The 69,039-nt window shown below is 40.2% G+C and overlaps 1 protein-coding gene across 3 annotated transcripts; it reads left to right on the top strand.

Moving 5' to 3' along the window:
- The first annotated feature begins 9,644 nt into the window (after positions 1-9,644).
- slc7a11 (solute carrier family 7 member 11) lies at positions 9,645-38,828 on the top strand. Of its 3 annotated transcripts, XM_062394191.1 has the most exons (12): positions 9,647-9,998; positions 11,920-12,046; positions 19,257-19,372; positions 20,457-20,582; positions 21,847-21,946; positions 22,083-22,127; positions 23,779-23,902; positions 32,639-32,742; positions 33,609-33,705; positions 33,806-33,955; positions 36,076-36,253; positions 38,267-38,826. In XM_062394191.1, the coding sequence occupies exons 1-12, from the start codon at positions 9,722-9,724 to the stop codon at positions 38,320-38,322; spliced, it is 1,500 nt and encodes a 499-aa protein (XP_062250175.1). In that variant the 5' UTR covers positions 9,647-9,721; the 3' UTR covers positions 38,323-38,826. The 3 variants fall into 3 exon arrangements, with proteins under 3 accessions (XP_062250177.1, XP_062250175.1, XP_062250176.1); XM_062394193.1 differs by lacking the exon at positions 33,806-33,955 and having other exon boundaries at positions 9,645-9,998; positions 38,267-38,828; XM_062394192.1 differs by lacking the exon at positions 20,457-20,582.
- Positions 38,829-69,039: the final 30,211 nt, after the last annotated feature.

Here is a 69,039-nt window from a genome sequence, read left to right as displayed (position 1 = left end):
GTCTTTTAAAATAGCTGTCATCAAACCCCTACTCAAAAAACCCACCCTAGACCCAGAGGTTTTAGCCAATTACAGACCAATATCTAACCTCTCCTTCATTTCTAAAATCTTAGAAAAAGTGGTAGCCAATCAGCTGTGTGAGTTTCTCCAGGAAAATAATATATATGAAGACTTTCAATCGGGGTTTAGAGCCAATCACAGTACAGAGACAGCCTTGGCAAAAGTCACTAATGACCTTTTAATAGCCTCAGATCAGGGACTTGTGTCTGTCCTCGTTCTGTTAGATCTCAGTGCAGCATTCGACACAATTGACCATCAAATTTTATTACAAAGACTAAAACAGTTAATTAACATTAATGGAACCGCCCTTAACTGGTTTAAATCTTATTTTTCTGATTGCTCCCAATTTGTGCAAATTAATGATGAGTCATCTGTGCGCACCAAAGTTAATCATGGTGTTCCACAGGGCTCTGTGCTCGGCCCAATTTTATTCTCATTATATATGCTTCCACTAGGAAACATTATCAGGACACACTCGGTAAATTTCCACTGCTATGCGGATGACACCCAGTTATATTTGTCAATAAAACCTGAACAAAGTAATCAATTAACTAAACTTCGAACATGTCTCAAGGACATAAAAACCTGGATGACCCGCAATTTTCTCTTATTAAACTCAGACAAAACAGAGGTTATAATACTTGGCCCCAAACACCTTAGAGATGCATTATCTAATGATATAGCTGCGCTAGACGACATTGCCCTTGCTTCCAATGAAACAGTCAGGAACTTGGGAGTGATCTTCGATCCTGATTTATCCTTTAATAGTCACTTAAAACAAATTTCTAGGACCGCTTTTTTCCACTTGCGTAATATTTCAAAAATTAGACATGTCCTTTCACAAAAAGATGCAGAAAAACTAGTCCACGCCTTTGTTACATCGAGACTGGACTATTGTAATTCATTATTATCAGGCTCCAGCAGGAAGTCGTTAAAGACTCTACAGCTTGTCCAAAATGCTGCAGCACGTGTCCTGACGAGAACAAAGAGAAGAGAGCACATTTCTCCAATATTAGCATCGCTACACTGGCTTCCAGTTAAATCTAGAATAGAATTTAAAATTCTCCTCCTCACCTTCAAGGCCCTTAATAATATAGCGCCTTTATACCTTAAAGAGCTGTTAATACCTTATAAACCCACTAGAGCACTCCGCTCCCAGAATTCAAGCCTACTTGTCGTCCCTAAATTCTCTAAAAGTAGAGTAGGAGCCAGAGCTTTTAGCCATCAAGCCCCTCAACTGTGGAATAATCTACCACTTTCAGTTCGGGAGGCAGTCACCATCTGTTCGTTTAAAAGTAGGCTCAAAACCTTCCTTTTTGATAAAGCTTATAGTTAGAGCTAATTAGTGCGCCAGAACGTTACTTGTTCTATTTTATGACACATGACACACGGAGCTTCTCTTTCCAGCTTCTCCTTCCTCTTCTCCATCCCTATCCCCCTTCCCCGGAATCCCTTTGCTTTATCACCCGCAGATCCAGGGCCTCTGTGGCCGCACCATGGATTACGGTTTGTGGATCGCGCACCGGGGGTTGCGGTGTTGGATCCAGTGTGGCGGATTCTGAGTCATGTGGGCTGATCGTGGTGCTGGTGGCGGACCCTGTGTCGCGTTGGCATTGGGCACGGGTGGTGGACCAGGACCGCAGTGATGGGTCCTCCTGGTGGGCGGCGGTGGACGGTGACTGAGGACTGAAGTGGCGTCTGGTCTGGATGGTGGATCGTGGTCTAGATGGTTGCTGAGCATGGACTGTGCTTCATCAATGCTGCTAGAGACTTTGATTATTGATGATGTTCTCCTGCACGTGGCATCTATTGCACTTCTGTCCGTCCTGGGAGAGGGATCCCTCACATGTGGCTCTCTCTGAGGTTTCTACATATTTTTACCCTGTTAAAAGGGTTTTTTGTAGTTTTTCCTTACTCTTGCTGAGGGTTAAGGACAGAGGATGTCACACCCTGTTAAAGCCCTATGAGATGAATTGTAATTTGTGAATATGGGCTATACAAATAAAATTTGATTGATTGATTGATTGACTTTATTTTTTCTGACAGGTCTACATCCCCTAATGTAGAAAGCAAAATGAATATAATTTAACAGTATCAACCAGATTGTTTTCCCTCTGAGACTCAATAGCTGTCATTGAAGTAGCTGAGACAGGGCTTTCCAACAACAATGATATGGAGAGACATGCACCCCCCGGTTCTTCTCTCGGATCATGTGATGAGTGCAAGTTGAAACATCACACACACATGCCAAGCGGATTGGCAGGTATAGTCTTGAGGGCCATACAACATTTAAAAGGCGCAACCAGCCTGCAGGCCACTAGTTGAATCAGCTTTAAGTAGGGTGAGAAACCCACAAGCCACCACTTGTTTGAACTCACAATCACAATGAAACCCAACAGACTCACCATTGTCACATTGAATATGTGATAGTGTTGTCAATGACCCAGCTATGATTACCAAAGGAGACCGAACAGCGTCTTGCCAATCAGTATATCCATTGCTATTGTGTTGATATATATTCCACATTCATATTTTCTATTATTTTCTTCTTTTGATTTTGATCTGTAAGTACAGATAATCCATGGCAACCCAGCCATGGATTATCAAGTCCTGATTTGTGTCAAGGTAGCACACTATTCCATTTTTACAAGTTCCTGCAAGTATAGTACACAAATAGGCAGATAAGTATGTATGTGTATGGGCAATGTGTTGTTGAAGTGATCACAGGTTCTCTGAGACAGAGCTTTGTCCTTTTGACCCAATAAAGGGAATTCAGTCAGGGATTTTAAATACATTAGAGAATGTATGATTTGCTAGTGGAACTTAAGAAGTATCGAGTAAAATTAAGTATACAGATCCTTTAGGTAAGTACAACGACTATAAAAGTACCATTACAACAATGATACATATTCAATAATCAATGTAAACTGTAAAAGTCTGTGTGACTTTAGAAATTATATGAAAGATGGATCCCACTCACATCACATGTAGGTTAGGGTTAGAGAGACTTAAAGACCAGCACTTCCAGGCTCAAAAACATTTTTATCAAAGAGCCATCATTGAACTGAACTCCACTATGACATGACTGTCTACAGATCTAGAACTAAATGAAAACTAATTCTAGTGTAAACATTTAGTACACTATAAAGGTGAAAGAGTTCCTGTCTTTTTGTGATAAGCCAAAGTTTGAATGGGACTGTGTCTTTACCTGTTATTTGTATATTTGGGTCTGTGAGTCAAGTGGACATGTGCCAAGTTCCAGCAAAATGGAGTTCCAAAGCAGAGTAGTTAAGCAGTTTGAGTTTGGCAACATGGAGCTTTTTGTGCTGTTTACAGGGTACTGTGCACTGCATTCAAGTTCAGAAATTCACCAGGGGTGTTAACCAGCAAGTTAATGTAACATGCAGTACAACAAAAGCTTACAGGTTAGAAGACAGACAATGAATAGTTCAGGCAATGCAAAGAGTCTGTTTGTTTGTTTGTTTGACATTAGACATGTAAAGTATAGTATATATTTATTCAAAGCCTTGCCGATTTCTTTCATTAGTTGAGTACATGTTCTTGCCAGCTGAACTGGGTGGAAAGGGCTCGAAATTTAACCAACTGCAGCGGCCTTGCTCAACATTAGTAAACAAATATGCTTTGGTTCTATTCATATAAACACTGCTGAATGTCACTGTTTTATTCTGTGACCACACTTTCTTTACTTTTTAATCAACAAGCTTCTGTGACTTGGTCTCATACTGAAGTAAATGGTAATGGTAAATGGCTTTGTATTTATATAGCGCTTTTCTATTCTTGATGACCACTCAAAGCGCTTTACAGTACAGTTTTACAATCACCCACTCACACACACATTCATACAGTGCATCTATTCGCTGCACTTAGTTATTCTATGGGGGGCATCTTGCCCAAGGACACTTCGGCATGCAGATGGGTCAGACTTGGGTTCAAACTGCCGACCTTCAGGTTGGAGGATTACCACTCTACCCCTCAGACACACCAAACCTTGAAAATTCAACCTTTAAATAACAATTGTCAAACATCCTTAGTTTTCTGTTCTCCACACTCCCTACCCCATACTCCCATATATATAGATGAACTTAACTAACCAGATGTTTACAATTTTTTTTTTTATTATGCTGCACCTCCTGGAAGTTCCCTGCCCACTCCCCCATACTCACACCTTGTTTATGAGCAGTCCTTTGTTTATTAGCAGTCCATAAATTCTCCTTTCCTAACCACTAGTCCTAAACCCAGATAGAAAACGTCACAAGGTCAAGAAACGATGTGAAGCAGGAAGCCGTAAGGAGTAAGAAATGGAGACATAACAGATGATACACAGACTGTACTGTGCTGTGAATCAAACGTTATAATAAAGTTTCCTGTACAAAACAGAATGACACGTCCTGAGAAAAAAAAAAAAATCTGTTTTTACAGAGGGAATATTTAATTATTAGTTACTCATGGGAAAAAACAACAAAACTGTTTTAATTTGAAATAAAAACAGACAGAAATGTTGAAATATTATAAAATTCGTTGTTTGCAATCCACAATGTATTTATTTCAATGAGCTTGGTGTTAACTGTGATTCCTGACTGACCAGATGTGACAAGAATAAAACAGCTGCTCTGTTTTTATAATATTTACGGTCTGCCCAGGTCATCTATAAGGTTGCGTTGCTTTAAATGTTGCTGCCGCAAAGAATTATGGGGTTGCATTTTCTTTAGTGGTCCAGTGTTTCAGGAGATAAAGTAGGGAAGCAACGAAGCTCCTGCTGAAATACTTCAGGGTCATTTCATTCAGTTAGGAAGGTTCCTTTGCTTTTTAATGATTTGATTAGATTATTTTAAACATTTTATCTTATCATTATATTTTAATCACATTATAATAAAATAAATTGAGTATACTGATGCCATCCTGAAAGTATAGAATTTAAAAAATGTACTTTAATTGTGGAAGTCAACTTTAACCTTTAATGATGAATAATACTTTACCCACAATTTGTTTGCCATGTCTTATGACCCAGGCAAATAACTGCTCTGCTAAAGTGCAGCCACTGCTCCCATTCTGAAAAAGAACATCGAACAAGTGGACACAAGAGGCTGCTTTAATTAAGAACAGACTTTTAGTGTGTGAGACCCAATAAAGAGGAGAACAAATATTGTTTCCCTGGCTGTAGTTTAAAGTGAGAGAACCATCTTATGAGAAAACATGTGAAACATCTCTCACCTCTTTCATTCCGAAGGAAAATAATGCTAACTGTGTTTCAACATGCCAAGTTGACTGAATTGTATGACTGTGTTGGCTGAACAATCTGTTGCCTCATTCCAGATCAAAGCCATGGTCTTCCCTCCTGCTTGGCTGTGGAGCAAATTAAGCCAGGCCTCTGTGCGAAACCGACAGCACTGATCTATATTTCATAGCCCCTCTCCATGAATAAGGGAAAGTATGGTGGAAAGTGAAAGTGGTGCCAGCAGGCCTCACCTCAGGAATAAGCACACTCTTAACAGAGAGTGTTGAATTAATAGACAATAACACAAAAGGGGGCCTGATGCTGGCAGCAAACAGTCTTGAACATTCTCACATTTGTCTTCTTGTTTCCTTTCTTGTCCCATCAATCTATTGATGTGGCAGGTTAATAGATTTTGAATCCCCACTGATTAAAGTATAATAAAAAGAGGCCAGTTGTTAAGACTGTCTTTTTTGATTTAACTGAGAGACCTTTGATGTGGATATTAGACCATTACGTGTGGTACCTTTAATCACAGTCAATGCCAGGCACTGTCTCAACTTGGCTATAGTACAGTTGCTTCTGTGGCGGCTGTTGCTCAGTGTTTAGAGCAGTCATCCTCTAAGCAGTCGGTAGTTCAATCCCAGTCGTCCCCATAATGCCCCTTCAAATAGAGAAAGTGCTGAACATAGAGACACTTTGTGAAGTGTGTCTGAATGGGTTAATGTAAAACTGTACCTTAAAGCACTTCAAGTGGTTATCAGGACTTGAAAATCTCTATTTAAATAAAGATCATATAACATTTATCCATGAGAGATTATGTTTTATTAATTATCTATATTATTAATTATGAGTAATATAAATGAAGCTTCACAAAAGTCTATCTATCTTGTTGTGCATGCCTCCTAAGTCACAAGTATTCTGTAATTGTTCAGCTTCATCAGCTCTTTCTGACCTGCTTGCCTTTTGCCAATCGCTTGTGAGCTGTGAAACTCTCAATTTCTCCAGTCATTCAGCATTGGACATTGCATGAAGCTGTGTTGCCTTTTGCATGGCATCTGCTTATCTCCCCCTATTCTGCTGCATCCGCTCTGCTTACCAAACCCCACCTCTAAAGGATTGTGACTGAAGTGGAGAGCCCCGAGCGCTTACCCTAATTCTCTGACCTTTGATATCCCTGCACCTCTGCTTGGTAAGCCTTACATTCCTTCAGCAACATTTCACCCAGGTTAAGATACAAATCTAAATGGTTTGGATCTTGGTTCTCAAGATAAGTGATCTCTGAAAGGTGACTTTGCAAGCATTCTCCTGTTCAACCTGTGGTAATTGAGGCCATTGTGACTCCCTCTGCCTTCAGCTGTCTTACTTATCGACAATACTACAGCATTTCCAAAACAACCCCCCTCCATGATGTACCTCTATGGCTGAAAGCTGTTGTTCCACATTATGCCCATCTGCAATAAAAGTTCTGACCCAAGATGCATTTTTCTTCACATTTGTAGCGAAATCAAGGAAGCCCACCCGAGATTCCTCTGCCACCGCCGGCTAATTCCTGCTCGCCTTACCTACCGGGAGAGCTACCAATGCTCATCTTAAGACTCCATCATTCCATTCCAATGGTTAATTTGCTCACAGGTCTCTCTCAGGGCTCATAGGTATATATCTGTTTCTTTCTTAATAAAATTCACGTATGTGGCAAAAAACTACCAGGCCAGATTCTGAGATTGTGTCCCAGTTACTTAAATAAAGCCTTAACACACTTCTCCTTTCCAGTGTTTTTAGCATCAGTCCTGTAGGCATTGTTGACACCAAATAGTCTTATCTGAGGAATTTAAGGAAATATTCATTATCATGGCTAGCGTTAACATTCTCCTCTCTCCTGTCCCCTTTTCTCTTCATTATGCGACAGTGAATATTGCAATCAAATTAATCGAATGCAGGTCATGTAGATATTTCAGAGGCCTCCCAAATTCTCCACATTGATCCGTCTTAATGACATCTCTTTGGCATAGATTTTACTTAACTGTCTAATTTTTGCTGTGGAAGTAGTGCATATATATTTTGCACTGTGACAGAAGCTGTGACAGAAGCTTTGCATATTTTCCTAGAAGATTTTATTCTTGACCCACACAATGAAAGCTCTTGTGTCAATAGTTATCTTCGACTACCTTACAGTAGTGTTGTCCCAATTCTGTATCTGATGTAGTGGTAGTTACCATCTAGCCCGTTAAACACACCTTAAACCGCAGTATATTCAGGAACAATGTGTCCCAATGCCTAGGGGGAGATTTTTTATCCATCTCTTTTGTGGCTCCATTGGAGGGAGTCACTGCCCAGCAGGGGGGGAAATCATATGTATGGTTAAGGCTAAGGGAGAGGAATTGGGACAGGGCCCAAGTCTCTGGAATTGACACTGTGACATTGTCATACAAATAGCAAGTGTTTAATTTTATGTTCTGGCCAAATCGTTGACTGTGTGTGTCTGAAGATTATAAGATTACAAATCTGTTAAACCTTTCATTAACTTTACAGTTTTTCATAATTGTTAACACACGTTTTTCAAAACAATAACGGTTTTCTCAAAACTACACACAGAAAACTGAAAACCTCACACACAAAATGCTAAACCTCACACTCCCTTTGCAAGATGACTCTTTGCCATCAAATCTCTTACCTGTTCACAAAATGGAACTCGTGTTTTCCTTTGGTACACACAGCCATATTTTCAAATAACACACACATACCATTCATTGAGTACACACAACTAAGCATTTGCTTGCACACTACCAAGCATTTACAGCACACTGAAGTGCAAAACTGAAAACACAATCATCAAAATGGAACACACCATATGAATGACAGTGACTCTGGAAAATGTCTCAGTGTAGGCCTACTTTTTTCATAAAAAGTAGGCCTACACTGTCAGGTTTAGCATTTTGTGCGTGATATTTTCAGTTTTCTGTGTGCAGTTTTGAGAAAGCCGTTATTGTTCTGAAAAACGTGTGTTAACAATTGTGAAAAACTGTAAAACAGAACACAAATATGCAGCATAAAAAGGTTTATTTCGGTACACACAGAGAACAGTACATGACGGTGCAAGACCCCATGGTGATTCATTGCAGCACATATTGTGACGCTAGTCGGCGACCTCCACAATGGCCCACTGGCCAATGAGGTTTCTGCCCCGCCGCCTCCTCTTCACCAGGTTGAATCCCACCTCATCAATAAAGATGTACTGGTACAACACATGAGCTGTGTCATGCTCCTGGATTCGCTGACACAGACAGCATGAGAAGGCAAGTTACAGTATGGACACAGAGAGGTCAACACAGTGGGCTACAGTGAGACACTGTAGAAAAGGAACAATATTGGATTACAGGTACAATACATGCATGAGTCAGTGCTGAATGTTGGTACTTACAAGCACAAGCTCTCACTGTAACCCCTTCATGCCTGTGTTCCGTTCAAATGGGACCCTGAACACTTGTTTCATCCACATGGCAGTCCTATGAAGAATACAGTCCAATGTAGAGAGGCTGACGGTCTGGACGTTTGTAAATGTAGCATGGTCAGCCAGGATCCTAGTTTTTATTTGTCTGAGTGTGATAGAGTTGTTCTCACGAACCATATCTACAATTTCAGTCTCCTGTTCGGCTGTGAAAATGAGGTGAAACTGCTCAACAGACCTGAATGTTTAGAGATTTGAGTATTTGTGTGTTGTAGATTGATGCTTTGAGATTTTACTTGAGAAGTGTGTGCAACAACTGAACATTGTGTGTAGTGTTTTGACCACAATGTAATGTGTAATTGACATCATAGTGTAAAGAATGAAAGTCAGAGTCTAATGCAGATAAGGAAGTGTGAAGTAGTGCCAAATTGGGTCGAGCGATTGGTACATGAAGTGAAGGTTCTGCAAACTGTGCAGAATTTTCGCTTTTTGTGTGTTAACAACTGAGGAAAAACTGTAAGCCCCTTTGTTTGGAACCCTGGTAATATACCTGAACACAAATAGTAGGGTGTTACTATCCCCAAGAGTTACAAATTATTTTAGGTTTGAATCTTAATAAATTCCAGCCCAGGAAGCATCAGCGCTTCGGCCCTAAAACACTTTGGTAAAGTGATAGAAAGAAGAAAGGGGCAGGCACTAGTGAGAGATGAGTGAGCAGGGCAGGAATGACAATAAAAGAGAGAGAGTGTCTGTGTGTGTGAGAGAGAGAGAGAGAGAGAGAGAGAGAGAGAGAGAGAGAGAGAGAGAGAGAGAGAGAGAGAGAGAGAGAGAGAGAGAGAGAGAGAGGAGGTCTTTGCTCAATGGAACTTAGTTGTACTACTAGTTGTGTAACTTTGCCGGCACAAACTACTAAGTGGGTGGAGGCTCAACCACTTCAGTTCATTACTTTGAGGAGAGATTGTGTTAGACAGTGTTAAAATATGACCAAAAGGTCTACATCTACTGGAGGAGTTACAAAAAATGGACACAAGTTTTCTGAAAATGGGACTTCAGATTCCAATGGGAAACTGCAGGATGAAGATGACAGGAAGGTGGGATTGGGGAAGAAGGTTACCCTGCTTCGAGGGATTTCCATCATCGTCGGAACCATCATTGGGGCTGGGATCTTCATCTCTCCAAAGGGTATCCTGAAATACTCTGGCAGTATAGGAATGTCCCTAATCGTATGGATTGGCTGTGGTGTGCTGTCACTCTTTGGTGAGTTCTTCATAAATATTTTAGGGATAGAGGAATTTTCCACTACTTGGAATTTGCATTTACTGACTGTACAAAGAATAAATAAGTCCTCAGAACAAAGAATGAAAATAATGCAAAGAATTAATAGCTATGACAATGTGAGATCACAAGAAATCACTTCTCCTTGGAGAGGGGTTCCGACCAGGAAATCAACAACAACTTTTAATTATATAAAATAATTTCACAGCAAACTACACAGAAAAACTGTGACAACATACTGCTAAAATACATTTTGAAGACCAAACTTAGTTTAACCCTATTTGTATGTGTATGTGTAATGTTTATGCGAAAGAACAAGTTATGATACAAATACAAAAGTACACATTACTTGGATTATTGCAGTTGTGCAGCTTATTTACAAACACTGCTATGATTGAGTTGTGAATATATTTGTGATGTGTGTAAATATCCATCTTCTATGAACAACAAATTGTGCCACCAATGCACATAATCTATTTGATTAAAAACTTTATTTAAAAAGTTGTATTTCATATCATACTCGACTGCAAAAATAGAAGCTTAGTTTTAATGTGCTATTTACATTATCAGTAAATAAATGCCTCTGTGAAAGATTTTTTGTCATTTGCTTATTTGCAAAGTTTATTAAATTATGCTCAGTCAATATAGTGTGATTGGGCTTGGCATACAATAGTTAAAAACCTGGTTCAAAGAGTGATATCAGTTTACATAATTTTTTCATCAAAAACCCTTATAAAGCATGGGCAGAGATTATTACAATATAGGTGTAGTAGTTGTTGTCTCTACAATTAAGTCGCCATTTGTTAAATGATATTTGTGATGTACTTGAGCGCAGCAGGGGCCAGGGCCCGCACTTTACCCCAGGGTCCCTCAAACAGCTTAATTGTAGGTAACAGTAATACTGCAGCTGTGCCATGCTTTTGGTGCTCATGATCTTAAACAAAAATATAAATCATGATAACGTGAATTATCATTATTATTCTTGGAGCAGGCTCCAGAGAGAGAGTGGTCGTCTAGCAACCAGAGTGTTGCTATGCTAGGAAAGTGTGACATAAATGCACTCCATTTTTCCTCGTATTATTATTGATGTGATATGACGTGTAATGATGGCCACATCAAATTTTGAACAATCTGATCTTGCAGAACACATTTTAGTATATTATTCAACCTGCTTTAATTATGTTTCGGTGCTGTTAGCACTTGCTCAAGGTTTTGGAAGGATTGTGGTTTGGTTTAATACAGAACACAATGTTAACCAAAACCACCTTTCACCAACATTTTCCCCTGGCTTTTGTGGCTTAACCACAGACAGGAGGTCAAGATTAGCTAAACAAGCAACAGGGAGCTAAATCCCTCCAGAGCAACTCTTGTGCAGTTTATAACTGTCACATCTCATCAACTCAAAATGCTAAACAGACAACATTTAGGCAGCAGTTGCTTTCAACAACATAGCAAAATGTTATAATAGTAATATATAAATGTAATATAGAAGGTTTGAATAACTAGAATTGCAGGAGACAGTGCTAAAGCACTATTGTGCATATTTGTGCATTGCAACATATATTGTTGAGGCATTCTTAAAGCCTTGAGTTTTTATACTGTAATAAAATGCCCAAGCACATTATCCCTGAATTCTCTTCCTAAACCCCCCTTTCCTGAATCCCCTAATTTCTATTACCTAACCTTGTAATTAAAATGCATCCCCCTAAATCTGTCTGTCTTAAGTTAGGGGTTGAGATGTTGGAACGCTCACCCAAGAGATATATGGAGGTGATCATGGGGCCCAGAGAGGGACAGTGCATTTCTTCAGATGAGGCTAAGACAAGTTAATAGCCCTGGGTCTATTCTCTGCCTACCTTATTGTTTCAGAGCCAAAGCTAATCTGTCACCTCTATCACTACAGGAGCCCTGTCCTATGCTGAGCTGGGGACTTGTATTAAGAAGTCTGGTGGACATTACACATACATAATGGAAATCTTTGGACCTCAGATGGCTTTCATACGGCTGTGGGTTGATCTTATTGCAATAAGGTAATGCCTGCCTCCTTCATGCATGTTTATTGAACCTAACCTTAAACTTAAAACTGCACTAATCAATAATATTATTATTCACTAGGGCTGAGGTTCACCTAAACTCTTTGGGCAGCTGCTGTTTTCAGTGATAAACTGTGATAAACCTACTTCACGCTACCGTATCAGCACCTAACAGCTGGCAGACATTGAGGCCTGGGGCACAACCAGCCGTGTGCAGCACGTTAGCTTCAATCTTCCTCATTCTGCATGCCGAGCAAGATATGTGGGCAATGTGGGGAGCGTGGCCTAGGGGATAGAGCGGGTGTTCTGCAACAAGATGGTTGCTGGTTCGAATCCCACTCTTTCCCATCTGCATGCCTAAGTAACTTTGGCAAATATCACCCCTAAAATGGCCCCTCATAGATGTTGAGTGTACTCAAAATGTAAGTCGCTTTGGACAAAAGCGTCAGCTAAATGACGTAATGATTCAGTTGTCTGAAACGCTACTTCAAGTTAGGAGTGCTCCTAACTTGAAACAGGTACAGTAAAGGATTCAAGTAGTTCTGTTTGTGACATATTCAACAGATGGACATTGAAACTGTGGTGAAAGAGAATTTTCACCCTCAAATTTGCTGTGAACCACAGGCGGCACTCAAAGACAACAGACGAGACTGACTGAGGAGCAGCGCAGATCCTAGTGTGTGGCTTCTCACATAGTGGCTAAAATACAAAGCAAGACGAATATTTGGTGAACTTAGAAGAGGAGCAGGTACAGAGTCAGATCTTTCCCGTAGGAGTTGGTGGTGACCCAACAGAGCTGAAAAGAGGGATTATTGGACTTCATATCCATGACCTAATATTATGACTATGTTCTTATGTGTAATTAGGTAAATATTTGCTTACATGTTAGCACAAACTATTTTGTAACGTGATTGTACAAGATTGTCCCTTTGCCTCAAAGTGGCCACACATATACGTGAATGCTACTCTAACCATTTTGGCCTCAAACTTTGAAAGGGAGGGAATCCCTTTTATATAACACAGTTCTATGAAGTAAACTGAACTAAACCCCCCAAAAAGAAATACAACAAGGGCACTGACCTACTGTTCAAAACGTCCCTGTCTCAAGTTCACTTCATTGGCTCTAGAAAATCTCTCTGCATCACCTTTTGTCAGGATGTGACAATGACATTTTCTGACCCACTTACTTTTCTGAGTGAATATATACTCTATGTGATAAGTAAGTACCGTAAAAGTAAATACAATACAAAATATACAAATACAAATACAAATACAAAAGTAAGTGCATTTTGACTTCTGGGGCCTTCATACTACTGGCCTTCTTAGATTCAGTTAAGTATATTCTTTATTAAGCTTCTCTATTAAATTGCTATTGTATCTGCTGTCTTAGGTTAACTAGATTGATAGTTTCAACTGTTTGGTCTCACCTGGAATTGTATGAGACGGGTGCTTCTTTGTTTTTTAATTCTGTCTACTGCTTGTAGTTTCTCTCAGGTGACTGAGAGTTAAATAGGAACCAGCTAAAGGTTAAATTGCTTTCTTTTTATTCCAATTCTGTTAAAAAGCATAATTCTATTTTAATTTCTACCTGCTGAGGTAAATAGCCTTTGTCCAGAAACAGTTTCTGGCCAGAAAGGACACTTAGCTGAGTCCCTGATTAAAGGGACAAGTCTCTCTTGTTATTTTAACTGTGTTGATTATCTGCTGCTGGGCCATTAACACCACGTGGTGCCTGATTGGCTCATGAGCAGGGGGAGTGGTCAGCACAGCTGAAGCCAGCCATCGTCAACCCTGGTTTAAAACCAGGAATTGTTTGGAGCGTCAGCTTCAGCGTCTGTGAAGACTCATCGTATGAAGACTCGGAGGATAAAGACAAAGGAGTCTTTCGTTTGAGGCTGAGTATAAAGCTGCATTTTTATTTTCAATATGTGTATAATTTCTGTGCGCTTTTCTCATCGTAGTTACTATAGGCCTTGTACTCGCTCACACCAACACCGTTACCTTTCCTGTCTTATCTATCCAACCCGCTCCACACATACCCAACACCTTGTCACAGGGGGCCTATGGAACTGCCAGTCAGCTACCCGCAAGGCAGACTTCATCTCTGGCTTTGCTACACAGCAATCACTTGACTTCCTTGCTCTCACTGAGACCTGGATTACACCGGACAACACATCCACCCCAGCTGCCCTCTCCACTGCCTTTTCCTTCACCCACACACCTAGACCCACTGGTAGGGGTGGCGGGACAGGTTTACTCATTTCACACAAATGGAGTTTTTCTCTCTACTCGCTTCCAATCTGTACCCCAACATCTTTTGAATTTCACGCTGTGACTGTTACTCAACCGGTACAATTAACTATTGTTGTCCTCTACCGTCCACCAGGTTCTTTGGGAGATTTTCTGGAGGAATTAGACGTCCTCCTGTCAAACTTCCCAGAAAATGGCCCTGCACTTATCCTTCTGGGTGACTTTAACATCCAGACAGACAAGTCATCGGACCTTTTACTTTAACTGTCTTCTTTCGCTCTCTCACTCAGTCCTTCCCCTCCTACTCACAAAGCCGGTAACCACCTGGACTATATTTTCACCAGAAACTGCTCAACATCTAACCTCACTGTAACCCCACTTCATGTCTCCGACCACTTCTTTATCTCTTACTCTCTCCCATTATCTCAAACTGACAACCTTAACACATCAACAGAGTCGGTACCTGGCCGTCGCAACATTCGTTCCCTCTCTCCTTCCGCTCTAGCCTCCTCTGTTCTATCAGCCCTCCCTTCCACTGACTCTTTCTCACTCATGCATCCTAACTCTGCCACTGACATTCTCCTTTCTACTCTGTCCTCCTCTCTTGACTCTCTCTGTCCTCTTACGTCACGTCAGGTCCGCATGTCCCTCCCAGCTCCGTGGTTGTCTGACTCGGTGCGTGCCGTCAGAGCCACTATGCGATCATCAGAAAGGAAATGGCGGAAATCTAAACACCTGGACGACCTGCTAGCTTATCAGTCTCTTCTCTCCTCTTTTTCTGCCTCCATTTCCACAGCCAAAAGCACTTTTTACCAAACTGCAATTCAAGCCTCATTTTCTAATCCCAAAAAACTCTTCTCCATCTTTTCCAACCTCCTCAACCCTCCCAGTCCCCCTCCTCCTTCCTCTCTTCTACCAAGCCACTTTGTCAACTACTTTACCAAAAAGATAGATGACATACGCTCTTCATTTTCTGATCCTCCTTCTATAACCACACTTCCAACAACTTCATCTTCATCCCCTTCGCTCTCCTCTTTCACCCCCCTGTCTCCCAATCAAGTTCTGACCTTGGTAACCTCCGCCCGCCCGACCACCTGCCCCCTTGACCCCATCCCTTCTCACATTCTCCAGTCTATTGCCCCTGACCTTCTTCCTTTTCTTACCCATCTAATCAACACTTCCCTGTCAACTGGCTGTTTTCCTAATTCTCTGAAGGAGGCAAGAGTAAATCCTCTCCTGAAGAAACCCACCCTGGACCCGTCTGAAGTAAATAACTACAGACCTGTCTCTCTCCTTCCATTTGTTTCCAAAATTCTTGAGCGTGCTATCTTTAATCAACTTTCCTCCTATCTTAACCACAATAATCTTCTTGACCCTCACCAGTCTGGTTTCAAGGCAGGTCACTCAACTGAGACTGCCCTCCTTGCTGTCTGTCAGCAGCTTCACACTGCTAGAGCAGCCTCTCTCTCCTCTGTCCTCATCCTTCTAGACCTCTCTGCTGCATTCGACACAGTGAACCACCAGATCCTTATTTCCTCCCTTCAGGACCTCGGTGTCTCAGGCTCTGCTCTCTCCCTGCTCTCTTCCTACCTCAATGAACGCACTTATAGGGTAACTTGGAGAGGGTCTGTGTCTGAACCTTGTCCCCTCACTACTGGGGTCCCTCAAGGTTCTGTCCTAGGTCCTCTCCTCTTCTCTTTGTACACCAACTCCCTCGGCTCTGTCATTCACTCGCACAGCTTTTCCTACCATAGCTATGCCGATGACACCCAACTAATCCTGTCTTTTCCCCGATCAGAAACACAGGTAGCAGCACGAATCACTGCCTGTCTGACCGACATCTCTCAGTGGATGTCTCAACACCACCTGAAGATTAACCTTGACAAAACTGAACTTCTTTTCCTTCCAGGGAAAGACTCTCCCATCCACGACCTGACTATTAACTTTGACAACTCTGTGTTAACCCCCACTCAGACGGCTAGGAACCTGGGCGTAACACTCGACAGCCAACTCTCCCTTACTGCCAACATTTCTGCAACAACACGGTCCTGTAGATTCATGCTGTACAACATCAGGAGAATACGCCCCCTTCTCACTCAGAAGGCGGTGCAGGTTCTGGTCCAGGCTTTGGTCATCTCACGTCTAGATTACTGTAACTCGCTCCTGGCAGGTCTACCTGCTACTGCCATCCGACCTTTGCAGCTCATCCAGAATGCAGCAGCTCGACTGGTTTTTAACCAACCTAAATTCACTCACACTACTCCTCTCCTCCTCTCCCTTCACTGGTTACCAGTGGCTGCTCGCATCCGGTTCAAAACACTAGTACTTGCGTACCATGCTGTGAACGGATCCGGTCCAGTCTACATCCAGGACATGGTCAAAAGTTACACCCCACCCCGTTCACTCCGCTCTGCTTCGGCCAATCAGCTCGTTGCTCCCTCACTGCGAGCTAAACACTCATCAAAGTCACGACTGTTTTCCGTCCTGGCTCCTAAATGGTGGAATACTTACAACTTTTTGAAACTAACACTTTAGTAGCACTTAAATGGCACTTACTTATAGCACTTTGTAGTTTTGCTTTATTTGAAGAAATTGTATTTTCTTGATTCTTGCCGTCCTTGGTATGGACCCTTGGGTTTGAATGCACTTATTGTAAGTCGCTTTGGATAAAAGCGTCAGCCAAATGAAATGTAATGTAATGTAATGTAATGTAGCTTGAACGGTTCTCAAGTGTTTGCTCTTTCACAAAGAATAGGATCTTGATATGATTAGTTCAAATGGAAAACAGTATAAGATATTGAAAAATATAAAAAAGAAAAGAGAAAAATATATGTGCATATAAAGCTTTCAAACATATGCACCAGCCTGCATACCTTCTCTTAGGTCGAGCCTTTTGTTCAGCATGTTCTAAAATCATATAATTTATCGAAAACTATGCTGTGTTGAATTGTCGCCTGCTCATGGTTCCAGCCCTCTGCCAGTAAAAGTGTATTTAGTGGTTAAATTGCAAGTCAGTGGTGTTTAATTGAACCCAGGACCGACAGAAGAAAAAGGATCTGTATTTATATTACTAGTTTCTAGTCTTGATGACTACTCAAAGCACTTTACACAACGGTTTTACATTCACCCGCTCACACAGTGCATCTAATTGCAACACTTTCTCTATGAGAAGAGGCAATTTGAGATTCAGCATCTTGCCCAAGGACACTTCGGCATGTGGAATAGGGAAGACTGGGATCTAACCACTGACCCTCTGACAACCGCACTAAGCCCTGAGCCACAGCTGGAGTCTGAGGGGCAATTAAGACCACATAATGACTAACGCAAATGGAGAGGTGTATCAATGTTTAAAGTATTTGTACAAAAGTAAAACGTCTGACAGAGATGAAGGGCGCAGTAATAACATTTGTAATGAAAGCGGTATTGCCAATAATGGTATCATATGTGAGTAAAGGCATATCGTATATCTACGCAATCTAATCAGTCAAGTAAGCCGGAATTCTTGGAGGGGTTCAGGAGTTTATATATACGTATAATTGTATCTTTTGACCTGTAATCTGGAATCGATTGTGAAATCAATATGAACTCATATTGAAGTTGCCATACTCCATTGAGAAGAAAGATAGAGTTTGGTATATTACACAATATACACATAATGCATCCCATTGTCTCAATGTGGTCTGTTCCTTGACATTATCTGCATTTCAGGAAATGTGTAAGGCTTAGCTGGTGAGACCACCACACCTGGCAAGTTCAAACCAGTGTGGGGAGAAAAAAGCTCCATGTGAAGTTGTGTGTGTACACAGCCGAGGCGAAGCAGTATAAACAGTCCAGTGGCTATCCTGAGCCGCCCAATTTTATGCTGGCCTCGGGCTAGCAGGACTGAATGGAAACCATGGGAAATGAACATAGACAGAGGTAGAGAATGAAAACAAGAGCAAAAGAGAGATTTCCCAGGCTGCAGCAGCTCAGTGGCTGTTGTGGGAAATGAAGAGGGGAATACTGACAAGCTATAAGATGAGCCAGTGGGACCAGTCAACCTTATTTGATTCTTATTGAAGCCAAGCACAAGTCCACCACATGAGGAGGCCATTATGGGAAAAGGTTGGATGTAATCCTCCCTTAACATATCACACACCCCTACACACTCACGTACACACACACACACACAAACACACACACACACACACAAACACGCTGTTCATTTGAGAAAAAAAGCTACCATTCACATTAATACAACTTCTGTTGAATGTGATAAGTAAAACCTGTGTTACCTACTATTTTATGTCAAAATGGCTGCTGTGAAAGAGTCTATTGTCATTTCTATGACTATGTGGTGAAGTGTGCAATTCAAAAGGGTACGCTTCATCCTGCGGATTATATCTTCTTTTGTGTTTGCTCTTATTAATCTAAACAGAGTCAGGACTCATTGACCGGACCCTATAGCTACTGGTGAGCAATACAAACAAAGCAGAGGACATGACAATCTTCAAACTACTGTAGATACAATCTACTATAGATATAATCCACTGAGGGTTTGACTGTTATTATTATGATAGATCCTCTGTAGGGCTTCTTGATGACTCCTCCATTTACTTCACTATGTTCACTTTCAATATTGTATTGAATCTATATTTTTTACACCATTTCATTGAACTAACCAAAGCTTGTTGCCATCACTATATTCTGTAATAATCCAAGTCTCATAAATGGCTTTTGTATTTAATATATTTAATACACATTATTTATACTATTTTAACCTGTGTCAAATAACGTTAACGCAAGCTTTCACATCAGTGAAGGAAATTCAATGACCAATATTGTAGCTTTTTGCAAGGTTTCATGATGAAACAGAGTTGTAATTAGTTTCAGTATAAAACACACAACTAAACTGTTAATTCTTAGAAAATGTGGTATTAGTTTATTCCAAACCTGTGTGTGTGTGTGTGTTTTGCAGGCCTGCAGGGATGGCAGTCATATCTCTTGCCTTTGGTCAGTACATCCTGGAGCCTCTGTTCATGCCTTGTGCTATCCCCCCTGTGGCTGTTAAACTGGCCACTGCAATCGGCATAAGTAAGTACATTGACTGCTGTTTAATGAACACTTCAGAGTGACAATATGTCAGGGTAGTGTTTTCTGTTTAACCTGTTATAACCTGCTCTATGAATGACAGGAGATGTAAGCACACATGATAACAATAATTAAACTATGCAGTTCGAGGCTGGAGAAAAGAAGGGCTTGGTGTCAGCTGTCCACATGAACGACCTAGGACTGTCTTTATCCTGACAAAACTGCCAATTAAAACACAACAACACTGACCACTACGGAGACAAAGTATATAGCAACTCTGCAAATTATGTGACAAAATATATGACATAATTGATTATCCTTATTCAACAAAACGTATAATAAAGCTGCTAGTAGTTTAGGATGCCAAATCTCTTGCACCTTGGGGATGGCATTTATGTGCACGTCTGTGATCATTGCACACTGCACTAACATGTAAGATGCCCTTTCCTGCTTGAGGTACATGGTGGCATGTTTTGCACATTTGACAATATTTGCTGTCTCTTCTATGTGGTGCTGGAGTAAATGTGCGAAACACACATTTTGTTGCTGTTTAGACCAGACCATAGCATTGTTATGTAAACCCGATGTTGCTTGTCAGGCTTACTTCCTGTTACCAGAAGGTGGAGCTATGACTTTTCCTGAATAAGTGCATTTAGATGTCTTCAGACATCTAAGGACACGTATTAAACATGTGAAGTTTGGGACAGAGGAAACTCAAAAGCTTGTCAAATATGCTTTGAAAATGACTATCTTAGACTGAGGAGAGTCAGTTCATGGTAACAGTTCAAAGTTGACCAATTTTTTTTTTCTTTTAGATATTTTCATATATATAGAAGATGTAGATGTGTTCAATGTTTAAATTTGCTATTTTAGTGTTCTAATAATATATTATGGAACACAGAGTGTACCATGGATAGAAATACGATTCCAGTTTAAAACCGCACAGAAGTGACCCTTAAACTGAAAGTAATGAGATTAGAATTACCAACTCCTAGTTTGGAAACACAATAAGCAATAGTCACTGATGACTAATGGGCTTCAAATATGGCCACCAAATAATGCATGATATGAATCTCTCTATCTGTAGCATCTGTCATGTACCTAAACAGTATGAGTGTGACCTGGTCAGCCAGGATCCAGATCTTCCTCACCTTCAGCAAGCTGCTGGCCATCGCCATCATCATAGTGCCAGGGTTGTATCAGCTATTTAAAGGTAAGACATCAAATAGCCACTGTCAGTATCACACTGGAGCTCCATCAGCCTCTCAAGTCCAGGGCAATGTAGTATTTCTTTGTGTTTCAGGATGGTTTTCCAGAGTTCACACAGAGCAGCTGCAACAATTAACACAGCTTCCTTTGTCTCACATCAACATGCACTATAAATATGACCTTGAAGTCTTTCAGGCCACAACACACAGCTGCTCACAGTATGAGCATTTCACAATGTTCTCACAGCAACAACCAGAGTTCAAAGGGACCTGAGGATCAGACAATACTGGAGGATGTTCAGCTGCAAAATGATAAATGTCTAACTGCAGTTGTTATCACGTTCCATACATGATAATAATGCTACTCAATTTTTCATCTTATTATCCCAGATCACAGTTTGTCAATTGCAAATTTGTAAATTATAAAATTACTAGAGGATCATTGAGACACAGTTAATCTTTGAATGGCTGAAGCTCGGTAACACTTGTTTACTGGTTTGTAACTCAGCTCTTCACATATTCTTTAAAGACTATTAGTGTGAAGGGTTGTTTGTCACTCCACGTCAGCCCTGTGATATGGTGGCAGCCTGGCCACTGTGTACCCTGACTCTAGACCAATGTGCCCGCCCCCTTAAAGGATTTGCAGTATATATAGTAAATGGATTTTTATTTGATATTGCTCATACAGGCACTCAAATACACCTATAAAAGAAAATGTAAATTTAGTGTACAAATACAAAATATTTTTTAGAGAATCTATGACCAATAAATACTGTAGTTATATAGTTAATGAAATAATAATATTATATATCTTTAATTTATTAAAGGCAATGAGTCATTTTCTCGTTCACAAAAAATAAATAAACTGTACTTCATCCTTGGTGAGCTCTGAAGAAACCATACACTTCAAATCACTTTGTTTTAACTTTATATATAAATATATTTAATTCAATGTGAAATCAAATTAAATCAAAACTCAAAACTGCAGCATTATAATTTCATTGTATGCAATTATTTTTTTTTCTGTTTGTAGGCAGACATTTTTCTTATATTTGATCTACATAAAGCAGGGCACTTATTAATAATGAGACTTTTTAATCTCCCTGAAATACGTGCATTGTATTCTTACCAATCTAACCCTTTTTTTGAAAGCTCGTCACATCCTCATGAAATTATTCCACTATTATGATGCTGCAAAAAATAAGATTTTCTCTCTCTCCCCCTGTCATGTGTGTGTGTATGTGTGTGTCTGTGTGTGTGGGTTTGCAGGGGAGACCAAGAACTTTGAGAATGCCTTTCAGTTTGACAACATGAAGCTGTCTGGAATGCCACTGGCATTCTACTCTGGGATGTTTGCATACGCTGGGTGGTAGGTATGGTCCTCCAACATACATATGAATACACACATACTGTTTGTACCTGTCTAAAGTTTCAGTCAGACATTTATATCTCTTCATCATTCTTTTAATCAGTGGAGATTTTACAACAATTGCTTCCTTTTCCAGGTTCTATCTGAACTTTGTGACAGAAGAACTCGAGCAACCTGAGAAGTGAGTTAACTTTGTTGTACTAATATTGATCAAGTTGACTTGCTGAATTTGAAACCCCAAAGAAATATGCTATTTTTTCAATAGTTGCACAAAAGTGGATCAAGGCACATGAAAAGTGTTTATCACAAATGTTTTATATTGGCTCACCTTATTTTGAACCAGGCTAAAGGTGTTCCACACTTGTTTTGTGGCCATCCACAAGTAGATGTCAGGAATCACCAGGAGATGCTGGTGACCACCAGTGGAGGTTAGGGACCAATCTTGAGTTATGTTCCGAGTTAGGCCCACCACAGGGTGATCTGATCATGTGTGTGAAAGGTGTTGGCCTAAGTGATAAAGGAACTCTGTAGACTGTTTAAGCATCTTTCAACTCATTTAGTTGAGCCTCTTCGATCAATTAGATAGACCTACAACCAATCAGTGCAACGTAGTATGTGATGTATGTAAAGCGACGCATAGCTGTTGTTCACAGAGCTCAAATGCACGCATGCTGGAAGAAGTAGAAGAAGAAGATCAGTAAAAACGATTTTTGCCAGTGTTGTAAAAATAATTTAAGGATACATGGAGATCTTACCAACATGATCAGCATTTTATAGAGGAACAGTAAATGTTTCTTCCCCCCCCTTCCCCAAACATGACGCAGAGTTTCTCTACTGATGTCACACAGCTCTTTAATGTTCACTTCATCGTAGCTGTAAAAACACCGTAAAAATATAATGACAATAAGTACACTATATTTTAACGTGACATAGCGACTCCTGTCCCGCACTACCTGCAGCAAAGTAAATGGGACCAGCTTCCTTACCTCGTTCCGCTGGCGAGGGGTGTTAAACTATAGTTTTTGAGAAATGCCGCACAGCGGGCGTCCGGTCGTTGTACGGCGAGTGTCTTATTGCACTGGTCCACAAGCGAGGGATCTGGTGCATCTATTAACATGGTCCTCTCCTTAAACTGCAGGTAGTTATGCGAGGGGAGTCGCTACGCGGCAAGCATGTTGGTTGATAACCAATTCAACCCAAGCGTACTTTGATGACGTGGTTGATTACGTTACTGTTGATCATCTGTCCATGATCGTATAAAGCCCGCCCTGACAATCTGATTGGACCGGTCGATTTCGAGCCGGGCATAATTTCTCCCCAACAGAGCGACTCCAGACCGAACTTCCTGACCTCAAATGTTGTGGGCGGGGCTAAGTTCGTCTGGCATCCAGGCTAATGACTCATTGCAACTAAAACAATAACATAGTTGTATTTTCCATTCTTGAATTGAAAGAAAATGTGCCAAGAAGTGATTAAAGAATGGGAAACTATGAATACGCTGTTGTTTGATATTCTTCCATCACCACTAATGTAACAAGAGGCTGCTGCACCTGGTTCATGTTTTCATACACATTAGAGTTCAGTTATCAGTAACCTAATATTCCAGTTACAACAAACAAAGTCAGGAGAAATCAGTTAATGAAAACAGCATTCACTGCTAAAAGAGAAAGGGACAGCAACAGATTATGACCTAACTGTAGCTTTCACAACTTATCCTCAGAAAATGTGTTTACTCAGGGCATCGATGGTTGTTAGACAAGAAGTGTCGGTCAAACAAAGTGAAATAAAGGTGAATGACCTTGTGCTACTGTCATTATCCCTCCTATCCTCAGGACTCTTCCGTTAGCTATCTGTATCTCCATGTTCATTGTGACCTCCTGCTATGTGCTCACTAACGTGGCCTACTACACAGTGATGTCAGCAGAGGAGATACTGGCGTCTGATGCGGTTGCTGTGGTAAGTAATACAAAATGTATTAAACACAAGCACACAAAAAACAAGACCGAAAATAAATAATAATAATTTGTATTCATTGGCTTGGTTCAAAGTTCAAAGCATAATATTCTAACATTTCAACTCTCAGGGTCGTGGTTAGGTGCTTTTTCTTATTTATTTGAATGCAAAGACAAAAAGGACAATCTCGCCTCAAACAAGAGGTGACAATACAAAATGACACTCTAAATTACTATCAACCTGAAAATACATTTTTAAGTATAAAAATTGTTTAAAAAGTTACAGTTATCCAGTTGTGTGTAGAAGTTTGAAGCTGATTAATCATGTTTTTTGAACTAAAAATAATTCAAGCACCTTGGCCACTTTTACTCATAAAGTCTAAGACCTTTCCTAATTCCCTCAATGGGACTTGTAAGGTAGGTCAACACCTACCATTTGGAAATGTCAATCAATCAATCAATCAAATTTTATTTGTATATCCCATATTCACAAATTACAATTCATCTCACAGGGCTTTAACAGGGTGTGACATCCTCTGCCCTTAACCCGAGTAAGGAAAAACTACTAAAAACCCTTTAAACAGGGTAAAAATACATAGAAACCTCAGAGAGAGCCACATGTGAGGGATCCCTCTCCCAGGACGGACAGAAGTGCAATAGATGCCACGTGCAGGAAAACATCATCAAGATTAAAGTCTTCAAGATTAAAGATTAAAGTCTCTAGCAGCATTTGATGAGGGTAAGCATCCCGAAGGACAACCCCAACATGACATGCCAAGCAGTCCTGCTGCAATCACAGTCCATGGTCAGCAACTAGCAGGACCATGATCCACCATCCAGACCAGAACGCCACTCCAGTCCTCAGTCACAGTCCACCGGCACCCACCACGAGCCGCCGCCGCGGTCCTGGTCCAATGCCCGTACCCGATGCCAACGCGTAACAGGGTCCGCCACCACCACCACGATCAGCCCACACGACACAGACTACGCCACACAGGGTCCACCACCACCACCACGATCAGCCCACACGACTCAGAATCCGCCACACTGGATCCCACACTGCGACCCCCGGTGCGCGATCAACAAACCGCAATCCATGGTGCGGCCACAGAGGCCCTGGATCTGCGGACGATAAAGCAAATGGATTCCGGGGAAGGGGGATAGGGATGGAGAAGAGGAAGGAGAAGCTGGAAAAAGACGCTCCGTGTGTCATGTGTCATAAAATGGAACAAGTAAAGTTCTGCCGCACTAATTAGCTCTAACTATAAGCTTCATCAAAAATGAAGGTTTTGAGCCTACTCTTAAACGAACAGATGGTGTCTGCCTCCTGAACTGAAAGTGGTAGTTTATTCCACAGCAGAGGAGCTTGATGGCTAAAAGCTCTGGCTCCTACTCTACTTTGTCAGCTCATTACAAAGCTCTTACTCCACAAACTTTCTGGACACACTAAACATCATGGGCTCCTCTGAGCAACTGACAGAGGCTGCTAAACGAATAAATGATCAAAGCAGTGGAATGGATAAAACTTCCTGCTTGAAATCTGAAAGAGAAGTTAAAGGGATTTTAATGAAGACCAAGGAAGCTTTCAGGAAAACTGCCTTTCTGCTGAGATGAGGCAAAACTAAACCCCCCATTGTAACTGCAAGAATGTTTAACTGACGTGTGGATTTGGTGGAGCACAATTCTACTGTGCAGCACGGATGTACACACAGCCATGTGCATCAAGGCCATGTGAATTAAACCTGCAACCCTTTCACAAAAGTCATCATCTGCAAAGTGACATTTGTGTTTTGGGGAAAAAACAGTCATGTAGACAAACCTTCCAACTGTTGAAATACAATTCTCATCATCAAATTCAGGTTGAAAATGTCCAGAGGAACACAGACAACAAAGAAAACCCCTTAAAAAAAACTTCTACTGAAACAACAAGGCAGTGATTTTGATCTGCTTCAACACACACAAACTAAAGCTTTTAAAATATCTCAGATGTGAAAATGTTGACTGTAAATTCCAACATGTAGAAAAACTCTTACCTTATTTGCAATAAGGTAAGAGTTTTGCAAGCTGAGCATCTGCCAAAGGTTGGCTTGCTAAGTACTGACATCATGTGCTGCCAAAACTCTTCAATGTGCATCATCCTAAAAAACTCTAAACACAACATCGTTTTTTTCTGTCCAGCAGAGCAGCAGAGACTGAGGATGTTGTGTAGTGTTGTGTATACGTGAACAATAATGCCCTGCTGGGATCTTGTTAGGGACCTATTCATAACAACACAATGATGGAGTTTGTGGAAGATTTAAGTGCCGAAATGAAAACAAACAAAGAGAAGAAATAATACATAACCTCACATGCACTGACTGCCACAGAGCGCTGTTTGCTTGTTTATTCAGTTTTTATTGATTTTTTGATTTAACAATACCTGGATAACACTGATGATATTCCCATGATAATCCTGGTATTTTTATTGGTGATATGAAAGGTTACAGACTGCGTTATCTGTGGCTGAGGTCTCACCTCTCTGCTGTTAGTGATGTGTGGTCCTATACCGAGCACCATGGTTTCCTTCCTGCACTTAAAATGTCATTATCAGCATTGTGTCTCTGACAGCTGGGCTTCCAGCAGCTGTTAATGGGATTGTTCCAGCCGTGATACTGCTAATCACATCACAGACATACCCTAATAACAGCCACCATTGCTTATTAGACTAAAGGCTGCTATCAGTGCTATTGTAAACCTATAGCAAAGGAAGACTCATTCTCTGAGAGAGCTCTGATCTATGCTAATGCACTTAGTTTTATTGCCCTGTGCAAGATGAGTGATAGGAGAGCCTTAAGAAAGGTGTTAAGAGCAAGTGTTCTTAGACGTCTGTGCTGCTATAAAGGAATTCTACTCTGTTCTTCTCATAGGCAAAACTTCTCAAACTTGATTACATACTTTAACTCAAGTTTTGCACTTGTCTTGAGAAGGCCGCCCTATATATTGGACTTGTACATGAGACATAGGATAAGTGTAGCTGCTTTGTGCAGTTGGTCTATGAATGCTGAACAACATTTATGTATGTTTCTCTTATGGCTGATCACATATGTCTTTAAAATTAACCAACATAATAGATCAAACCTATATTGGGGATCATAACACTGTACCTTAACTGATGAACAGAACCTCAACAGTTTACGTATTCTGGAGTATTTGGAAATGGGCGTGGCAAAACGGCTCAACAGCGCCCCCTGGAACGCAGCCCCTAGGTTTCCACATAACGGATTTTCACCAAAATCGGGACATAGGTGTATCGTGACCAGTCATGAAAAAAAGTCTCAAGGAGCATTGTGAAAAAAGCAACAGGAAGTCCGCTATTTTGAATTTAGTGGCCATTTTAGCCATATTCCACATTTTTTCTTTGATTTACTTGTCGTAGAGCTTTCATCTGATCAACTTCAAATTCAGATGAGTGTCATCAAAACAAGATTAAGAAAAAAAGTGATTAAGGGATTTTTTTCCGTCACACCGTGTGACCGTGGCGTGGCATCAAAGTTTGATTAAACGCCATCAAAACACGAGCATCTGTATCTCGAACATACATGGTCCAATCGAGTCCAAACTAGACATGTAAGACAAGAGTCCAGGCCTGATGACATCTACACAGAAAACATGATTGAAAATCACAGCGCCCCCTGGTGGCTACAGGAAGTGACATGTTTTATATTTTGATGAACTGCTCCTGGCTGCTTTACAATATACAGCTCAAATGACCTCAGTCAAGTCATTGGATCAAGGTCAGAATTGTGACATTTCCTCAAACCATGTAAACATTGATGTTTGGCGAAGGATCATCCTTCGCCAGACGAGGCGATGTTTTCATAAGTCCACTGTGCATTGTCCTATTACTACCACACTTCTGTCACATGGTAATAGTACAAGCCTGAACAGCTCTATGTGTCAATATTTCCTCAGTGTAATAGCGCCACCTACTGATTAGCCAGGAAACAGGAAGTACTTTGTTAATCCACTCTGCATTATCCAACCGGCTCCAAACTACTGACCTATAATCACAATACTGATCTGAACAGCTCCTCATATAAATATTAGTTCAGGGTCATAGCGCCACCTACTAATAAGTGTGAAAATTACGTTGTGGTAAAATTGTCCAATTGACACAAAATTGCTCACGCTACATCAGAGCGGCTACTTGAACAGATCTATATGTCTGTGTGTAATAATAGTGATGGCGCCACCTACTGGCAAACCTACTGCCGCAGAGCGCAAAAATGGATGCAACGCGGAGACATGCGCTTAGTCATCGATCGCTCTCTCCACCGACCGCAACAGGCTTCAACGTGCGGGTGCTCGGGCCCGCCAGTGCTACAACGTCGCCCTAGTTTCACTTATATTTGCCCAGTGTGACATTATACTGTGTGTGGCTTTCTTACAGATGAGGTACATTGTTTAGACACACACTGGTGTCTTTTGAACTTCTAAAACATGTTTTATGCCTCTGTGGCTACAATGGAAACCAGTGCATCACTCAGTGATTGACCTCTGGTGGTATGTGATAAGACTGAATGCTTCCTCTGTGGTGTTTCAGATCATTTCCACATGCTTGACTGCCTTCAAAAATATAATTGTAAAAGCTAATTTGTAAATAAACCTCACCAAGACAACATAAACAACTCCCTTCTTCAGTTTCATAGAGACCTCTTTCTGTGTAGAGCTCCCTGATCATAACTACACACATTTGAATCTGTATGTGTTTTGGTGATTAATCCTTCAAGCCATTGCATACAGATCAATTGGGTTTGTGAAAAATGTCTTCTGAAAATGTTCTCTTATAAACTCATCGTAGTATTGTGAATATTTAACCTGTTGAAACAGGATTCATTGCATCATAACCTAGAATGGATCCTAAGTGACAACATAATTCCCATGTCCGTTTGTATACATTTACAGACACCTATTACAAAGTCATAATTATTCCCTCTCAGTCTGTGCTTGTTCAAACATGCATGGGCCACGACTAATCAGCACTGAAGGGCTTAGAATGAATAGTGGAAGCAGCTTTTGCTCCCCCCTCTGCATGGCCCATTTATGACCAGCAGCCCTTTAGACTGCTCTAATTCTAGCTAAGTAACAACAGGAACAAAAATAACACAAACCACAAGTATGTAGACTCATAAGTCTGGAGAGCCTTCCTTTTCTAACATTTTGGGAAATACAAATTGAGATAAAATATATTTGATGGTCTTGTGTGTGCGTGTGTGTGTGTGTGTGTGTGTGTGTGTGTGTGTGTGTGTGTGTGTGTGTGTGTGTGTGTGTGTGTGTGTGTGTGTGTGTGTGTGTGTGTGTGTGTGTGTGTGTGTGTGTGTGTGTGTGTGTGTGTGTGTGTGTGTGTGTGTGTGTGTGTGTGTGTGTGTGTGTGTGTGTGTTGGTGTGAGGGGGTAAGCTCACTCATGTCTGCTCACAGCTGGAGAGGCGGTGGTCTAGTGGCAGAAACTTAGACTATGGGCAGAGAGGGTCTCTGGTTCGTCTCTGGTTCGACTCCACGGAGAAACAACAAAAAGACGAACCTGGATTGATCTGTCCAAATATCCAAGAGTCTCCCTACCCTGTCTAGTGCCCCTGAGCAATGCACCTTACTCCCCCAACATCTGCTCCCCGAGCGCCGTACATGGTCGCTCATTGCTCTGTGTGTCCTGCACCAGATGGGTCAAAAGCAGAGATTAAATTCCCTACCTGAATGAGTGTGCCTTTGCATGTCTGTGCATGTGTTTGGGACTAATACAAAATAAATGCATCAAATGCATCTCACTCTTTTCTCTCACCTCTTCTCCACATGTTAAAATGCTAGTTTTAGGGGTCAAGGCTTGGTTTAAGGGATAGAATTAGGTTAAGATAATGATGATGACTTTAACAACATGCAGTATCTACAAGATATTATAGAATTATCTTATCAATCAATCAATCAAGTTTTATTTGTATAGCCCATATTCACAGATCAGAATTTTCCTAATTGTGCTAACAAGGTGCAACATCCTCTGTCCTTAACCTTCAAGGAAGAACTCTTCATTTTTATATTTGAAATAAAAGAGACTTTATTTTTCAATGCAGCAGCTTGGTTTCCTGTGCTGCACAATTAGCCTTGTATGGACTTGGAGTTAGTTACCAGAAGATGACATTTATAACAACAGGGCTTTGGAGAAAGAAATCAAGGTGGTATTTGTGCTCATTTTCATGACAACGTAGGACTTATTTACCATTTTGCAAAGGGGAAGCAATGGGGCAAAAGAAAATCTTGTTATAACAACCAACAACCTGAAGAGACACATTTAAGATCACAAAGAAATTGAGGTTAGATACTGATGAGTGAAGTTGTTTTTCAAGCGAAATTAATCCAACTAGAAATAACTACTTTACAAGTGTAATAAAGTGGCAGTGACATAAACAGGCTATTACACCTGCAGCCTTTACAAAAATTACAGACAAAATCAACTGGCACAGTGGTGACAAAACTGATGTTTAGAAGGTCAGGATTAATAGCAGCGCAGCATTCTGAAAGTTTTCTCTTACTCAGGGTCTGTGTTATTATACAGAAAGTTCAATGATTGACTGGCTCATGTTGTAAAAGTTGCACTGGAGACTTTGTTGTTTTATTCTCTTTCATATCTGAATGTGTTCCTTAAATTAATCAGACCAAACACCCTTGTGGCTTATTTGCATTTTTTCTTTCAGCCTAATTGGATGAAATCTCATTTCAAAGCAGTTTGCTGATGTTTGACTGACATGCTCGTCTTGTTTTTGAAATCTCTGCTGTCAGCTAGTATTTTTTATTAGACTAAATTCTTTACTTAGGCAACTAAAACTGACTTAAACTAAAAAGGATGAGTTGGACCAAAAATTATGAAGAGCGGTGTTGTAGGATCATAAAAGATCAGATAATCATCCTAACGTAGATGTCTATAGATTTTCACCAGGTTTATCAGATAAGATAAATATAAGAGGGAAGAGACTGTGTTTATTTTAAACTGTGACAACACTGTCCCTCTTCTTCACCTATGCACTATCTATCTCCCTATTTCTTTAGTGTCTCTGTCTCTCTCCTCATCTCGTCTCCTCTATCCTCCTTTTCTCTTCTCATCTCTCCTGACCTACTCTTAAACAGGATGAAATCCCAATTGTCCCAACAAAATTCTAAGTCACATCTACTTTATCGGTTTATTTTATACATATGCTTAATCAATTATTTGAACCCACCAACAAATATCTGATTATTCAACTACATTATTAAAGCATTACTCCATCCCATACGGATCAAGGCTCAATAATCTATATGGGCTGACACACAACGCAGCAACACAACTGGATGCCAGATACAAGCCAAAATTCAATGCAATCAGGTCTCTGCTGCTATGTATAACTTGCTGCAGTGTAATAAGTGGATTCTGAATTTGAATAACATCTATCTTCCATTACATTATCTAACCTCAACCCTAGCACTTTAGGATCGAATTCTCTCTCCTATTGAATTCCTAAACATTGTGGGTGTATCTCTTCCATTTTAGTCCGGTGAACCTTGGAAAGAGTTTTATTTTTTATTAATTAATCACAGTACCAATAAATATATTTAAAGTTGCACCTGGGCGGCTGTCGCTGAGGGGTAGAGTGGTCGTCATCCAACCTGATGGTGGGCAGTTCGATCCCCAGTCTGACCCATCTGCATGCCGAAGTGTCCTTGGGCAAGATGCTGAACCCTGAATGGCCCCCCATAGAATAACAAAGTGCTGCTAAAAGATGCACTGTATGAATGTGTGTGTGAATGGGTGAATGTAAAACTGTACTGTAAAGTGCTTTGAGTGATCATCAAGACTAGAAAAGTGCTATATAATTGACCATTTACTTGTGACAAAACATAATTTAGCCTTTTTCTTTTGAAAAAGCTTCTTACATCCCTATCCTTTGGGGCTTGCCTCAATGACTTGGCTTGTTAGTTACCTGCCTGGTGTCGAGTAACACATTGTCACACAAAATGCCATCTCCAAGAGGTGAGACCTAAATTGGCTGATTGAATGATACACCGAGGACCAGATTTGTATCATATTGATCAACAGGATGAGATCAGCAGATTCATAGATTTGGGGCTATTCATAAAACATTCAAGGCTAATGAGACATGGGACGACAAGACCTAACATGGATATTTGTCTCAGCACTGAGGCTAAATCTATAAATAATTGATATTAACACGACTGAACATAAAGACTAGAGGCAGAGGAAACAGCTAGTCTGTCACAAGTTCACAATTACACCTACCAACACTTTCGTGCCTCTTACTAACACAACTTGGGATTTTGTGGGCACTTTCTACAAATAAGTGTTTTAATAGTCCATTATTAAAAGAGCTTCTGAGATATATCCTTTTTCAGCAGGCTATCTTGATACTGAAAAATAAAGTTTCAGTGAAAAATAGTATATATCTATCCATCCATTCATTATATACAGTTTACCGCTTGTACTTTTGCGAGTCGTGGGGGAGGCTGGAGCCAATCCCAACTGACATGAGGCAAAGGCACCCCGGACAGGTCACTGGTGCAATAGTGCTGTCGCAATCGTGAAACTAACTAGATATCTAGTTTGTGTTTTAGAATGTTTAAACATAGATACTTTATTAGCAAATGCTGGTCACTTAATGCATCCATGTGGCATCCAGTGCTCACGTTCTGTTTCTCTCCCTGTGTTTGTACCTGTCACAGGCGTTTGCAGAGAAGTTGCTGGGGAAATTCTCAATAGCTGTTCCGGTGTTTGTGGCTCTGTCCTGCTATGGCTCTATGAATGGCTGCATCTTTGCCTTGTCAAGGTATAGATGATTTCTCTTTGCTGGTTTTCATCTCACAAATGTGTACATTTACAGGAAATAACAAACCCACTCAAACAATAACAACTCTTTGTTGACACTCTCATATTTAGCCTGTGCAAGCAGCCCTCAAAATCGTTCAACTCAACCTGTAGTGACTTGTTAGGCATACCTACAGTGTATCAACCTGCAGGTAGCTTTCAAAGAGGTCCACTGCTGTAACAGTCTTGTCTATATTGTGGCCATATGATGTATTAGTGTCTAGAGACTACAGTTACCTCTATTCTACATATACTGGCAACTTCCATTATCATGTTATCACTAGCTGACATCAGGTTAGCAACAGTCACCGGTTTCTGAGGCTCCTCTGCAGCAACATTAGGCTTCATGGTTTGGTAGATCCAATAAACATTCACAGAAAGATTTAACTTGTCGTTCTCCATACCGGCAGCCTGAATTTCTAACTTATTCTCATTTCTGTGATGATGATGATTGAAGCCAAGGTAAAGTAGCTCAAGCTTTAGCTCACTGTCAGAACAAGATTGACCACGTGGTTAACCAAAGTAGCCTGTAGCTCATTAAAGACTTGCACTCTAAGGTCATAGGCTTGATCCTTCATGTGCTCATTTTCCTAGTACTCAGTCAGTAGTGTGATGGTGGATTGAGTAGCATACTGAGTGGTACATATTTCAAGATTAAATAAGTAGAATTGTAGTGTTTGGCAAAATCCAATTTAATAAGAACTGCAAAATGACCTATAAAGGAGAAGAAATTGCAACTGTATGTAATGTACTCAGTACTTTTAGTTACAGTCAGTTCAATATTAATTCCTGTAATTTCTGGTTCAAATGTCTCTACGGCCTCACCAGAATGTTCTATGTGGCATCACGTGAAGGACAACTCCCAGAGGTTTTGTCAATGATCCACGTCCGCAGACACACTCCCCTGACTGCTGTTCTTATAATGGTTAGTTTACTGCAACCACGACAACAATGTACTTAATTAATAACTGCTCATTAGACAACGCTGACAAAATGAAATATTCCTAATACTATCATGTGTACAGTACCCTATGACCATGCTCCAGCTGTTTGTGGGGGACATCTACAGCCTGCTGAACTTCATGAGCTTCCTGCGGTGGCTGTTCATTGGTGTGGTGGTACTGGGTTTAATCTACCTCAGGTATAAGAAACCTGACCTCCCCCGCCCCTTTAAGGTCAGTTTCCTCACGTCTGTACTAAATCCTATGCAACAATATCAAGTCTAACAGAGCTCACTCATTGTCACTGTTTTCACCTTGTCTCATACCTTATGAGGTATGAGACCAAGGTGAAATACCTTGGTCTCATACCTCCATATGAGACCATATGGTCTCATAAGGTACCTCTCATACCTTATGAGACCAAGGTTAAACCTGTGATTTCGCTCAGATATTTGTGATTATAAATAAATGTGAAATGCATCCTTCCCCACAAACTCAAATACTCTTTAAACAGACAAATTTATCTGTGTACTAATGTCAGAAAGTAATCACACCTCATCACTTTTGTACTTTTTGCTGTTGTAGATTTACAACAGTTTTCAAACCCGTAATTTAGTATGTTGTAGAAGTCAGTTTGGGAGCAGTTTCAGCTCTGTGTCTTCTTGGGCAAGTCTCTACCAGCCAGGGAAGATGAAAGGACTGAGATTTGCCCTGAAGCTGCTCCAGTGTTGTCTTGGCTGTATGCTTTGAAACATTGTCCCTCCAGTTTCAGGGTTAATCTCCTCTGCAGCAGGATTTCTTCAAGGACATCTTAGTATTTGGTTGCATGCCTTCTTCCCTCAGTCCTGATCATTCTCCCTGTCCCTACTGCTTAGAAGCCTAGATAGCATGATGTGACCACAATGCTTCACTGTAGGGATGGTATTAACCTGGTGATGGGCAGTAACTGGAGTAAAATGCCTGGCGCATCAGAGAATCTTTGCCAGAGAATATCTGCCTTAGGGCTGGTGCTCAAACAACTTTCTACTATTGAACAATTTTAAAAATGTTGAGAAGCAAAGAAATAATTTCCAGAACGCACACACAAGACTTTTGGTCAGAACTTAAAATCACACACTTGCTGTTTGTAGGAAATTATTTTAAGGGAGACTTCAGATCTCACAGAAACTTGGAGAGACGGTGGACTAGTGGCAGAAAAATTGGACTATGGGCAGAAAATCAGGCTGGATGGTCTCTGGTTCGACTCCACGGAGTGACAACCAAAAAACATACCTGGATGGACAACACCTGGATCTGTCTAAAAAAAATCCAAGAGGACTCTCCCTACCCACTGTCTAAGTGCCCCTGAGCAAGGCACCTTACTCCCCAAAACATCTGCTCCCAGAGTGCCGTGCATGGCTACCCACTGCTCTGTGTGTCCTGCTGTGTTCAAGCAGAGGACAAATTTTCCCCCATTTGCATGAGTGTGCATGTGTGTGGGATTAATAAATGTATCTGTTTATCTGTATTTTGTGTGATCAAAGGTGATTTTCGAAGAAAAACAAACATGGAGGAGGACGTTGTCAGCTCACTGCACTTGCCTGTGTTTTGCATTTTAACGAAATACAAACATTATTTCATGGCTGAGAAGGCAGTAATAGCTTTCGCAGAGCGAGCTGAAGGTGAGTTAGAATGTTTCGTTGCTTTTAGTTGCAGCTACACAGGTGGACAAAATTGTTGGTACCCTTCCGTTTTTGTAAATGATACCATTGAACTACGAATCAAAAGCAATGTCTGATTTCCATTAGCTAAATTTCAGTAAATTTGTGTCTATTATAACTTTTGTCAGTTTCAAGTTATTTCAGTGACCATTGTGGGTTTTTCTTTCTTTAACGGAAGGGTACCAACAATTTTGTCAACGTGTGTATACAAGTAAGCAACATCCGATTGGAAGCGCTCCCTGGTAAGTTCGCTCTCGCTGGCTATAGCAGGTTATTTCAGTATGTTGCCAGAGCCTAATATATAAAATCGCAAATATCAAACATTATTTTATAACCCCTATTTAGACAGATAATTGGGAAGGCCCCTGCTGTTGTCAGAAGAGGCAGATTGGGTATAAAAGTGGCCCGCTTATCCTTGGGTTTTGCCCATCCGCAAGTTCTCTCATCCCTTCAGGATGTCTGAAGCTATGTTAATGTTACTGTGGGTCCTGGGTCACCTCCCTGACAAAAGCTCTCCTTGATGGGTTCTCAGTCTGATGGTTGGTTCCAAATGACTTCCATTTCACAAGTGAAAATGGGGTGTGCATACTTTCTGAAATTACTCCATATACAGTGAGCGAGTCTTAACAGATATCTCTCCTGACTTGTCCATAGGTCCCGATCTTCATTCCAGTGGTATTCTGCCTTGCAAGTTTCTTCATGGTCTTTCTGTCTCTGTACTCGGACCCAGTTAACACAGGGATTGGATTTGCCATTTCCCTCACTGGCATCCCAGCATACTACATCTTCATCTACTTCGATCAGAGACCAAAGTGGCTTCAGAGAGTTTTAGGTAATCTAAAGGAAAGCTGACAACATCTAATATAATGGCTCTTCATATAACATCCACACATGTGAAAGATGATGAAGATTGGGTAGTCCACTGACAGAAAAATAACTTTACTCAACTGTTCTAACAATGAAGTAACTCAATCAAAAAGACAGATTCATGATAATGGAGAAATTGTTTGACATACAAGTTTATCTGGAACCATCAGTGACATGTGACAAAGAATCAAATCAATTAATGCATATATATATATATACAGTGTATATGAATAAAGCTTATGTTGGAAATAGTCAAAACTTGGAACGACTCAGAGAAGTTTGCACAAATACTAGCTTGTCTCCATTCAATAATAGTTTTTAAGGTAGGCTGTGTGGAATATTTGTCACTTGCAGAATTTTGCACATCCCCTTGACATGTCTGATGATCCCATTGTATATGGTTGGGGTCTACCCACATTAGCCAAAAGTTAACTTAAAAAAAATGTATACATATTAAAGCACATTTGTAGAAGCCCTATTATTGTCAACTTCCATATGTTCCAAAATATGCACAAGCCATACATAATATTTATATATATATATATATATATATATATATATATATATATATATATATATATACACTCCTGATCAAAATCTTAAGACCAGTTAAAAAATTGCATGAATTTGCATTTTGCACTGTTGGATCTTAGGATGGTTAGTAGTGGAAGTAGAGCTTCAAAATGCAAAAAGAAGAAATGGGAACAAGAGACCAACAGTTGTGAGCAGGCAATTTATTGAAAACAATAATTTAACTCAAATAGGCTGTTCATCATTCTGCATTTCTTAAAAGATCCTCAGGGTTATGGAACAAAAAAATCAATTGGTAGACCCAAAAAAATCTCACCGGCGCTGAATCGGAGGATCCGAATAACTGTCCGTCAAGACACGGGACGATCCTCGTCCCAAATTAAGGCCATTACTGGTGCTGACTGCAGCCCAATAACCATCAGACGGCATCTGCGAAGGAAGGGCTTCAAAAACAAGAAACGTCTTCAAAGGCCACATCTCCTTCAATGCCACAAAATTGCCCATTTAGACTTTGCAAGGGAGCACCAAACATGGGATATTCAAAGGTGGAAGAAAGTTTTATTCTCTGACGAGAAAAAATTTAACCTTGATGGTCCTGATGGCTTCCAACGTTACTGGCATGACAAGGAGATGCCACCTGAGATGTTTTCTACGCGGCACAGTGGAGGGGGCGCCATCATGATCTGGGGTGCTTTTTCCTTCAATGGAACAATGGAGCTCCAGGTTGTGCAGGAGCTGGCTATGTGGAGATGTTGCAGCGGGTATCCCTCATGACTGAGAGCCCTCGTCTGTGTGGCAACGACTGGGTTTTTCAGCAGGACAACGCTCCAATTCAAAATACCCGTCTGACCAAGACTTTTTTCCAGGAGAATAACATCACTCTTTTGGACCATCCTGCGTGTTCCCCTGATCTTAATCCAATTGAGAACATTTGGGGATGGATGGCAAGGGAAGTTTACAAAAATGGACTTCAGTTCCAGACAGTGGATGCCCTTCGAGAAGCCATCTTCACCACTTGGCGCAACATTCGCACTAGCCTTTTAGAAACACTTGCATCAAGCATGCCAAAACGAATTTTTGAAGTGATCAACAATATTGATGGAGCTACTCATTACTGACTCAGTTTTTGACACATTAATTTCTGTTTTAGTAGTTTTTTTATTTTTTTTAGCTGTGGTCTTAAACTTTTGATCAGCTGATGAACAGCCTACTTCAGTTAAATTGTTGTTTTCAATAAATTGCCTGCTCACAACTTTTGGGCTCTTGTTCCCATTTCTTCTTTTTACATTTTGAAACTCTACTTAGAACCTTCCTTAGAATCAACAGTGCAAAATGCAAATTCATGCAATTGTTTAACTGGTCTTAAGATTTTGATCAGGAGTGTATATACAAGCTACCTTATTCAAGTCTAGAAATTACATTATAATGTTATTTTCTCTTTCCTCAGATTCCTTCAACAGAAACTTGCAGATCATCCTGGAAGTTGCCCCTGCTGAGGAATAACACCTCTTAAAACACTATACCCTACTTCCAATGATAAATAGCCTATATGTTGAAATTTGTAAAACTCAACATACTTCTGTAGGGTTGAAAGTGAAGTATGTCACTGATGGATGTGATTTTAAATGTTATCCCTTTTTTTGAAGAATAAAGACTTAGGAAAAAAAAGAAAAAATATTTACTACTGTTAATGTCGATCATACATCTTTAACACTGTGATTATTCTCAGCAGGGGAATGAATTTCTCATCATCATATTCTTCTTAATGAACAACAATAGCTGTGTCGATACAGCAAGTCACTGCACATGATACAAACACTGACTGAACTAATGGGGTTTTATAAACTCTACGGAATCTTTGTAGAAATATATGTCCCATTTTATCACCTTGAAGTTTCCTTGAAGTACCCACACACAAATGTGTTGTATGTAGTATAGTTCACTCTAGGTGGGTCAAATACCAAACACTGTGAAATAAAGATCATGTTTTCAAATTAAAACACCATCTTATGTGATCAATAACTGAGCCACAAGCATTTCTCTGCAATGACTGGCTTACGGACCTAAGTCTTCATTTAACTCTTTAATTTAAACATTAACATATGGTCACCTGCTTTTTTGGGACTTAGTTGATACAAGAAATGATGATGACTGATCTTGGTGTAAGATATAAGACCTATTTAGGGGACTGGAATCTATGAGTGTAATTTGTGCAATTTGATGCAGCTCTGTATTTTTTTAAGGTGTAGTAGAATTTAATGTAGTTCCTTAAAACACACCATCTTCAGTTTCTGTGGTTCTTAATCTGCCTAGTTAATCCATTGAAATAGATGAGGATCATAAAGCACCATCTATCTTGGAGCATCTGCAGTTAGTTCTGCATTTTGTGTGGATTTTTACAATTTATATAGTCCTTGAATCCAATCTGCCCTCCTTCCCCCCAGGGCAGGTCATCTGTCTTTGTAACTGCTGCCCAGTGGCACAGCTCTGTGTCCTGTGAAGTGAGGGCTTTTACTGCTGAGGAGAGGATGGAGACAAAACACTTTAGTGTGGAACCATAAAAAAGCTGGCTTACACTCAATGAGCATTAAATGAGAAATGGTCAGTATTTATACAGCGCTTTTCTAGTCTTTTAATGAACACTTCACACACACATTCATACAGTGCATCTATGAACGGCACTTCTTTTTATGAGGGGCCGTTTGGGGGTTCAGCATCTTGCCCAAAGACACTTCGGCATGCAGATGGGGAAGCCTGGGATCAAACTACCCACCTTCTGGGTAGAAGACAACTGCACTACCCCTCAGCCACAGCCGCACATAAGTTAGCTTTGCCTGTACTGCAGGCATATGGATCTCCACACTCTGCTGATGGCTTATAGGCTGCAAATGCTCAGGAATTACTTGAGCATCAAACAGTTCAAATTAGCTTTTCAGGAGCATTCCACAATATTTTCATTTCACTACCCCTCATGTTTTTCCTGGGTCGGATGGACCCAGAGTTTGTCTCTGCGGGTCATTTAGACCCACAGCTGATTCCAATTGTATTCTTGGGGGGGTCAATTAGCCGGTGTGTTTCTCCGTGTGCTGTTCTCCCTGACCAGGTCACAATGTCACTTCAAGAGCGTTTCACCAGAGAACAGGTTCTTGAACAGCTATTCTTCCAGCAACAATCGTCTTATCCCGAAGAGGACTCGCAGGAACAAGACCGAGAAATGGACGGAAAACTAGACCAAGTGATGACGGAGACGACGATAGCGTCCACAAAGACGACGACGATGACGATGACTACGACCCATTGGGTGATGCTGCTGCAGATTTGTCATCCTTGGAGGAAGAACAGCAAGAAGAAGAAGACAACGGCACCACCACCGGACTAGTGGAAAGAGAGACCTTCCTTTCAAGAAACAAAGAAATAGCATGGTTCTCGAGGGCGTACGACCCCTCCTCCTCCTCTGCTGCGGGTCAAAGCGCTGCTGCTAAGCCCATTTTGTTCCCCCCGTGCCCCACGATGCACGCGACGTCCCGCGCTGGTGACCTAGCCTTGACGTTCCACCTGTTCATCAAGGCCACGGTAGAGAACATCATCCTCGAGATGACGAATCAACAGCTGGAAAGGGATGGACAAGACCGACCTGCGCGCCTACGTAGGGCTGCTGATCTTAGTGAGCCTGTGGGAAGCCGAGAGCATCCGGGCGACATTTCATGCCACGATGCCCCTAAAAGCCACATACAAATTGGCAGACTTGTGAGAGGTCTGGGACGTTTGGCGCAGCTGTCACGGCTCTACAACCCAGGGCCCGAAGTGACCGTGGACGAGCAACTGGTTCTGTTCGGAGGTTATTCATTTTTTTATGTTTTTTTTAAAATATTTTCATTATGTTATGATATTTTGTTATGAAGCTCTAGCTCTGATCATTCTGGGCCAGGTAGTGGGTCTGGAGCCCAGGGCCTGAGTCAGTGAGCTCCGGGACCCCCAATGAACCACCTCCACTGCCTTTGGGGCCCTGGTTCTCTGTATGGGCTTTGCTTGATTCATGAACCCCAGCAGGATCCTCTGTATCCCTGTGTGGGATTATAAGATCTCTCCCTCCCCAGCGGGGGCCCCTCTCACGACCCCTCTCACCACCCACAGCAGCACTGGGCTCTAACTTCTCTCCAGCTCTTGTTTTTTCATTTGTGTCATACTGTATGTATTCATGCAACCAGGTGCAATAATTGGAGAGTATGTCTGGACACGTTCGTCATTCTCCTCATTTTCAAACAATATTCCCTTTCTGACCATCTCCATGACAGCCAGCTTTTCACCACACATTTGAGTGTAACCATTAAGACCAGGTATATGCTTCTGATTTCCAATGAGGTTGGACAAGACATCACACAATTTTTTGTTTCTTTTCTTCTACACCAGTTGAGATTGTTCATGACTCATAAAAGAGTGAATGGATAGGCATATTAATGACCTTTCTATTCTGAGGGCGTGACAGGTTAAGTAGCAAGGAGGCAAAGGTCAGAGTTGAAAATTGGTGAATAGACACAAGCCAGATTATGTGTCACTACTAATGTAAGCCTTTTCCTCAATGTTGTGCATAACACTCTGAAGAAGTATGTTCCTTGTGCAAACACGTTTTAATATAAGGCCTTACTTACATGTCAATTCACATATGTGTGTGGGTGTGTGCATGTAGGAACGTTGTTGCAGCTGTTTAAAAGCTACATACACTCACACACACGGAGAGGGTGGAGTTGGCACAATACTGAAGGCCATGGTTGACAGAGAAAGACAGAGAAAAAGAGAGAGAGAGAGAGAGAGAGAGAGAGAGTGAGAGACATCTGAGAAAACAAACCAACCTGCATTCACAGTGAAGTTGGCCACCATGTGCTATGACTGAGGTGTCCAGTTGAGACACAACACAAACAGCTGATAGTTTGTTTATCAAATTTCATACACATTTAGTTGAGCTTCAAAATGATCCTTCTGCTTTCTACTTTGAGCCTATTTAATTTTTTTCTCAGTTACTGGTAGATACAGTAAAATAACTCAGGTGGATCAGAGATCAGACAGAAGACATAAAGAAAGGTGGATGGTAAAGTTATAACTCAAACAAACTATCCGAAGTTATCATTGATTAGATTTTACAGACTTCCTGCTCCAGCTTTAACCTACTCAATCTGCTCAGTGTTCAAGTCCTCCAAACAAAGACACAAGGATGCTGTCATACTTTAAGACCTGCATCACATGTTTAAAGCTATGGAGGGAACTGTCTTGGATATTGATTTGTGTTTGAATGTGTGTTAGTCTGTGGATTTAAGGTCCCTTTGCACTGAATTAAAAATGAGAGCATTGTTGTTGGATGCAAAATAAGTAACGTCCTTGAGTGCAGGATGAATCATCCAACAGTTGAAAGTATTTCGCAGGGAGAGAAAAGAGTGAGATGTAAAATAATGTGATGTTGGTTTTACTATAATTGATAAATGAACATTTAACAGTAGGACACAGGATTGAACCTACAAACATGACATTTTCACGAGTCTCAAATATTTTTGTTTTGGTTAAGACAATCTCTCATGTGCAACAGGACATCTTCATGTATATATCTGAAATGTTTTACATTTTAAATGTTGTTTTCATTAATTGACAGAATGAATCGGAAATCTACTGAGAATTAGCCAATAAGCAGCAGCACAACAGCATGCTGAACATTGTCAGGATGTAATGTTATTTTCAGTTCAGCAGGATGAATATGAGCAGTCAAGCATTGAAACCTTCCTCTAAGGGAATATCACTACAGTATACGACACTTGAGCTTCTGCTCTCAAGCTGAACTAAACAACAGAGTGAATCTGCTCAGTGATCTGCTGCTCTGTAGTGCAGAACATAAGTAACTGTGCTATGTGAGACCTGGAGTGGTGAGTAAATGCAGGCTTGTCTAACTTGTTCATCCTCTAAAATATAACTTTTTGTAACGAATGTTATACAATATTCTTCCATTTTCATGAGAAATGTGTTTATCAGCAGATTGATTACTTTCTTGTTCAACCACCCATATGTGATTTAGGAGTGACAGCAAGAAAAGGATATATACCCCATGTGTACACTGTCTTTGTCACAAAAGGAATTGATATTAGCTTAATGTAAGAATATTTTCAATAGAATACAAGGATCTTTGATTGATTTGATATTCATTTCTTTAAAATCAAATTATTTAGGTTCACTGGAGTTCTCTGATAAGTAATTTTGGTAAAAATACTGAATTAAAATGTAATAATAATTTCTTAACTGTTTATTTATAAGAGAAAAAATTAAACCTTACACGAAAAAATGATAAGCTATCAAGTTTTCCCTGATATGGTGACATCTGCATCTGCAGTGGATTGTGGCCATTTTGAAGCATCTTTTATTCAACATCTGAACATATTGTTGTGAGATTGTGTGGTGACGTCACAGAGACAGGGAGACACAGATGGAGCCTACATTGCTTGACCATTTTAAAGGGTCCATTTCTTTATCTCAATCTAGATGAACACATGTCAAAGTACACTAGTACAATACACCTGAGTCACCAGTTTGTGTTTAATTTCACACAATCGTCCTACTGCAAACAAAATTCTACTTCAGCATCACTTATTTTTCCTGAATACATTTGTGATATTAGACTTTCATATTTGATAGATGGATTACTGTATTTTTGTCTCCTCTGTGTGAGACCCCATTAACAAAGAGTGGAGGACAATATCATTCCCATGCTCAAATCAGTGGCTGCCGTCCTCTCTGTCCAGGGCCATTAAAGAGAAGACTGAGCGCTATATTCTCAAAAGATAAACCCCTCCAATTCGGGAAAAGATTTTGAACCCTTGAGTGTGCCAGAAATTAATATATACTAGGGCTGTGAAATGATTAAAATGATAAATCAAATTAATCACAGGTTTCTATGGATTAATCATGATTAATCACATTACCGATTTCTCTGTATATTTTTGTGAAAACAAACAATATATGACAAACAACGGATATATATATTTAACATGTTTTCTTTTAATAATCATAAATAAACAATGGTCCTGCAACTCAGCAGTTCTTTAGCAGTTCTCTTTGCTATTCCATATGGAACATTAATATAATCTTCATCCTAAACAGAATTCTGGCTTCTTAGCCATTGAATGGTTGGTTAAAACTTTTTTCTTTTCTTTTTAAATCAAAGGATGGTTGAATTTTTTATATTTTTGGTCAAACAACCATTAACCACACCAGTGGTTCTCAACCTTTTTTCAGTGACGTACCCCCTTTGAAGAAAAAATTCTGCCGAGTACCCCCTGACCAGCGCAAAGCATTTTTGGTTGAAAGAAAGATGTAATGTGATTTATTAGTCCTTGTAACAAGACACATTCAAATTTAAAACTCCATCAATTTCCATAACATTTCTTATTTGTAGTGGTCTCTCTTAAACTATTTGGAAATAAAAAGATATAAAAATAACTAGACTTTTATTATCTCAATATAAATAAAGATTTGTGCACATCAAAATAATTATCAACTTAAAGTGACCTCTTTTGGGATTAAATAAAGATATGTTCTCAAACTGAACTCATGAACTTAATAATAGCTAAACACTTCTTCCCAAAAAATTAATCATTAACTTAGTTTTAAATAAAAGATTAGCTCAAAACATATTTTTTTTATATTGATCATCTTAAAATATCTCCTTTAAGGATCGAAAAGAATACTGACAGGTAGCTCGTTTCCGTTTGCTTTGGGGAGGCTTTTCGCATCGTGTCTTGAGATGACCTGAATTCAGAAAGTTTCCTCTTAAAAAACTCAGGTGGCTTAGCAACATGACTTTCATGTTTTGTCTGGAGATACCGCTGAAGATTTGGTGGCTTAATGCCACTGTTGGCTAATCTCTCCCCACAGAAAAAAACAAAAAGTGTAAATAACCCAATCTATGTTAATGTTAATATTGGTTAAGTGTCTTTGTTATTTTATTGTGAAATATTTGTTCGCTTTAAGGTCATACAATTTCATTTCGGCTTTTGTATTACATGCTTTTATTTTGAAAGGGTACCGGTAGAGACGCGGACTTCTTGTCATGAATCATTAACTTCACAACGGAAAACTTTTACGTTTTAGCGCCCCTTCGAAGAGGCACAAGCTCTCACGGTGTTGTTTAGTGAAGGCTCTCTGCTCTGGTTTCGCCTTCTTTGGCGCTTGTCCCTCCGTATTTCAGCAGTATTGCTGCTGCACTTTAACTCGACTCCATTGTTGAAGTTTTCAAGGCAGGTGATGACAGGTGGCGTGTGCCAGGTTGGGTCAAACCATCGGGATGGGGAAGATTCTGTTTTTTTAGGATAATTAAATTGAAAAGCCTACTGAATATAAAATTTAGTTCATAAACTTACACTTATATTATATTGAATATTTGTTAAGTAACAATTTTTCAAGGATTTTTGAATGGATGCTAATTTTAAATATAAAGAAAAAAAATCCCAAGTACCCCCTGGAGTACCTTCAAGTACCCCCAGGGGTACGCGTACCCCCATTTGAGAATCACTGAACCACACCATGACACAATCGAATGCCTCTAAAGGTCCTCTTAGCTAGTCGTTCTTTAGCCAGTTGGTGAGGCAAACTAACTTCACATTCTCTGACAGTAAATCTGATTGATCAATGTGTCCTGCGAGTGAAGCTGGTTTGGGGCATTCCACTTGAACGCCCCTCGCCGACCAACGCATGCTTCGCGTTGCGGTGGTACTTCAGGCTGGTATTACTACTGTGAAACGATAACGTCTTCCCACAGAGTGTACATATCACCTTGGTTTTATTGAATGTTCGATCTTTGTTTTTTTGGAACACGATCTTCCCGTTCAGAAGGTTCTCAGGTTCATCAGAATTATCCATGTTGTTTGTTTGTTTGAATGGCAGCTGCTTCCTGACTGCATTAGAGGGCGACTAGTGCAGAGTGGGCGGAATTGTGGGTATATTGGAAGGTCCTTGTGCGCATGCGTTAAATGCGTTAAAAAAAATAACGAATTAATCCTGTAATTTAATCATAACGCGTTAACGCGTTATTTTTCACAGCTCTTATATATACATATTAAAAGGTCTCCTTATTCTTTATTAACAATAAGTCAAAGTTCACAAATGTATTTGAAATACTTTTTACAGTTTTACTCCTGTTCTAAAGGGGACATATTACAAAAATTCCACTTTTGTAGTGCTTCTACACGTTAATTTGGGTATCTGGCTACCGTCTACCGTCCCAAAAACTCTGAAAAAAACAACTTCCACGATTTGTTGTGGTTCCTCTATTTCAGAAACGGTACGAATGCGTCGAATGGGATTACGACCGAAATAAATGTCATAGTCACACCATGCCAATGTAGGGAGTCTCGCTACATGGCCTTGAACGAGCGAGCTAACACGAGCAGGGTTCGCTAGCGTTAGCTCGCTGCTGCTACCCGTCAGACATTTAAGTGGCCGCATAAACAAGAGACCCCCGGGACACCTCTCAACGTTGACTCAACAGTGTGAAAGGATGCTGCTGCTGCGCCAGCTCAAGCTCCCACTGCTCCCACTGCGGGGCTGCGCTGGGGAGCCGGGGCTCTTGCAGCCAGGCTCACCTGGGATGAGGGGGGCGGGGCACTCAAAAAAGGTCAATCTGAGGAGGGCTGTTTTAAACAGGGTAAAAAGGTGCTTTTTTAAATGATCCTTGTGGTATTTTGACCAAAATATGTTACATACATTTCATTAAGACCCCAAGGAACCATATCAACTTGTGGTAAAATGGGCATAATATGTCCCCTTTAACAAAAACATGTTGGCCTCCACCGGGTGAAACTTATCAGATGACAATTCCTGCTAAATGAAATGTACTGTGCTCATTGATGATGGTGTAGAATGAGACCTATGGAGATGGCTTGAATTTCCAAGAGGAAACAGCTTTTAGTGACCATGGTTACAGTGATCATCCACTTCAATGGATCAAAAAACTCAGCCAATTTATTTTAAATACGACACATATGGTAACAGAATTGTAACTTGTGAGTAATGTTAGTCTTTAGCAGCCATTTTGATTGGAAAGTTTTCCTCTGCTTTGTCAGATGAAAAATTGTTTTAAAAGAGGTGACAGTCCACATTTAACAATGTTCCAGAGACAGCAATTCTGAAGTAACTACATTAAAGTTACTTCAGAATTGTTTTTGTCTATAATCTTGTATATTATATATTTTATATATTAAATGAATGTTACATTTAGTTTTTTTATTTTCAGATTACACTGACTATGTTGCTTACATACCTGCTCTCTCTAGCAGTCTGAAACAGTCTGAGATCTGCAGAGCTCACCTGATTGTTTTTTCTATGGTTTGTATTCGGACACATTCAGGTTGGATTTATTCAAAGAATATATTTGATCACTTGACTTCAACATTTTTGTTTCTGTCGCTCAGCATGGACCACCTATTACATCACTAGTTCTGTGGCAACATCCATACCTCAGTTACTCACCTTGATATGCATCCGTGATCTGAGGAGCACAAGCAGGCAGGATGTCATTGTTGCTAACACCAAAGTATAATTTCTCTGGATAAAGGGTTGCAGGTGCTGTGGACAAGCTTTTCTTACTGTACTGCGTGTCTAACTCGTTCTATCCAGCACCACTTGGCGGCGTCTTCATTCTCTCTATGACCTGTCATAGAGTAAAGGACAGAACTTTAGATGATTTCCCTGATAAAGAAAAATATTTTGTTTAGATAGACTTTGTTCACAGAGATGAGAAACCTTATTTTCTTGAGGTACAATGCTTAATGGGAAAAACAGGAAGATAATGTACAGGAAGACATATTATAACTGGTCCTCCTGTACATTATCCTAACCCTAACCCAATTAATTTGTATACAGTTATTTCTATACACCATCCTCAGCTAACATTAGCTGTGTCTCAATTCAGCGGCCGCATCTTCGGAGGACCCGATCAACGTAGCCTATAATTGTAGCACAGTACAGGATAACCATCTAAAATTCTCTGTTCTATAGTTAAGTAGAGACTGTGACCTGCTAAAGAGAGTTCATATGGACCCCTGTATAAGGTAGACCCAGAGAGAGGTCATACTGCGTTTGTTCTGCAGGAGGTTTAACAGAAGCCATAATGATGCACTGTATGAATATCTCACTGTCCTTTATTTAAGTTGCAAGGAGAGTGACAAGATGAAGCTAAAACATGAAGCTAAAACATCTCAGTTACATTGGGGCAGTGAACAAATAATCCAAAATACAACATCTTCCAAAGTCATGTTGATTGAAACACTAACAGGACATCATAGGAATGTCCATGGGCTCACTGTGTAACTCCTCCAAAACTGACCAAATGCCTGATGACATTCACCTGTCAGTCCTTGTGACTCTAACCACACTCCAAGGTTAATTTTTCTCATTTTGTTTTTGCCATGTTGCACAGTAAATGAACAGTGTGGAAATGTCCTACATTTATATAATATCGCTACAAACAACAATGCACAGGAAGTAAATAGTATTGTATTTTTGAATTACATTACATTGGTTGTCCATTGGCAGGATTCATTCTTGTGTTCTAGGGCATCGGATCCCAAACTGGGGTACGCGTACCCCCCGAAGTGGTTCAGGGGGCACGCGGGGAGAGCTGGAGATTGTATGTCTGAAGGGGTACAGGACTATAAAAAGTTTGGGAACCGCTGTTCCAGGGTTGATTCTCCTCCTCTACTTTTCTGTTTTCTTCTCTTTTTGCCTCCACTTTCATGAGTGCCTGGCCTTTCATTGTATTATGAAAGGCCCACTCATGCACTCACACAAACACAGACAAAGGCAGACACATACGCACGCGCACACACACACAGACAAACACCTCCTATTTTCCTGAAATAACCCTAGACAGCCACATGGAGGTGCTGCAGTGCTTCGTAACATGCTGGATATTTCCTATATATTTTCCTCCTTTAATTGCATTGAATGGTACGAAGCAATGAGAAACACCTAAAGTAAAACTTGAAGACAGCATGAAGGTATTTCCCACTAGAGTTTAATTGAGGCAGGAATTTTGATTTGTTTGTCACAACAAAGGAGGAACATGGAAACACAATAAACTGACATCCTTTCATTGAATGCTTACCTACATGTACACTCTAATTAACATTAGAATGAAAAAAACCCATATCAAATATTGACCTGCAGTGGTTTACGCTTTGTTTCAGTTTGTCAATGAGGCAAGAAGCTTTTCTCCACTAGACAATGGGAACCAGTTTCAGACATTCAGTGGTGCAGGATGAAATGACAGAAATGGGTCTCATGCTTCTTGCAAACAAGGTTACATAATGTTTAAAAGATGGGTTATTTTCAAGTAAAGGATGAAAACAGAAAGACGGTGGCAGAAAGGCTGACTCTGACATTTATGTGTCATTAATGTCCTTTTCTTCAGTTTCTCCTTATTCTCCTCTTATCACTCTCCAACAGCAACATTTCATCCAAGTCCTGATTGCTGTCAGTTGTCTTTGTAATGATAAAGATAGAATACCAACAAAATCAGTACTAACTCTGTTACATTGGTTTTGTGACCTCCGACTGCTGGAGCCTTTGGTTACTTGTGTTGACTTAGCTTTCATTTTTGGTTGCATTGTATAACTCCAAAACTAAAAAATGATTCCCTCCTCCATTTGGCAAAACAGGTTTGAGAAACGAGTAGATTAAAAACTTTATACCAATGCAATAGGAAACTGAAATAAAAACAAATTGTTTTCCCAAGCTGGGCTCATTACGAGTGTTGATTTGGTATGGGGAAACACAATATAAATCAAATTCATCAATCAAATTTTATTTGTATAGCCCATATTCACAAATATCAATTTGTTTCAAAGGGCTTAACAATGTGAAATATCCTCTGTCATTAATCTTAAATATCGATAAGTGATGGGGGTTCTCTGGTTCTATCCAAGAAAACTGCAGATCTTACACAGAGATGATGAATCACACTGTAATTTTCTCTTTATCTGTTGCCTCCTCACATTTAGGAAGGAAGTGAGCTGATTCTATTTCCTAAGGAAGCTTCAACGTTTGCAGCAGGATGTTGGAGATGTTCTATCAGTCTGTTGTGGCCACTGCACTGTTTTATGCTGTGGTCGGCTGCTGAAGCAGCACTGGAGCCAGTGGTGCAGAGGAGGACACTGAACAAACTGTTTATCATCACCCTCACCACCCCGTTCCACCACGTACTGAACAGACAGTGCAGCACCTTCTCCAAAAGTGGCAATCAGCAACTATCATCACATTACTGTCATTGCCTGCCTAGAGCTCATCAATGTTAACAGCCACACTCACACCCACCTCATAATCACCATCTGTTAGAACTTCCTTTACCGTAATATCCACACCCACAGCTAACACCCAGAATCCAATCATAACTATGCAACAAAACACACATTATGAATCCAACCCCTTAAAACTAGTCAGTCCTTACAGCATATAACTGGATGCGGCAGGGCGAACTGTGTGAAAGAAGAAGCGTGGTCCTAAAGTGAAGCCCCCGGTTACCAACCTGTTCACGTCTCAAATAAATTTCGCCCACTCAGCAACACACCTGCTAAGGAACAAAGACTGGTTATTGGCGACTCTATTCTGAAAAATGTGAAGTTAACGACACCAGCAACCACAGCTAAATGTTTTCCTGGGGCCAGAGCGGGCCAGAGTCATATATAAAACTGCTGGCTAAGGAGGTAAAAAAAATCCATATTGATTCAATGTGCACACATGTACACATCCGGTCTCTCAATCCAAAATTCCTACTTATTAATGTTCTGATTACTGATCATCAGATCGATATGCTATTTCTAACTGATACCTGGCTGCAAAATGGTGAATATGTACGTTTAAATGAATCAACGCCCCCCCAACCGATATTAATACTCATAGTCCTTGAAGCCGAGGCGGAGGTGGAAGGGGTTGTAGCAATCTCTAAATTGGATTTATCTATCAACCTTTGAACTAAAGGTAGTTAGTACTCGTTTAATAATCTTATAAACAGACGCATACGTCCCAGCCTGAAATCACATAAACCAGTTCATCTAGTTATCACATATCGTCTGCATGCCCCTTTCTCTGAATTTGTATCGAAATTTTCTGAATTTCTATCAGAGCTTATTCCTAGGACATATTAAGTCATGTTGTTATTTCAACATTCATGTAGATGTTGCCAAACTAAGCTTAGTTCAGCATTGAACTCATTAATAGACTTGATTGGTTTTACTCAACATGTGAATAAACCCACTCACTGTTTAAATCACACTCTTGATCTTGTTCTGACAGATGGAATATAATAATAATTAATTAATTAAGTAATAATAATATTTGCTCCAAAATATACCATATTCTGTCTGACCATTTTATATATATATACATATGTATTAACCTACTATAATACAGGAAAGTTATCAAAACTTCACTCCCACACTAGTTGATAACTATTTTAAATGTACAGCAGCCTCGTTAAAAACAACCCTTGACACCCCGCTGAAAAAGAAGAAAGTAAACCAGGGGATATAAGCCCCATGGTATAATTCTCAAACACGTGTTATAAACAGACATCGCGGAAGCTGGAGAGGAAGTGGCGTTCCACCAGCCAAGGTGATTTTCACCTATCCTGGAAAGATAAATGATAAATAACAACAAAGAATCTTCTATTATAGCTCTACTGATCCATCTATTCCTATAATTCTGAGGAGCAATTATTTTCCTGAACTTCTTCACAAAAAAATGTTAACCATCAGGGAAAAAAATTCACCACCTCCTCCACATCAGTAGCACAGATATATTGTTGATTCAAGAAAACATAGAATGACCTGTTGCACCAGATCTATAATTGAACCACTTTTATTCGATTGCTCTTTCTGAATTGATGTCACTAGTTCCATTATCTAAACCATCAACTTGTCTATTAAGCTCTTGCCCAACTGGAATTTTTAAAGGAAGTGTTCCCCCTTATTGACAGCTCCATATAAAATCTGATTAATGTCTTTGTTAACTGGCTACGTACCACAAGCTTTTAGCTAATTATAGACCCATATTAAATCTGCCCTTCATTTCTAAAATCCTTGAAAAAGCTGTTGCTAACCAGCTATGTGATAACTTAGATAGTAATGGTTTGTTACAAAACTTACAGTCAGGGTTTAGAATCCATCACAAGACAAACACAGCACTGTTAAAAGTTACCAATGATCTTTACATGGCATCGGATAATGGACTTGTCTCTATACTCGTCCTTTTGGATCTTAGTGCAGCATCGCAGCAACATGGGCAGCTGTGGCTGAGGGGTTGAGCAGTCATCCTAAAACCTGAAGGTCGGCAGTTCAATCCCCAGTCTTGCTCATCTGCATGCCGAAGTGTCCTTGGGCAAGATGCTGTACCCTGATTTGGCCCTCATAAAACAACAAAAGTGCTGCGATTAGATGCACTGTATGAATTGGTGAATGCAAAACTGTACTGTAAAGCAGCAATTTATAAATACAAAACCATTTAACAATACCATTTACGTAAATGCATCAGTCGCCCTTCTGGTTGAACTGGTTGAACACCACATAACAAACGTTTGGCCCTGACCACATCGAGCACTGCCCCAAATTGCACTCTGCAGTGAGAAGCTTCTCACTTAACTCGCTCTGGAGCAGGTTAGATTTTTATAAGATTTCATGGTGATTGGCGCTCAAGAAGCACTTTCAGCTGTACAGCTGATAGCTGTTGGCTGATTAATTCCCTGGATATGAAGGCAGCAAAGATCTACCACATGAGAGAGAAACATGAAGGAGACTGACACATGGAGAAGAGACTGGAGAGGAGACAGAGCTGAGCCGAGCCACATTACCCGAAAAGGTTATGTATTCTTTATTTATTTGTCATCAAATTATCTGGGAGGTCCGACCCCGCACACATTCATGCCCAACGGAAAGCGCAATGTGTGAATTAGCATCGCCACGTCCACGTTAGCATCACTACGTCCGCTAGCATCGCTACTTCGTAGGGTTCTTTTAGGCTTAAAACATGCTGTCAAATATGAATGTAGGGGCTTGCGGACACTTGGATGGAAGTATGTTCTGTAATTCTATGTCTGAAGAAGGGGTTCTAATTTACCTCAATTGTATTGGGTATGACTGCAACGCTGCTTACCCCTGAGGCTCCAGAGGTGTTTTGTACACTCAGACACTTCACCCGCCCCTTCATCAGCATAGTGGTGAGTGAATAATGAGTGAATTAAGATGTTACACTCAACTATCCCTTTAAGAACATTTGAAGTGAATATGGCCGATTTCAAGTTCTGGAGCCTAATTTATATTTTTCTTTGTTTTAAAATAAACCTTTGCATTGCTATAGTTTTATATTTTACATTACATTACATTTACCTTTGTATTAGATTTGGAGATATTGAAGAAACTCTTTAGTGACAAATTATTTGCAGTTTTGGAGTAGCTCTACATTATTATAGTAACGATTACTGGACCATAACTTAATTATTGTGTTTTTACTGTATATAATGAATGAGTTCTTTGTCCAATAATTGTTTAATTAACTGGATAACTTGGATGGCCAAATCATTACTGGATCTCATAATGCTAACACAGAAGTTAATAATTTATTTATTCAGTCTTTGCAATTAGTCAGTCCAGTCTGCATGAGCAGAAAGAATGAAATAGCTAGCCTGGTGCAACGAGTGAGGTATTCATTGGCAAATGGAGACTGAGGGCGAGGTCAAAGGTCACCACTAACAGAGAGTTAGTTAAGAGGCATTGAAGAGGTCAAACCTATAAGGAATTCTTGTTTCATTAATGTGTGCATGTGTGTTTGACTTTGCTACACTGAGGCTGTGTCTCAACTCAACTCAGTGGGAGGATGGCGCTGATTCCTCAAGCAAAGGGTTGCCCCCTTTAACAGGAAGTAGTAGAACCCCACAAGAAGGTAGGGTCTACCCACAAGGTTAGAATTGTCACCAAAGTATGATGTGACAATCCTGCCTCTGTGTATGTTGTTATCTCCAAAGTAGAGTTGGATGAATGAAAGCTTGCTCTGAAGAACTCTGCAAGCTTTATGCCTCTGTATGTAAATGTATAGGAAAGGGGGTCTGAGGCTGCACTGGAGCACAAACACACAACCAAAACAGTGCTATGATTGTGTTAGTATATGGGTCTCAGTTCTAATAGTCAGACCGGCTGATGAGACAAAGCCTTTAACAGAAACTGACCACAGCCAAAGAGAAGAGTACATTATTATTCCTAAGAACCAAAAAATTAAACAGGGGATGTACAAAGCACGAGACAAGATATAACAGCATCTCCTGGACAACCCAGAATGGTCTGTACGTTGATGGTGGTCTTTAATGAGGGTCTGATACAGAGAGGCTCTGAAGGGGATCTAAGACCTCTCCTCTCCTCTCCAACCTCCCTAACCAGCCAGGTATTGTAAGTGAAGTGGCAGCGACACACCAGTGAAGTGGCAGGACACAGGTAGATGGAACAATAACCTCCCTTTCTTGCTATGCAAACAGCAGCAGTTAGTAACCATGCAGATACAGAAAGGGGGGAGACTAAGGTACGGTGGCTCTGAGAGCTCAACACACTTCAAATTAAGTAAACTCATGCAAGTCGACAAAAAACAAGGAAAGAAAGAAAACATCTTCATCGATTTTACAACACAACACAATGCATTACGCACAACACATTACAGAAACCTGCTGCAATTACAGAAAAGCGCTTTACCTTTTTTTTGTAATTTTTTGAAAAGATGGTGTCATCCAAGTACTGTCTGTCCTAGAAAACAACAAAATCTTTGAAAATCTGGCTCCCTTAAGTACCATAGCACTGGGACTGCCTTGCTCAGGGTTATCAACGACCTCCTAATGGCTGCTGATGACGGCATGTGCTCAATCATGGTACTTCTGGACCTCAGTGCAGGATTTGACACAGTGGACAATAGCATTTCGTAAACAGACTAGAGCACTGGGTGGGGATATCTGGCACAGCACTGGAGAGGTCTGCTTCGTACTTCGTATTTCTCATAATTTTTACGTAAAGTACGGTGTGCGGCAGGGATCTTGGGGCCCATTTCATTTTTATTGTATATACTTTTATTGTACCATACTTGGTGTTTCATTACGTTTTTATCCTGACGATAAACAGCTGTACAGTTAGACACAAAGAACCGGCATTCTGAGTTTACTCACTAACTCCCTCTATGACATAAAAAAACTGAATTTTCTCAAGTGGAACTCGAACAAAACAGAGATTCTGGTCATTGGGTCCCAGCAAATAGCAAAACAAATACTGCCATCTGCCAGACTGTCCAGAACTCAGCTGCCAGGCTTTTAACCTTTTAATCAGATCATTCCTGTATGTTTTAGAATTGAATTTTAAGATTTTATTGATCACTTTTAAGGCCTTTCATGACCTTTCTCCCTGCTACATCACTGACCTTTTAGAATCATACAAATCAGATGCATGTTGAGCTCTTCGGCCAGAGGTCTCTTACAGAGGTGTGGACTCGAGTCACATGACTTGGACTCGAGTCAGACTCGAGTCATGAATTTGATGACTTTAGACTCGACTTGACAAAATGTAAAGAGACTTGCAACTCGACTTGGACTTCAAAATCAATGACTCGTGACTTCACTTGGACTTGAGCCGTTTGACTTGATAAGACTTGCTCCTTTCCCCAAAACACAAAGATTCAAAAGTATGTTATTAAGGAGCGCTCTGTATCTGTCATCGTGTTTGTGTGCGTCTGTGTGTGTGTGTGCAGCGCCGCTGCTCCCAAAACGTGCACTGAGCGCTGTGCGTCGGGCACCAAGTCCTGAGGGGGCACCAAAAAAAAAGCAACTGAAAAATCATCATAGTTATTATAATTATGTAGCCAAGCGTTGGTTGTATCATAAGTCCGGCTTCAGCCGACAAAGGACACGAGAGCAGGTCATGCGCTCGGGACAGCACACCCGTTTATTCTCCGTTCATTTTACAACTTCACTCATCACAGCACCCACTCCTTTAAAACCCCCTTTCAAAATAAGCACTTAAAACCGGAAATACAAATCAACCCTCAACAATAACGTCATTAAATAAATTAGCCTACAATTATAATGCCGATATTATTTCAGTAAAGAAATATTAGGTACCTTTTAGACATGTATATCATAAAAAAGGCAGAACAAGAGATATATTAAATTGCTCAAAAAAAGTTAAAGAAGATCGACTATTCTTGTTTGTACTTATTGATGATTATTTAACGTAATCATAGAGGAGTTATGCTTAGGGCACCAAAATGGCTCGCAGCGCCACTTGGTGGAATCATACTACGTCCCCATCGTGCACAAATGACTGACAGACTTTTGGCCAATTTGGTCTTTTGCAAATGCAATGCAGCATAGGGCCCTGACATATAAAAAGCACAACCCTGTTCATCGTTATGTTCAAGTATTTGTTATGTTTCTCACATGTACACACACAGACACACAGACAATATGACGTGAGATAAACACAGGACAGGACAATGTTGTTAGCACTTTTGTACAAATAATTACAGTTGCACTTGTTTTTTCAAATGTGTTCATTCTGTAGGAGTGGTTTAAAATAAAGAATATTCTTGCAAAATATGAGTTAAATGTTAAAAATGACTGGTTAATAGTGCAATAGGGAAGTGCAATGTTGGCACAATTTTTTTTCTGTAATTTGAATTGCACTTGTTTTAATAAATAAATACAGATTTTAAAAGCATACATGATCTGTGTAAATATATTATTACTCAGTGATCAAAAGGACTCGAAAAGACCCGAAACTCAAACTGCAGGACTTGGACTTGACTTGAGACTTGTCAGTCTTGACTTTGGACTTGACTCGGGACTTGCCTGTCTTGACTTGGGACTTGACTCGGGACTTGAGGGCAAAGACTTGAGACTTACTTGGGACTTGCAAAAAAATGACTTGGTCCCACCTCTGGTCTCTTATATGTTCCAGAGGCCCGCCTAAAAATTAAGAGGGACAGTGCATTTGCAGTCCGGGCCCCGAGGCTGTGGAACAACCTGCCTGAAGAGAGTCAGTTGACTCAGTGAACCCTATTAATTTCCTTCTTATAACATGCCTTTCCTGATTTGACCTGAGTCTTAACTTTCTTTATAACTGACATCTTACACGGCACTTGTATTTATACGTGAATTTATTCTACCTGTGTCTTCTAAACCTGATGTTTTACGACCTGTCTGTTTTTATGCTGCCTTTGTAAAGCACTTAGTAACATAGGTTTTGAAAAGTGCTCTATACATAAAGATTATATAATTATTATTATTTTGAGCCTCATAGGGGCACTTATGAGGCTGTGTCGCTGAAAATGTTACTAGCACTGACCAACTTGCATTCACTGATTTATTTTTGCAGCAACGTTTTGTTACTAGACCTTCATAAGGTAAACAATTAGTGATGTTACAGCCATCTTAAATAGGGAGTGGCCAAAGGTCAGCCCCAAATTCCCATTACTTTTTTTGCAGGTGAAACTGCAAAGATGCATTTATGGCAAGTACAAAATTACAAGAAGACTAAGAATAAAACATCATCGTGATGAATATGATCAGGCTCTAAAGGATTAAATATTGCATCAAATTTCTTTATAGAAAAAAAAATCAATCAGAGGAAGAAAGAGCATAAACATGGTAGCAAAATAAATCCCTGATTGCAAGTTGGACTTTGTGCAGGGGTCAAATTTTTCATGCTTTTTTAACTACTCGTCTCTCTCCAATAATCCTGTTCTGCCAAATGGAGGTGTGAAGTATTCTTGAGTCTAATGGCATACGCAAAAGAAAGTTCTGATTTATAAAACCTTGTGCACGCAAACCTGAACACAATGTTCACTTTATAAATCACAGTCCCCAGGAAAAGTTTGTATGTGGATCTGCCTCCAAATCCGCCCTCCACACGCCCACTTTCAACCATAAATGGTCAATGTAAAGAGTCATGGCATCAAGCGATGAGAAGAGGAAGTAAATTTCTGAAAATGACAATGAGCTGTTTGTTAGTGAGGTGGAGGTGAAGAGCGACTTTATGGAACAGCAGTGAGGTCACTAATAAAGTGGTGAGAGAACGAAAAAAAACCAGATCCTGAAATAAAAAATATCAAATTCAAAGGTGGAGGCAAAAAAAACACCCCCTCAGAATATGAGTGAACTTTTGTATTCTCTGTTCGTATTCCAATCATCCTAAACTGCAGGATTATTAAATTCAGAGAAAACTGTGATATACTCAATCTATAGAATTTAACAGACTTTTTATTATATGCTAATGTCTGTAATGGGATGGTTTGGTTCAGTCCGTCGATCTATGTGATAATGGACTCAGTTTAGCACAAAGATCACAGATCTATAGAATCTATATCAGCTGATCAGACATCGCTGAACCCTCTCTTCTCCCTCAACCTTCCATTCGCATGGACACATCACGCAGAATCACATCAGTGTCACAGCAGTATTTCTTTATTGAGAAAATCAGAGAGATTCCCTCACATCAGTAGATCTTCATCTACTCTCTGGGATACTATTTGGAAAGTTTCTTGATTGGAAAGTGATCTCCAGTGCGCTCCGTGCGCTCTGTGCGCCTGATGGCACAGACCCGTTCACTGCAGAGATTTGATGATACACGCACAGTGTTAGAAGATATTATCAAAAACTATTAATGACTCGGCTCCGTAACACTGCTGTTTAATGGAATCTGAATGTAATTAGCTGTAAGTTGTTTAATATATTTTTTAATTAAAAGGTTTGTGTGGAACAGAAATGTCGAAACTTTTGCCGTCAACTTTGTTTTTATAAATCCCAACGTTTGCGTGAGAAGTTGTGTACGCACAATTCAGGCCCCGTTTTGTGCGTAAGCAATGGTTATAAATGAGACCACAGCTCATTTTGCTCAGTTATGAAGTTTCCTAGGCAAAATCGGCTATCAAAGGTACCCTTAAAGTGAGTTCCAAAATAAAACAGGAAACAAGACAACATTCAGAATCAAAAAGGTAGCTAATTATTTTGGAGATGTGACAAATGCTGCAGAGAAAAGCAACGGCATTAACTCACTCTCTTTGTGGTTCATCTCTGTAGGTGGTGTTGGTCTTGGTATATTTTTGAATTTTTCTGATCTATGATTATTATGTATCTATATTTTCTGTTGGTATGCTTTGGTAAACAAATTTAAGAAAAAGGGTTATATTTCTATAGTCCTTTTCTTGTCTAGATGACCAGTCAAAGTACTTTACAGTACAGTTTGCGATTCACACAGTCTATGGCAGCGGTCGGCAACCTGCGGCTCCGGAGCCGCATGCGGCTCTTCAGCCCCTCTGCAGTGGCTCCCTGTACAGTGCAGGTTGTGCATATTTTTGAACGGTGAACTTAACGAATCAGTTCTTTCATATGATGAACGTGAGTGAACGTCACGTTCACGTTCATTTTTTAAATAATAATCGTATCAGGCCAGATCAGGCCTAATCTATATTTCCAACCCCCGGCCTAATCATGGATAAATCCCAGCAAAGAAAAGTCTGGGAGGGAAATAGAGTTTAATTCTGCGTGGACAGATTACTTTGCTTTCACTGCCACCGATGCTGTCTTACCTGTATGTTTGATATGTGTCGAGGAATTAGCAAACAATAAGAAATGTAATGTTCTAAGATATTTCCAGAGCAAGCACACAGCATCTGCTAAAAAATTCCAAGCTGGAGATGAGCAAACAAAGCTGAGTTCTGTGTTTAATTTATTCCAAAGTAGGCCCACACATGTATTTTGTTCTCCAATTCATAAGAGTTTGGTGATTTTGTAACAGGTAAAAAAAGCAGTTAAATGTCAAAAGTTTTTTTTATTGTCGTTCTATTATTTAATAAATGGGTTAGGGTTAGTTTTTATATATATTGTATAACTATATATATATATATAACTTTATAACCTGTGTTATCAAATATGTTGTGCGGCGCCAGACAGATTTAATTTGGGGGAAGAGGGGGCAAAATGGCTCTTTCGATAGTAAAGGTTGCCTACCCCTGGTCTATGGGCAGCACTTTTTTCTATAAAGGGCCTTTCAGCCACTTCAACATTCAGATTGGAAAGACTGGGATCGAAATGTCGACCTTCTGGTTGGAAGACGACCCTCAGCCACAGCCGCCCCTTTGGCAATGCTGTATTGCTTTGCAATCATAATCATTAAGACCTCTGAGTTAAATCTTGTTTAATTATGCTTCTGGAGGTATAGACCCTTAGGTGCTTTTTTAAGTCCAACCGCACCATGGGAATAACTGTCACATGCATGTCACTCTTAACCATATATTTAGAGATTAGATTGAACCCTCAAACATTTGTGAATGTTGGTCTTTGCGATCGACTATTGCTTGTGAAGGATTGTTGTTTATCCCGGGAGTAGAGTTCAGAGGTTTGAAAAATCTGACACTGAAGCTGTGTTTGTGGGGCACAGTGAAGCATAACCTGCTTTTAAAAAGATAAAATGAGTAAATAGGAATCAAATAACCCCACTGGCATCAAAATGCCACGTCCCATGAGATCACATGTTCTCCCCTTGGTGAAGTTTGATGTGGACAACACAAAATTAAGTTCCTGACTTATATCTGTAGGATTTTATATTCCAGCGCTACCACATGATGTATGAAAAAACAGGTTCCTAATAAAGTGCTTGGTGGCTAGTCATGCAGCACTGTACTCTTTCTTATTGTTTTATTTATTTCCGTCTTTATTACAGAGAAATATGATATGTATCATCAGTAGGAGTCAAAACTACAACTTATAAGGAGTCTGAAGTATGTTTTTCCATCTTGTAAAATGTCTCTCTCGAAAGCAGGGCCAGACATCTGGAAAAGTAAGTTAAGCTCCCACTTGTTTGACCTTTATTGCTGCTATTGTACTGATTATTGCGTACCAAACTCCCTGTATTACTGAGTGTGAACCTGCTTCTTTTTCTCATTTTGATTCATTGCCTCTGACCAGTGTAAAAGGACCATTTGAAGAGCTGATCAAAAATCTGAAAATATATAATTTGAATAAACCTTATAATTTTTTGTACAATTGTATACACATGCATGCAGATTGTGATGTCTTTTAGCCTGTTTTTGAATTTGTGTTCGGTTTCAAAGCAGCATATTATAATGTTTTTTCTTTCCTTTATGCAGCAGGCGTCTGGAGGCCAATAGTCTTTTTCATGATGTTTTGAATCACCTGGACGCGGTGCAGCCGTCCTAGTCAGTTGTTAAGTGTTGCATGTAATCTGTTTCCAGGTCCAAGCTCTGGTAAGATGCAGCAGTGCTGTGTCCTTTGTTGTGGATCTCAGATGGAGGAATAGATCAAATACAATGTGAAACAAAGTTTGTCTTTTTCTAGTGTATGCTAAATGTAACCTATCTAGACTTAGCTGGGCAGCACAGAAGTAATAACAGTGTGAAGACCAACATGAAGTTTAAAAAAAGACACCATGTTGATGGTTTAGAGATGCCTCTCTAAAGCCGGGTCATGACAACATTGTTAATCAGGCATCCAAAGGTTTGAATACATTAGTCTGAACTAGACTTTAGTCACTGCTCATCACCATGGAGCTGCTCGTTTCGTTCACTTTGTTCAAGGAATATTCAGCTACACTGTATCTAAAAGCTACTAATATGACATACTTTTCATACACCTAAAACCTAAAAAGTGGAAATCATCAAATCATCTGTTAGTTCTAATTTCATAAAAGTTAATTTGTGTCACCTTGATAACTGCCGGTGGAAATGAGGCCTGCTTTGCTTTTAGCATGTTACATGTGGACTCTGCTGTGTTCAGCAATGTGCCGACGTTTTGTCAGACTCTATCACTTTCCCTGTGAGCTGCTTGTAGAGCAAGTGTGTGTCTTTGTGGTTATGTGACTCATACAAGAAGAAACACAAAAACACACCAGGCTCATTTGTTTGGCTGATTGGATTCCCCTAGTGACTAATGCGCTGCCAGCAAGACATCAGACAAGTTTGATCAAGTTTTGATGTGATCCACGAATTTTAATATTTTCTCAATGACTACTGTCGCTTCTCTCCCCTGAATGTTGCTTGGCAAAGCTCGCTTCTTTTCTCATATTAATTGGCTAAAAAATCAAAGCAGGCACAGAAAACGAGAAGAGTTGAAAGATAAAAAAGGAGCTACAATGAATGTTCTGCCTCTGAGCCTGGGCCTGAGCCTGGGCCTGTTTGAGTTTGAGACCCTAACCCTAACCCATTTAAGTAACAAGTTCTCGGTAAAACCTATTCTCGAATTCTTATACAACACCACTAATATACATTATGTTTTCATCTCCTCACTCACCCATTTATTTTCTTGTTGAATTGAAGATTAAAAGTCAAAAGATGGATGTTGGGTAAGAAATCTCCAGAGCCGTGCAGCTTCAGGGTAACTGTCACCACACTGCTGACAGATGGGTTTCAAAGAGAGGTCAGACTTGCGCACATGGGGGTTGAAGAACAGGATTAATGAAACATGCTATATGGAGGGTGTAATATATTTAAAAAATAATATGATACCTTTGATACATCATGTGTGTGGCAGCTGCCAACAGAGCAACAGCTTGCTTGCCTGGAAACATTTGAAAGTGAAATTCAATTACATTTTATTTGTAAAGCGCCAAATGATAACATACATTATCTCAAGACATTTCACATATGCAGGTTAGGGCCTTAAAAACCATAGAGGAAACCAACAGTTCCCACAATGAGCAGACACTGTGACTGTGAAGAAAGAAAGTGGAAAAAACCCATGTATACAATGGTTTAAGGAATTGTTCAGGCAAAGGGAAAAACAGCATTCAAATCTAATAAAAAGAAAGAATATGGATGCAATAGGTGGTGGCCACAGAAATATCAATGGATGTGAAACAATGAGAAGTTCATTATGAATGTGGAGTCTCATACCAGGTCGGAACCGGGCTTTTGGCACATTTCGTTTTATAATTATCAAATAATCTGGGTGAGCTTTTAAGGTTTTGATAGCAAATTATACAAGATGCATACGTTTATGAATGACTCAATGGACACATTTGTGCGGAATTGAGTTTTTAACTGTGAGACGGCCTTAAGAACCTCAACAAATGTGACAAAGAAATTGAAGCTGCATAGTCGAGGGACATTTGCAGTGCTGGGCTGTGCTAAGCAGGAGCCAAGAGGATATTTGGTCCTTTGAGTGGAAGCTTTGGATTGAGGGCATCATCCACCCTCAGGAGAGATGAAGATCCTTCCTGAGCCACCCAGAGCTCTGCCTCAGATGTTACACTGAGAGCCTGATAATATGCACAATCACAGAAGATGTGAAAAGAGTGAAACAAACAAAGCACATGTGAAACAGTACTTTGGTTTATGTGGCAGTTTATAAAAAAACTGATTTGAAGAAACAGATTAAATAATTTTATAAAATATGCTTTATTGTAAACCTAAATTATTGTGTTATTATTATATGAAGACTGTAAAAGTATATTCAGAACAAAATGTAAGTCTTATTTTGGGGCACGCACCAAAAATAAGACTGTTTGTGTCAATTTGTGAATAATAAACACAATAAACATGTTTTGTGAATTTGTGAATGGAAAATGTATTATTCTGCTGTCCAGTGTCACACGGTGTACCATTAATTGCCAATATAGTGCCAAAGGATGTAAGATGGGAGGACTCTTGACACTTTAGAATTGCCCTGCCCATAGACTGTTTAAGAAGATGGACGACATGTCTGCTGCCAAAAATGTACCCAAATCATCTTGATCTTCACCTGGATGCTGGCTGCAGTATCAGCATCAACCCCACCTCATCCATGTTAATAGATGGGACATGGACCAAAACGTCAGAGTACATATAAAATAGTTTTTCCCAAAGATTGTTAACTGTTCAATTAAAAACTATTGTGTAAGACAAGTCCAAAAACGCGGTGTTACGACACACTATGTTAAGACAAGCTAATACAACACAAACAGAGTAAAGGACACTGATACCCCAATCAGTTCTAAATAGTGACCCATGTTAAATGAGGAATACAACGTTCTTCATAACCAAGTTTGGGTTTAAGTCAGGTGAGTAAAGTAATGCACACGAGGGCGATTCGATTGGAGAGAGCCTGCAGAGGGACAGACAGAGAGGTCAAACTGAAAAGTTATTCACATCTAATAAATATCTGTCTTTGTAGTTCAGCTTCAGGTTTGTCAGTGAAACATTTGAAACTACACTGCAGACTACTCTCAGACTGACAGCGAGCATTAGGATGACAGCTGCATCAACATGGCTTGTGTCATATGTAAGTCTGCTGTCTGACAGTGCCACGAGTGATCGGGGGATTATTAGAAAAGGAGAGGCTGGGCAGGTCAGAGCAGCTCCACCAACTGCAATTGCATTAGTTTATATTAGTTATCCTGATAAACCACCTATCAGCAGCCGTGTCCATTTTTAAATTGCCAGGAGGGATCAAGTGTTCTGTGTTGCTGTGTGGTCATGTCAACAAATCAACCTGTGTGCACTGGGATAAACTCTATGCATGCACACAAACACACACACACAAACACACACACACACACACAAACACAATGGGACAGGACTACCTCATTTGGTGTGGTGGACCCATAGATCACTGGGATCACTCCATCTTTATAATCAGCTTGATCATAGGAGCAGCAAGAGGGGAGGGGAATCGTGGCAGAGGACACACACACCCAACACACACACACACACTCACACACTCACGCACACACACAAACACACAAATCTGGCTAAAACTTAACATAACTGGGTTAGACTGTATTCGTGCCACACACTCACACACATTCAGAGCCCATACTTAATCATTTGGAGGCCTTTCTATTGACCTGGTGTTCTGCGGTTAAACAGGATATATGCTCTGGTCATAAATCACTGGGCTGAACATCAACTTAGTGGAGAGCTTAGTGTAAAGCAGACACAGACACAGATCTTTTTCACCTTCCACTGCCAACTGTGTCTTGAGTTGGTAAGATTGAGTTACTCTGGCTACATTTGCTCAGTATCACAGTGTAAATAATACAACGCACTGGATTTGCAAGAGTTTGTGCTTTACAGTAAGGCCAGAATAATAACATACATTTGATCACTTTAAAAGAGGTCAGGTCCTTCTCATAAAACCCCTGTATCTCCTTGTACATTTCATGCTGTCAAACTAACTCAGAGGTTTAGATATTCTTTCACAAACTCAGATCATTTTCCACTGCCCAAGGCTGAGACCATTTCAAAATTCATTGGATAATATCATAAATGCATTGGCCTCAAGCGAAAACAAGGTCCCAAAGATATGAGGTTTGTACCTGACAGCAATGTAAAGCTTGCCTGGAGGAGACGATGTATCTCTGTATGGCTTCACAAAGTTTGAGCTCCGTTTTTTCTTCAAAGCATTTCAAAGGTGATGCGGAAAATCTTCTTCACTCTCTGATTTGGATTCGCTATTAAGATCAGAGTGTTGTCAGGCGTGCCAGTTCCTTAGTCCAATTCAGGCTGTATTTCAATTTTTTCACTTCTGGTGGAAGAATATTTTGTTCAGAAGACGTATGTTTCAGCTCTGCAGATGATGGAAGAGGCTGATAGCCTGCAGGAGATATGCTCAAGAGGATGCAGGTTTGGTGTGTTTTCAGTTCATAAGAGAAGGAGAGGCTGCTCACTGCAGAACCAATGCATCGATCCTGACCCGGTCCAGACTCAGTCATACAACTGGCAGATGTAGTAGTTCAGTGAACAGCATATGGATACTTTGGAAGCAAGTAAATCAAAAATGAGATTTAAGACAGAGGTAAAATATTAGCATTGCTCTATCTCATTATCACATTGTTAACGTTTACATTGGTTATTTGCAATCTGAAGATATAGGTGTCAAATGAATGAGATTATCAACCTTGTGTTCCAGTGAAGCGTTTTTGTTATTTGTTCAAACTGAGATTCCTTCATAATTGGTTTTTCTATTCTTACCTTTATTAGATGTCCAGTCCTGTATCTGTAAGCTGTTGCTCTGTGTTTACTAATGTTCCTTTTATTTCCCCATCCTCCTGCAAAATGCAAACCATTGCCTATAGCGACTTTTAGAAAGTGCAGTTAGTGCGTGTATTATGAGATTAGCTTTTTCTGAAAGATGTTTAAATGGTCTGTTAACATGCACAAATGCATCAGACAATACAGAAGCAAGAATAATATGTCTCTTTTTACAGATAGAGAGTTTTCTGTATGTACATATGCTGCAACAAGTGCAACTGTACAACTATTTACATGGGTGTGACATGTGTGTGTGTGTGCGCGCAAAATCATGATATTAAATTTCTAAAGGCACTTTACATAGTGGATAGAAAAGACTCCCTCATTAACCGGAAGAAACCTCTGGCAGAACCAGACTCAAACAGTGGTTCAGGCAAATCCAATACAATAGAAGTAACTGCATACTGCTCCTGTGGTGTCATCCAAGTGTCTGCATACCCCGATTCAAATTCAAATCAAAAAGGCATCATTTACACCATGTTTTTAGCCTAAAAGTCTGCTGTTATGCTCGACTGGCTTGACTGATAAAGCCAAACACCACCAAGTTTCGTGATCGCCATGTCCGTGTTGACTCTGTTTTGGAAAAAATGTTGAAGAATAGTTCCGTTGTGTATCCCCAAAGGACCAAACCGAGGGTAAGTTTGTTAGCTTCATTTTGTACTATGTTCCTTAACCCAGATTTAATACAAACAGACTTAGGGGAGAGCGGGGTAATGTGAGACATCGGGTAATGTGAGACACCCCATGTATCTAGGCAACGGAACAGATTTGTGGTCATGTAACCATTTTGTTTTCAAGCCCCTCCCATTCCCCCCTTACCATGAAGGAGAAGTTGGTGCTAGTGCTGTGGTAAGTATGTTTTTTCACAAAAATATGTTTTGTCTTTGTCTTTGAACTTATTCAACTGTTTTGTCGAAAAACTTATACCATACATGTTGATGAACTTCCAACATATAAAACCATGTGATTGATGCTAGCTGAAGATTAGCCTGAATTGCTCAGAGATGTTGTTTTTTCTAAAATGGTGGCTGTGGGGTAAAGTGAGACAAATGCTGTGGGGTAAATTGAGACATGAAGCACAAGTTAAGTTTAGTCTTAAACATATTTTAGTGTAATATTAAATTACATATGTTTTATTTTTAATGTCAGAAACATTGTAGAAAAGCCATCATGCCAAGAAACTAAACCTAAAAGACAACCTGGGGCCAAACATCCCTCACAGAGATGGAGAGAGCAGCCGCTGAGGTCATGCAAGGAAAGAAGTCCTTAAGAAAAGCTGGAAGGGATAGAAATATTGACAAGACAACCCTCAAAAGATTCATTAAGAAAAAAGAAAATGGGGAAGTAAACTCAATAGCCTGGGGTGCAGTAGCTGAGGCAAAGATAATATTCACAGTTGAGATGGAGGAGGAGCTTTCCAAACACTTGAAACAACTAGCTGACCAGTTCCGTGGCCTTGCTCCAGTTAAGTGCCATGAACTGGCATTTGAATATGCAGAGAGTGAGTGCCAGCCAGGTGGGGCGCTTAATGCTTTGAAGGACTGAATTGTGCATGCGCGTCTCTTTAAAAAACCCGCCAAATAATCGTTTCAACTCGATTATAGTAGTTTAGAAATCTTTTGACCCAATAATCGTAATAAGGATTCAATTTCGAATGAAGCAGCCCTATAGTCCGATATTAGTTTTTGAATGTGTGGTTGTCAATCTAGCTGTCAGGATTTTAACCATTACAACATGAGTTTTTATGGTAGTTTTAAAGTGGAAAAAGTAAGTGGATCACTTTAGCCCCTTGACTTCTCTGGTCTGTCTCACTTTACCCCTAAGCTGGGGTAAAGTGAGACACAAGACCACTTTACCCCAGTGGTCAGAATGTCCTGAAGACATTCTGATCATTTTCATTGCTAGAAAACTGATATATAATCATCAGTTTTCTGATATATAATTTTAGCTCGCCTGGAGGGGAGCAAATATAAAAAATTTCTCACGTTACCCAGCTCTCCGCAGCAACTCTACACATTGTATTATATCACCAACAAAGAAGAGGAATTTTTTTCTGCTTCCTCTCACACTATAGCAGTCCGCTAATAGCAGTCCGTCAGCTTAGCTTAATTAATATGCCCATTATCAATTCATTTCAATTTAATTTTAATTTGTAGTGTAGCAAATCACAACGTGTATGATCTCAAGGCAACTGCAGAATTGAAGAAAAAAAACTCCTTCGAACAGGGAGAAACAGACACCAGACACGGTGTGAAGTGGGCGATATATAATTATGGGGCATAATACAAGTCAGACACAAACTCAGACTCTAACAAACAACTCAATAACATCCATTCTAATGCAATCCCGAGTTTTTTATTTCAATCAATCAATCAAATTTTATTTGTATAGCCCATATTCACAAATTACAATTCATCTCATAGGGCTTTAACAGGGTGTGACATCCTCTGTCCTTAACCCTCAGCAAGAGTAAGGAAAAACTACAAAAAACCCTTTTAACAGGGTAAAAATATGTAGAAACCTCAGAGAGAGCCACATGTGAGGGATCCCTCTCCCAGGACGGACAGAAGTGCAATAGATGCCACGTGCAGGAGAACATCATCAATAATCAAAGTCTCTAGCAGCATTGATGAAGCACAGTCCATGCTCAGCAACCATCTAGACCACGATCCACCATCCAGACCAGACGCCACTTCAGTCCTCAGTCACCGTCCACCGCCGCCCACCAGGAGGACCCATCACAAGCCACCACTGCGGTCCTGGTCCACCGCCCGTGCCCAATGCCAACGCGACACAGGGTCCGCCACCAGCACCACGATCAGCCCACATGACTCAGAATCCGCCACACTGGATCCAACACCGCGACCCCCGGTGCGCGATCCACAAACCGTAATCCATGGTGCGGCCACAGAGGCCCTGGATCTGCGGGTGATAAAGCAAAGGGATTCCGGGGAAGGGGGATAGGGATGGAGAAGAGGAAGGAGAAGCTGGAAAGAGAAGCTCCGTGTGTCATGTGTCATAAAATAGAACAAGTAACGTTCTGGCGCACTAATTAGCTCTAACTATAAGCTTTATCAAAAAGGAAGGTTTTGAGCCTACTTTTAAACGAACAGATGGTGACTGCCTCCCGAACTGAAAGTGGTA

The sequence above is a fragment of the Platichthys flesus genome, chromosome 8 (genome assembly GCF_949316205.1).
Source record: "Platichthys flesus chromosome 8, fPlaFle2.1, whole genome shotgun sequence".
Lineage (NCBI taxonomy): Eukaryota > Metazoa > Chordata > Actinopteri > Pleuronectiformes > Pleuronectidae > Platichthys > Platichthys flesus.
Note: the sequence above shows the minus strand (reverse complement) of the source record. Positions and strands in the feature narration are given on the sequence as shown.

Coding starts and splice junctions, on each gene's coding strand:
- slc7a11 (XM_062394191.1), top strand. CDS start 9,722: ATGACCAAAAGGTCTACATCTACTGGAGGAGTTACAAAAAATGGACAC. Junction 32,743..33,608: donor TGCATCTTTGCCTTGTCAAG/GTATAGATGATT, acceptor CGGCCTCACCAG/AATGTTCTATGTGGCATCAC. Junction 33,706..33,805: donor TGACTGCTGTTCTTATAATG/GTTAGTTTACTG, acceptor TCATGTGTACAG/TACCCTATGACCATGCTCCA.